Below are 59,440 nucleotides of genomic sequence, written 5' to 3' on the forward strand. Positions count from 1 at the left end.
TCAAATACTTTGCACTCGAAGCATTTTTTGATTCCATCACCTACTAGTGCTATATCTTGTATTTTTTATTAATTCTGTATAAACTTAAATGTGAGGTTTTTTCCTCTAATAGTATGTTAGGGCCTTAACAGTGATTGCATTGTTTTGTGTTTGTGTCACCTTTGTCCATCACAGTGTCAATGTTTCTTGATTACAGGAATTTTGAAAATTAGAATTTTATGGAAAAAATAACACACTTTTCAATTTTACATCAGAATTTGAAATTTAACATGTTACTATTTTAAATGTAAGTAAGCTAAAGTTTTATTATTAGGTGTCAGGTGTCTTCTATTCATTTGGATCAAGCAAAAAGATGAAGATAATTAACTCATCCAGGTTGAAACAGATGACCCCTCTTAAATGACCAAGATAGTTATTTTAAAATATCCCTAGCTTGCCCCTATTAATAAGGATACTAGGCGTTTATTCATTCTGGTAACATTAGGAACCTACTAAGTGTTCTTGTGCTGCCCCTTGTGGCTGGTAGTACTGACATCCCCATTCTCCCAAAACTTGCCCTTGACAAAAAATTATTCACGGGGTTATTAATCAAACGTTGCAAATTACTCATAGTCTACAAATTATTTGTGTAACATTGGGTCCGCAGGATAAAAGTGGTAGTACAATAAACCAAATCAACGTTCTTTTCAAATTCCCTAACATGAATTGTTTTCATTTGGTTCATTTAACCTGTTTCCTCCAAAGCTTATCTTTTGGAGTCGTGTGTGGGATTCAGTCATTGGTATGGAGCTCTCAAGGAAGGACTCCTCTGTGCTGGGCCTCACCAGCAACTGCTCAGAGACTGGGGGCCAGGGGCAGGGGCAGGGGGAGGGGGCAATGAGAAGTTAAATGACGTCCAAGGTTACACACCCAGTATATGTGTTGAAAGCAAGCCCTGACCCCCAGAGTCTCTCCTGACCACGAGGGCAGTCAGCCCTCGTCCTCCGGGCAGCGATGCCTCGCTGAAGGTCACCACCTCTTTCCATGCCTCCCTTCCAAAGACCGGGTAAATTAGGTTGCTGCCCCACCTTCAACCAGAATTCGGGGTAAATATGGAGAATGTGACAAACCCGCTACCCAACTCCGCCTGTTAATGGAAGGTGTAGACACCATCTCCGCGCTCTCCTAAGCTCAAGCGAAACAAGTATAAAACACCTCTCCATTCATCTTTCCAGCCCAGCCCCCAAACGTCTATGCGCTTGCGCGACGGGATTCAGCGGTGAGGGAGCAGGTAGGTGAACCCCGACCGCGTCTTCGTTGCCTGGATACGGCGCGAAACAATCGTGACCCCACCCCGTGACCCGTGGCCTGGTTGGTGGGGTAGTCTCGAGGATCCGCCGTTGGTCCTCATTTTCAGTGGATCAGGAGGAGCCGGTAAGAGCTGTCCCAACAGCTTCGTTCCCCCGTTCAGGAAGTCTCCCAAGCTCAGGTCCAGCCCCCTCAGCGGTAGCGGTTTCCCCGAAGCTGCTCCCTATCTACGGGATAAGTCCGAGCGCCACAGCCTTTCTGCTCTGGGGTCCGGAGCCTCCCTGTTCCCGGAGAGGAAAAGGAGGCGGCGGGGTTCAGCTTCCCCGTAGCCACGAGCAAACTGAGTTAAGAAACTCTTATCCCGAGGGCCGGCTTCCCCAACGGAGTTGTCTGGATGCTGACGGAGGCTGGGCCGGAACTGTGGTTCGGTAGTTTTCGGTCTTTATCCATCTTTTTGTGACTCCGTTTGGGATGTTCCTGGAAAAGACACTAGAGTGGTTTGCCATTTCCTTCTCCAGCTCATTTTGCAGATGAGGAAACTGAGAAGAAACGAACTGAGCGACTTTTCCAGGTTCATATAGCTAGTGTCTGGGACCGAGATTTATAAGTCAGGAAGATGAATTTTTCTGACTCCAGGTCCAATGGTGGGGAAGCTTAAAAAAAAAAAAAATATATATATATATATATATATCCTCACCCTGATGAAAAATGCGATTTTTTTTTTTTTTTTGGTGATTCCCTACTTCCTCTTAACTCTCCCCAAAATATCCAGGAAACTTTACCATCTGCAGTCAGCCTCGCCTCTCTACCTTAAGTTTCTCCCCTAAAAAATCAGGATAACTAAACCACACTGGTAAATATTATCCTCCTCTTAGGGCAAACAGAGCAATAAGCCTCTTAATTATATCCGTAGGACATTTTACTTTATTTTTCTTTTCAGGCTTGGGTTGCTAAAATACCGAAGAATCATGCCTCTTCCAGATACTATGTTCTGCGCTCAGCAGATTCATATACCCCCAGAACTTCCTGATATCTTGAAACAATTCACCAAAGCTGCTATTAGAACTCAGCCAACCGATGTATTACAGTGGTCTGCAGGGTAAGAGTCTGTCATCTTTGGAATCACCTGAAGCAGCTCCTGTGCTTTGCTTGGGTTGGATTTTTGTTTGAAATCCGTGATATTTCAACAAAGGAATTCTAAAGCCTTTTTCTTAAATGGACATTATGCTGTTGTAACTATTTTCTTGTTAAAAATTATTTTAGTGAAAGTTTTAATTGCCCCAAGTTATAGGATTTTTCTTTGGCCAGGAACTGTTCTCCTTTAGTACTACTTAAATAAATGTATGCAGACAATTTAGGGACAGCTAACACACTACCTGTGATTGGTCCGCGCGAACACCTTACTAAGAGAGACAACTCCCTGATTGGCTGCTCCATTGTTGGGTTTTTTTTTTTTTTTTAATGTTTAGAAATATGATTGGGGGAGAACTCGAAAAACTAAATATACAAACTTACAGGATTAGTGAAGACCGTCTGAGCTCAGATAACTTTGTGACATTATTGAAAGTTTTGTTTTAAAGTGAGGGTGCTTGGGATGTTTGTCTACCTCATAGTTATATTCTTATGTGTCAGGGTCGCTGCTGCTCATAGAAAATGTGAAAAACAGTTTGGAAAGAAGGGGGTTTTAGAGAGAGATTTGAGAGAAATCTGAATTTGTAGAAAAGATTTTATTTTGATATATACATTTAAGTATATAATTGGTTTCTTTTCTAAACCAATGTATTTAATTTTCTGCAGCCTGACAGGCCAAAGGGTTTAGAGAGAGGTAGTACTTTCCAACTTTTATCCCCCTCCACTTCACCACCTGAGGGTTGTGAAGGAAGACCAAGCTTTCACTTTCCATTGCTGTTGTTCTGTTAATAGTTGTTTTTTTTTTTTCCCTGATGCCTTCTATGCCCATCCTTTCTCTCAGCAGTTCCATTGTTCAGTAGGTCACAATAGGTTCAAAAGTCCATTGCCCCATTCTTTTATGATTCTTGGTGGAAATCATTTGCCTATGCTTCTGTTATTGAATTCTGTAGTAAGGATTTTTTGGGATGAAGTGAAGTCAACCTGTCATCTGTTTAGGAATATCTGGGTGTGGAAATTCAGAATATCACCACTTATTTATAATTTAAAGTTGCCCAGAAGGTCCTAGGAGATTAGATGATGTATCTAAACAGTCAAACAATTAGTGTGTCACAAGCTAACCGCAAGGCTGGCCAGTTATCCAAACACCTTGACATATTTTTAAAATTATTTTTTACTTCTCTGGTTATTTCCCTACAAGGGAAAAACAAAACAAAACTGGAAACACACTTACAAAACAGCTCCAACCTACTAGAATTTCTTAGCTACAAAGAAACAAGACTATGTAAAATGGCTTTAAAATGCTGTATAAAAATGCAGGGTTTTAAAGTTTTTTTATTCATCTTCCTGAGATTGTTTTAACTTTTTCCCATTTCAAGGAAGTGAAAACAGATAATGCTAAACCACTAAATCAAAATCCATGTTCTCTGACCAGAAAGTTCATTTTCCCTCATATCCAAGAAGTAGTAGTGATAAATGCTTCTTAAATTTATATTGATTAAACTAGGTACCTCTAAACTAGGTACCTCATTTTATTTTATTTTTCCATAAGATAGGAACTGAAGTATTTTCAATTGGTATTTATGTATGTGGTTTAAACTTCATTTTAGTTTTGGGAAATATTTTATGCTTTGATTAGTACAGACAATTAGACAATTATACAATAGTTTACAGTCTAGATTTTAGGAAAAAGGGGTATGTTAAAGAGATGAAAGATCATATAAGCTGCCATGTGTCAGAGGCTGTATTTGAACCCAAGTTTTCCTAACTTCTCTTAACCATTTATACTAGTTAGCTCCCAAACCTTCTAAAATAAGATATGTGTGTATTCCAAGGATTATTACCTAGTTAACTCCCCTAATCCAAAAACATATTAATCCAAAGACCATATTATCTTGGTTTGATTGATTGTGATCAGCAATGCTTAAGAAATCACTGAACCACCTCCTCATTTCAAGTTTAATTTAAAATATTAAATCAAGAACTTGATGGTTATTAATGCTACTTTTAAGCACAGTTTTAGTTTTGAGGTGAACTTAAAAAATTTAAAATAGTATTTCTCTGTGGTTGATTAAAGATAAGCTTTTAATGTCATGTTCTTACATAATAAGAGCATCTTAGATGATGGAGAATGAATCAATTTTAATTCTTCTCATTCAGCCAAGCTTGCCTATCCTATCTAAAAGTACTTGCCAGAAAAGCTAGTCCTACTTTGTTTTCCATCGAAATTATATAGTTCTGGTTTTTCTAGATTTGTCCTCCATTTCACTAAAAATTAATTTTTTAATGAAAAATGTATAAAATTCCTATCAATATACTGGGAAAAGTTTTTACAAGCTGCATGTATGATGCAATATCACATCATCTTGGGAGTCCCTTGTTTTAGGTAATATCATTGTGATGCATAGTTGACTAAAAGGACACATAATCTTACAACACTCTTGGAGCCTTAATTGATGAAGTAATAAAGGATGGTTGTTGATGTCTTTTCCTGATAATGTCATAAAGGATAATATTTAAGCATAAAAACATAAAATTGCAAGTATTGCAGATATCATTGATGACAGATTTCATAAATTATGTTGGGCAAAATTTGTGAAACAGAAGAAAACATAAAAACATTATGGGACAAAAATAGGTACATATCTTTAAGTTATCTTTGTAAATATAATTTTTCAGGCCTTAAAATATTAATAATTTTGACTACAAATTCTTAGTAAACCCTACTTATTTTTTAATATTAATCTTTTTTGTTTCTTCTGTTAGTCAGAAGACCTAAGATTATGGCTTAGTTCTGCCGTTTATCTGGATAACATTGGTTATACCAATTTACTCCTCTGGAATTCCATTTAATATAAAATGGGGACTAAATAATTAGTGTTGACCTACTCATAGAGTTGTTTTGATGATCATTTGAACCCATGTATATAAAGCATTTTGAAAACCTCGAGATTATTAAAATGTAAGTGTTTTAAATTCTTCCTCCTCCTCATATTAAAGAGGATTCAATAGTTACAGGAGCTAGTAGGGAAAAAAGTAGGTTTCTTAGAAGATCATGAGTCTGTTAACCTGAATTCCATGAGGTTTTTGATCTGGACCCCACCTTAGTAAGATGTTATTTCATACATGAGTACTTAAGTCTCTCGTCAAGATAAGTCTAATGAGTAGAATGCTGAAATGAATTAGGTTCAAAAAATGAGCTATATTTACTACATGTACCAAAGAGCAGCAAAGAAGTAATTCTGCATGCATACACTTAGTAGGAGCCAGTGCTATGACCACCTCTGCTCAAGTATTTATCTTTTCCCCAGAGCCTGGCAGTATGCCAATTTCCCAATTGACTGAGTGTGTTAATTCTTTTGAGTCCATTGGAAAAGGCTTCAAACTTTTGAGTAGTCCCTACTTGTTTTAGAAAGGAAAAATGAAGGGAGTTGATGGGAAATGGGTAAAGGGTTGTGATTATTGGAGAGTGTGGAAAGGGCAGGCAGATTAAGAAAGCAGAACTCAGGTGATTAGCATCTGGTTTTGATGATCATTAGTTCATTAAGAGGAAATCTGCTTGAATTGGGACTTCTAATGATATTCATAATGGGAAACTTATTGTTGATATATTAGTATTTTAGAAAAGCTTCAAAGAGGAGGGGGATAGAAGAGATTTTAAACAGTTGAGAAAGTCATAACAATGCAACTACTTAAGAACTCAAACATTTAATTAGACTTGATGCTTTAGATAGGAAATGTCAAAACAGATGGCCTGCAAATCACTTGAGATCCACAGAACTCCTGAATGTAGCCTGAAGCAGATTTAAATATAATTTTAAAATGTTTAACAAAATAAAAATGCAAGTGAAACATAAATATTTTATAAGTCAATATGTAGTCTATAAAGGCTCTTTATATACAGTTTAGTGGTCCCTGTTTGTTTGACTTTTAACCTTTGTTCTAGATGAATGCAAGAGCCTAAATGAAAAGTTTTTTAAGTTCATTTTTTGGCTAACATTTCATCTTTTGACTTTTTGGAACCACTCGCAAAATTAACTTATTCATATTATAAATAGTATTCCTATGAGCTTTTTCTCATAGGAGAAATGTTTCTTTTGCTGTTAGATATTTTTCAGCTTTGTCAAAAGGTGATCCCCTTCCTGTAAAGGAGAGAGTTGAATTGCCAGTTGCTACCCAGAAAACAGATTCAGGATTGACAAGAGGACTACTTAAAGTTTTACATAAGCAGGTACAAAAAACCTATTCTATCCAACCAACAACCAGTTGGTTTCCCTGCCACCCTTCCCCCCATTTAAAAAAACACCCATATAATGATGTAACATCTTTGAACTGTAACTCTAATATTATTTCTGTAGTTTAGTTTTTTAGTTCTTGAAGTCAAATCTATCCAAGATCAGAAATATTAAGTTTTATTTTCATATCCAACAAATTTTAAAAGTTTATTTGAAGAGGAAGCACATGTAAATAATGTGCTTCAAACTTAAATGATAAACTGTTAGGTTTCCCTAAATAGGATTACTCTTATCACCTAAATTTCACATTATCATGAATTAATTTATGTATTGGATACTATCTTCTTTTTTTTATTCAGTAGTTTTTCTGTGAATAAAATTACAATTCATCTTCTAAATTATTTATTCCCTTAATCTTTTGAACCAAGATTAGGTTGAGTCTGTGAAAAGCCTAAAGAGCTTGACAAGGCACTGTGCCACATGGGTTACACACTTTCCTGAAAGAAAAACTAAATGCAAGAACACCTTGCAAAAATAAAGATCAGAAAATTTCAACTTTATGCTAAACCATTTCTTTTTAAATATGTTATATTTTTAAAAGTCAAAAATGTAAATGTGGTTGAAAAGAAAGGGAATAAATCATTTAGAAGATGATTTGCAATTTTATTCATACAAAAACCACTGAATTAAAAAAAAAAAAGATGGTATCTGATAACATGAATTAATGACACCTCATCTCTTTTGCAAATTCCCCCTCCCCCCCATCTATCTAAAGAGGAAAAGTACCATTTCCTTTAGGACCACCACTATTTATAAGGCAACTCTGGTATATGATACTATTTTTGGAGATGTCTAGGAAGTAGTTACATCATAAGCATATCTGACAGTGAACCATGTTTCTTCACCTAAAGTCTCCATTTCAATTTAGGAAGAAACTGTAGAAATTTTATTAGTGAAGCAAAGTCTCCATAATTATTAATGGCCTTGAAACTTCAGAATATAATAAATTCCTTCTCATATCTTTTGAAGGATTTTTCTTTTAAGAAACAAGTTGAATTGTGGGAATAAGATTCTTTTGTTTAGCTTTAGGAAAACTACTTCATCTCTTATGACTTCAATTCCCTCCTCATAATGGAGGTTGAATTAAATCATCAGTATGCCTTTCCATTCGAAGTTTTTGAACATACATTATTATGAGTTTCTTTTAATTTTTTTCACACATGAAAGAGAAGACAATTTTCTTAAGAGTACTTGAAATTTAGAATGGCAATCAGTATTTTTGTTTAAAACTGCTTTTTATTCTATTCTACATGATTTTAACTTTTCATTTCTATTTCTTAAAGCTTTCTCACAAAAAAATTGTGGATTTAAGAGAACTTCAGCAGAAATGGAAGACTCTGTGCTTGCCAATAGAAACACTCGGTTTCATTCTCAGAATGGATCCTATGGAAGAAGACACAGTAGAATGGATGAAATTTTTCTCACTTGCTTGTAGCATGCTGGGTGGGGTAGGTGTCTATAGATAGCATTTTAATAACTTTCTGTATAGGACAACCAAAAGGGAAAGGAAGGGAGGGAAGAGAAGGAAATAAAGCATTTATATATAGTGCCTTTTTATGTGTCAGACACTATGCTAAATGCTTTACAATTATTATCTTGTTTGTTCCTTACAATAACTATAGGAGGTATAGGTGTTTTATTATCCCCATTCGGCAGTTGAAGAAACTGAAAAAAATAGGCTAAGTGAACCTGCCCAGCTTAAGTGTCTGAGGCTAGATTTGAACTCAATTCTTCCTAATTACAAACCTAGCACATTCTAATCTACTGAGTTCACCTGGCTGCCTCTAAACATCAAAAACATATCTCTAAATAGATTTATGACTTTGAATAACTAAAGTTGAGAAGCACTATGATCTCTTTAGTAATTTTATTCATGGCCTGTAATTTTCATTTTATAGTTTATTTCCATAATCTAAAACTGTACTCTGATGTGCCTTCTTGTGATGTTCCTCATTGTAGCATGACAGTATTTATTGTCATAACTTGTTCAAAGAACATGCCAGGTCCTTCAAATATGAGTCTGGAGCAGCAGCCTATTTAAGTTTGGAAGGATCTCATTGACAGATTGACCTCAGGGCCATACATTGTTTGATCACATCAACTCTTAGTCATAATGCAGTTGTGATCTTCTTTGGGGGAGGGGAAAGTATCTATGGAATCGCCAATCTGTTTTAAATCTTAATCCTTTTTAAATTCAGTGACATTATTTAAATGTATTTTTTGAAAAAAATCACATTACTAAACACAGAAAAAAATGTTGGCAAATTAAAAAACAAAACAAAACAAATCTGTCATCACTGTTAAATAGAAAAGTCCTTTCATTTCTTGTTTAACCTAAATCTGTTTTTCACGCTTTCCTCATTTGTAAAGAAAGCATAAAATAATTCTACTTAAGAACCATAATCAAATAAACTACAATAAGTGATTTGAGTATTTTGCAGATACTGTGTAAAATATCAGTCAATAAATATTTGTTAAGCACTTACTATAATGCTAAGCACTGGGAATACAGAAAGAAACTAAAATAATCTGTCCTCAAGCAACTCATATTCTAATGGGAGACAAAAGGCAAACCAAAGGAGCTGTAATGAGAGAGAAAGTACTGGATTTAAGGGAGGTTGAAAATGGGATTTAACTTAGACTTTCAAAGAAGCTAGGGAATCCAAGAAGCAGAAATAAGGAAGGGAGAGAATTCCTGGCATGGAGGCAGCCAACAGGATATGCCCTGAGCTGAAGGATGGGAATGTCTTGATCAAATAGTCTGTGACAGAGGAGGGTAAGGTATAAGAGACTGAAGGGAGGAAGGGAGTTAGTTATGAAAGGCTTTGAACACCAGATTATTATTTTATATTTGTTCCTGGAAGTGATTAAATGAAACTCATTGTGGGGAGGATCATTTTGGTGAGTTGAAGGGAGGATGATTAGGTTGGAGTGAGGAGAGACTTGAGGCAGCCCAATTACCAGCAGGCCACTGCAATAGTGTGGGTATGAGGGTGATGAGCATACCTGCACCAGAGTGAGGGTATGTAATAGAGATTGCAAAGGGGAAATTGTCAGGCTTTGGCAACAGATTCGATATAGGGAGTGAAGGAGAGTGAGAAATCCAAAATAACTCCTAGGATTGTGAATCTGAGGGTCTGGAAAGGATGAATGTTGCTCTTTACAGTAATCAGAAAGATTGGATAATAGGTATGGGTTTTAAAGGAAAAGAAACGATAATGAATTCAGAATTGCACATGCTGGGACCATCTAGTTTGAGATGTCTTAAAAAGCAGTTGGAGATGTAAGGCTGGAGATCAGTACAAAGATTGGGAAAGGAAAGCTTGATTTGAGAATCATCAGCATTGAGATAATTAAATCCTTAGGAGCTGATGAAATCACCAAGTGAAATTATTTAACACATTTAGAAGAAAAGACCTGTTAAACATTTAAGAGAGCATAGATGTCCTATATAACATAAATGAAATAATAGTTATAAATTATGCTCAAGAAATTTCTATATTTCTTGGATGCCCACAAAAGAAGTTGTTGGAGAGGGGAAAGAGGGCCAGAAAAAGAGAATTTCAAAGACCTTTGCAAAATGGAATTTCAAGTGGCAGAAAACAGAGGAAAAGATAATTTGAGATGATAGTGTGGTTAGTGAAGGATGATTCTTGACTAGGGAAAATATTAAAAAGAGATAATCTGTTCATATATGAAAGGAGATAGCTATGAAACTCCAAAAATGGAAATATACAACTATTATTAGTCTGGAGAAAAAAAAAGAATGGGTAATGAAAAAAAATTTTAACCTTGGACACTTACTTCTGGTTTAGGAGTTTATAATGTCAACCCTGGGCATGATCGTAACTATTGGCCCAAGAGCTTCTGGTAACTGACACGATAAATTATTGGCATATCTCTGTACAAGTTCAGTATCACTTGTATATATACAAAAGGGAGAATATCAGAATGACATTGAGGCATCTCACTATATATATATATATATATATATATATGGAATATATATATATATGGAAGAACAAGGACAAGAAAGTAAATTCAATTCTCGGAGAAACCCCCATACATATATACACACATGCAACACACTGTTTTATTAAATTTATTATCTGAAACTTTTTTCAGTTTAATTTTGTTATTTAAAAAAGTTCATATGTTAAATGCTTATCTCCCTATTTTTGAAAATCAAAAGCTAAATGAGAAACAAAATGTTTTAATCGTTTGCAAAAACATTCACCTGTTTAAAATGTTTTTACACTAGATGGCGACATTTTGTCATGAATAAAGCTACACATTTTATCAGTTGATGGCTAATAGTGAACGTTTATTGTACTGGCAAATGAATCCATTGCTCACATGTATTAAGAAGTTTAGAGTATGCCATCGAGGAAACATCTCACCAGATATCATGTAGGAGGAGAAACTTTAAAGTTTTTGCAAACCTTAAAGCAAAGGTTTTTATAACGTTATTTTTAATAGTGAGATATATATATATATATATATTTTTTCCTTTTCCCCAAATTATTTATTTTTATTCTAACTAGATGAAATATAATAGGGACAAATACAAAATTAAACATTCCGGTGTCAATTTCACAAGAAAAGGTAAGAGGAATGGAGTGGTAGCTTGCGTTAAACAGCAATTTGAAAAAAGTTAGGTTGGGAGGGAAAGTCATTCTAATGGACCCCAAGCTAAGTGAGAGCCTAGAAAGCTATCATGTTCTTGAAATTCATTAAGACAACAGCCTCACTTCAAGAAATTAAATGGCAATATTCCTTCTAGACTCTTCTCCAGTTAGACCAATCTAAAGCGTTGTGTTATGTTTTGGAGGACACCGTAATTTAGGAAATTTAACGATAAGCTGAGGACCATCCAAAGGATATCATCTGGCATGTTTACAAGAGTCAATTCTGATTTGTAGGAGGAGTAACAATTGAAATAATTGGTGGAAGCAATAAAGATGTTTTTCAGATATTTTAAAAGGTTATCATTTGGAAGAGTGATTTGTTTCCTTTAATCTCAAGAGGCAGAGCAAGAAGCAAGAGGGGTAAAAGTTAGAGAGGCAGATTCAGAGTTGATATGAAATAAAATTAGAGCTATCCAAATTAGAATGGGTTGACTTTCTTAGATAGGCCATCAGAGCACTTGTTTGGGGTATATCGTTATAAGAATAATCTTTCAATTCTGGGAGAGGCTGGATGACCACTAAAAGTCCCTTCCAACTCTGTAATTCTGTGATATGTTGCTGGAAAATAAATTTGTGATTAATCTTATTTTACAAATTTATATGGTTCCTATCCCAGTGCCCACCCATATGGATGTATATGGAGTCATGTGAATTCAAATATGACTATATATATATATATATATATAGAGAGAGAGAGAGAGAGAGAGAGAGAGATAATAAGGTTTTAAACTCTCATTTATTGAGTTTTCAGTCTTTACTTTGAACTAATAATGACATTAGTTATGCCATCTCCTGATTGAGGATGTTTGCCTATTTTTGTATGCCCTGATCATCCTAGGAACTTTCACATTTTTAAAAATACAACAAAAATTTTAGGCTTATTGGTAGTATAAAAACAGGCTGTTTCATGTACTGTATCCCTGGACTAGAGAATAAATGAGCTATCCTACATGACTATCTTGAATTATGGTGCCTAGACATGCAGTAAACTTTGAATAGCTGAGAAAGTACTACTTTCTTTATACTTTAATGAAAAATACTAATAGACATTACTACATAAATTATTACTACCTCACTGACCCAGTGACTGTCCCTTGCGGTCATTGCTTTTGCAAAGGCTGCCTGGGCCAGAACGAGGAAAGCTTCACCTGCCCCCGCTGCCAGAGAGTCATCCGCTGCTGAAGTGACTTGAGGATCACCAGGAGCCTGCAGAAACTCTCCATCACTGCCCAATTGCTCAGACCTCATCTACTGCAGACCATCTTGGACCCGACACCCTGTGAGCCATGTGAGGAAAAAGAGAAGCTGCTCTGTGAAGAAGACCCCAGAAGCCCCTCGGATTCCTGCTCATCAGCCCTGGAGCACAGAGATCCCCAAGACCTTGCTTTGGAAGGGGCTGCTGGGAAGTGCCAGGGGAAACTCCACTAGACCCTGGAGCACCTTTCAAGAAAAACAACAGGAATTTAAAATGGCTTGGACAGAAAAAACTTTACAAATTTGAGGGGCTTTTATTGCATTGGATGCTCCCTAGCAGATTCTTTCCTTTCTCTGGGAGGAGAGAGGGAAGGGAAGAGCTTGGAATTTGAAACTCAAAAATATGACAAAAAAATTAATGCTTGAAAGTTTTATTCAATGATGGAGGGGATGTGGGGAAGCTGGGCCAGTGATGCAGTACTGGTGAAGTTGTGGACCTTTCCAGACATTCTGAAAGGCAATTTGGGACTACACCCAAAAGACAAGACAATCAGACACAATCTTATTATTATAAGAGCTTGCTCCCCTACCCTACTTTTCCTTGGAGGCTTTTCATGAAAAGCAAGCAGAGGGAAGATGGAGACTAATCTTGGAAATAAATACAGCTCCTAATAAGTAGACTGGGGAATGAGAATCGGTCTCACATATACTAAACCTTTATGTAGAAAAAAGCACTAATTGTTATTATGCAAGCCCACTCCCAAAGGTGTGGAGCAAAAGGTACAACTGGAATCCATTATTTCAAGTACTTATATTGAGTACTTGGCAGGAAATTAACAATTTCAAGCTATACTTTTGTTTTTGTGAAAACGAAGTAGAACAATGAACAAGAAAGTTTTGTTTTGGGGGGCAGCTAGGTGGTACAGTGGTTAGAGCACCAATCCTGAAGTCAGGAGGACCTGAGTTCAAATCTCACCTGACACTTTTTAACACTTCCTAGCTGTGTGACCCTGGACAAGTCATTTCATCCCAATTGCCTCAGCCAAAAAAAAATTTTTTTTCTCTAATGTGGTGTCTTTAAAATTTTTCCCATAAGAAATAAGTTGCTCTTCAGCTGCAGTTTCAGACAACATACTATATACCACTACCCATACCACTATCCTCTTGTCATTCTTCCTCTCCCCCAAATCTTATGGTTGTCCCTCTAGTAGAAACATATTGCTCTTGTAAGAGTCTTGTCTTTTAAGATCGTTTCCTTTGTTCATTTTAATTGAGTTTAGTTCTCTCAAAGCCCTCACAGGTAATTGAGGAAACTTCCTATGCTCAGATTTTTAGTTTCATGAATTCTTGGAGTATAATGGGTATAGACAAGTATTTCTTTATATCTGACACTATATTTTAAATTAAAGATACATTGGAGATACATTTCAAAGCTGAATTACTTCAGATTTTATAGTGAGTTCCATAATTTTCCTTTTGTTTTCATTGTGCTGTTTTAAAAAGATGACATGACATATTGGTACATATACTGTTATCTATGTGGTATTTAGTTATAAATTAGATGTTAAGATGTATGCCTTCCTTAGATTTCAAGGCTTATAGCAAATTGGTTTCTATGAATATCATTCAGGTTTTTCAGATACTTTGGAATTGATTTGTCACATCAACAACTGATCTTGACTTGAATATATGGAATTTTCAACCTTGTAGATTTTCTGTGAAAAAAAGTCATTTTTAATAGCTTCACTTAAAATACCTCTTTGTTGATATAAGTTGTTGGAAACTTTTTGACATATATGCTATAGAACTAGATCTTCAGAGATCTCTTGAGTAATGGGTGGATTAATCCTTAAGGATATAATACGTGTTATCTGCCCCATTCTTTTTCCCCCTTTATCTCCCATATCTATCCTTACCCGTCAGTTTTTCAGGATCTACTGCAACCCATGCCAACTGAGTTCTTGGCCATAAATTAAGATCAGAAATATTCTTTGTAATGTAATATAGACAATTTGCCCAATATTTTGCTAGTTTATCTTGACACTAGATGGCAGTAGAATAGGCTATGGAAAGTCAGGCCTTTGTAAAAACCTTATGTTGGAAGATTGACAAATCTAAATTCCATAAAGTGGGATTGTTGGCCTTCTGTTTTATTATCTACCCTGGGTCTTTCCTACCAACAGAGAAAATGTTAAAGGAAACAATGAACACTTTTGGATACGACATCATACTTTGAACATTATTTTATCCTGTGTACCTTATTTTCAAAGTTTAGGTATTCTTTGGATAATCAGGCATTAAACAACCTTTAATAATCATTCAAGAAGTAGATGACAGGAAAAGATGATAAATGTTGGGAGGAATATGGGAACATTAATGCATTGTTATTAGAGTTGTGAACTGATCTTCTGTAGAGCAATTTCTATAAAACTGCATGCCCTTTGATTCAGCAGTATCTCTACGGGGCCTGTATCCAAAAGAGATCTTAAAGGAGGGTAAGGGACCCCATGTGCAAAAATGTTTATGGCAGCCCTTTTTGTAGTGGCAAGAAACTGCCCATCAGTTGGAGAATAGTTGAATAAGTTATGGTATATGAATGTTATGGAATATTATTATTCTATATAAGAAATGATCAGCGGGATGATTTCAGAGGGCTGGAAAGACTTAGATGAACTAATGTGGAGTGAAGTGAGTACAACCAGGAGATCATTGTACACAGTAAAAAGAAAATTGTGATGATCAATTCTGATGAAGTGGACATATATATAAAATGTTGCAAAGGTGAAATCGGTAGGCTTTGGCAATGGTTTGAATATTGTGGAATAGGTATGTGTGAGAAGGTATGAGAAATAGTAAGGATTCCTACGTTGCAAGCCTGAAGAACTGGGATGATGACATTGCTCTCTATAGTATCAGGAAGGTAGTAGGAAGGGAGAGGATTTTGAGGAGAAAGATAAGGTCATGTTAAGAAGTCTATTGAATATCTAATTTGAGATGTCTAAAAAGCAGCTGGAGAAGTGAGACTGGACATCAGCAGGGAGATTGGGGTAGGAAAGGTAAATTTTTTGAACCATCATCACAGAGATGGTAATGAAATCCACTGGAGTTGATGGGATCAAGGGAAGTGTGTAGTATGGAGGGAAAAAAGATTATGACCCAGGACAAAACCTTGTGTGACACTTAATAATTGGAAGGTGTGATTTGAAGGAGAATCAAGCAAAGGAGATAGAAGGAGCAGTCAGAAAGGAGAGAAGATCAGAAGAGAACCATATTAGAGAAGAGAGCGTTGAAGAATGAATGGTCCATAGTGTCAATGGCTAATGTTAGCCTATCCATGAAGAATTCTGACGCTGAAAAGTATTTTTCAATTGAAACAGAAGTCTTAATGGAAAAGATAGGATCTAAAGGTGAGATCAAAGAGACCTGAGGATTGAGAAAAGGCCATTGGATTTAGAAAGATGATTAAGTAACTATTTGGAGAGAACTGTTTCAGTGAAATAAAGTCAGAGGCTAAGGAATTAAGGAGAAAAAAGGGACAGCTAGGTGGGGCAGTGGATAGAGCACCAGCCCTGAAGTCAGGAGGACCTGAGTTCAAATGTGACGTCAGACACTTAATACTGCCTAGCTGTTGTATGACCCTTGGGTAAGTCACTTGACCCCAATTGCCTCAGGGGGAAAAAAGAGAGAAAGCAAAGATATTAAGACAGTCTTTTTGAGTTTAGTTATAAAGAGGATGATAGTGAGAATTGAAGGACCAAGTAAGGATTTGGGTTATTTTTTTAGGTTATACATGTACTTTTCATTTTTTTATACATTTCCATGAGTCCTATTGGGAGAGACAAATCAGGAAAAAAAGGAGGAAAAGAGAAAAAAACAGGAGAAAAAAGGTGAAAATAGTTCTGGTTTGCTTTGATCTGCATTTAGTTTCTATAGTACTCTTTCTTGATGTGGATAGCATTTTCCATCCCAAGTCTATATTGGAATTGTCTTAGAATTCTGAGAGAGAGCGAAGTCTATCATGATTGATCATCATATAATTTTGCTGTTACTGTATACGGTGTTTGCTTGCTTCCCTCAGCCTCAATTTCATGTAAGTCTTTTCAGGCTTTTCTGAAATCAGCCTATTAAGCATTTCATTCTGTTACATTCATATACTAAAATTTATTCAGTCATTCCCCAATCAATGAGCATGCACTCAGTTTCCAATTCTTTGCCACCACAGAACTGCTACAATTTCGTACATGTGGGTCCTTTTCTCTCTTTTATGATCTCTTTGAGATACAAACCCAATATTGGCACTGCTAGATCAAATATTATACACAATTTTTATAGCCCTTTGGGCATAGTTCCAAAATGCTCTCCAAAATGACTGGATCAGTTCACAGCTCTACCAATAATGTGTTAGTGTCCCCGTTTTCTCACAGCCCCTAATATTTTATTTTTCCTGTCAGCCAATTTGATAGGTGAGAGTGAAGTGGTGAGTTGTTCTAAATTGCATTTCTTTAAAAAATAGTGCTTTAGAGCATTTTTTTATATGACTATGGATATGACTTTTAATTTCTTCATCTGAACAATGTCTGTTCATATCCTTTTGTCATTTGGGGAGTGACTTGTGTTCTTACAAATTTGAACCAGAAATGAGACCTTTATCAGAAACATTAGTTGTAAAAATTGTTTCCCAACTTAATGCTTCCTGTCTAATCTTGGCTGCATATTGGTTTTGTTTGTGCAAAACCACATTAATTTAATCATAATTATCCATTTTGCATTTAATAATGTTTCTCTGTCTTGTTTGGTCCTAAATTCCTCCCTTATCCAAAGATGGTCATAAATTCCTCCCTTCTCTAAAGATCTTGACAGATAAACTATCATTTGTCCTCCTAATTGGCTTATAATATCATCCTTTATGTCTAAATTATGAATCAATTTTAACCTTATCTTAATGGAAAAGAGTGTGTGTGTGGTCAGTACTTAGTTTCTACAATACTATTTTCCATTTTTCCAAGCAGTTTTTTATCAAATGATGAATTCTTATTCCAAAATCTTTGGGGTCTTTGGATTTATCAAACAATAGACAACAGTCATTGACCTATTGTCTTGTGTACCTAACCTATTTCATTGAGCCAATCTTATTTCTTACCCAGTACTAAATAGTTTTGATGACTGCAGTTTTGTAATGTAGTTTTAGGGCCCTACTTTCCTTTGCAATTTTCCCCCACTAATTCCCTTGATATTCTTGACCTTTTGTTCTTCATATGAATTTTGTTAAAATTTCCTCTAGCTCTATAACATATTTTTTGGCAGTTTGATTGGTATGGCACTGAATAAGTAGATAAATTTAGGCAGAATTGTCATTTTTATTATATTAGCCTATCCATAAAGAATTCTGACTTTATATGAAAAGTGTTTTTCAATTGAAATGGAAGTCTAAATGGAAAGGATAGGATCTAATTAGACCTTGAAAAAGGAGTTCCCTGGACAAAATATAAAAACCAACCAAAAAACCACCTACCCTATTTTCATGAAATATGAACAATCAATAATTAACAAAAACCAGTTGTTGGGAGTCCAAAGATGAAAATGAAACACTCCTGCCTTATTGAGGGAATATAATGCACATATATAAATACAGACTATATGACTATCTACACAATAAACACACAATGATTGGAGGAGTGTGGACATTAACAACTGAGAGGAATCAGGAAAGGCTTCATAAAAGAGGTGATTAAACAAGATGGGAAAGATTCTTAAAAGGAGATTTGAAGACCTTGAATTAGGAAAGGAATTTCAGAAAAAATAGAAAAGAGTACTCCAAGCATCAGAGACAACTTGTACTGAGGAATGATGGCAACAGAACATCATCATGCGCAGAGAACAGAAAGCAGGCCAATTTGATTAAAATATAAAAGTATGAGAAAGGTATTGGGTAATTTGTAAAAAGGTGAGAGTCAGATTGTAAAATTGTTTAAATACCAGATTGGAGCAGTTTATATTTTTAACCTTAAAGAAAATGGGAAGCCACTGAAACTGAGTAAAAGAGTGACACAGTCAAGCTCATGCTTTGGCGATGTTAATTTGGCAGTAGTGTGGAAAACAGAGTAGAGAGGAAAGAGACTGTATGGACAGATTAGGAAGATGTTGTAATGGTGTCGGGTGAGATATGCTGGGGACCTTAGCCATAGGATGCCTGTGGTGTTAGTGGAGAAGTGGGACGGAAGGGAATGACACTGGGAAAGCAGACAAGGCTTGGCAGCTAACTAGATATGGATGACTGAGAGAAGAGTTGTGGCCCTTGAGGAATGGTGGCTGGTGGGGCACCCTCAATAGAATAGGAGAGGAGAACAGTGACTTTAGGAGGGAGAGGTAAGGGGAATAATTTCTGTAATTCTGTTTTGGACATGAGCTGAGTTTGAGATGTATATAGGACGCGTACAAGTGGAGAATGTTCAGCAGAAAATCAGAGATGCATATGTGGAGCTCAAGAGTTGAGGGATTTTGAGAGTTGTCTGCATGGAGATGACAGCTAAATCCAAGGGAGCTTGATGAAATCCCTGAGAAAATAAAGATATGATGACTCAAAATAAAGCCTGTTTTGGCACTCATTGGCAGCCAGGATATGGATGATAAACCCTGAAAAAGCAGATCAAGAATCAGCAACATATTAGAAAAGAACCATAACCAACCAATGTCACAAAAACTTTGAGAGAGAAAACACTATTAGTGTTCTAACATGTAGAGGGGTCAGAAAGACTGGAAAATGGCCATTGGATTTTGCAAGAAATTGATTACATTTTGCAGAGAAGACTTTTCATTAAAAAGTATGAGTAAAGACATTGAGATTTGGGAGAAGCCAGGATAAGAAAAATTAACATCCTAGTATAGCAAGAACTACATGAAGGGAAAAGATTTAAAAATAAACTAGACACTGGTATGTTTGAACCAATTGTAGAGGACTTTAATTACTAGATGAAGAAGTTATATATGATACTTGGCAGCCGCAGAGGCCTTAAGCTAGGGTAGTAATGTAAATCAGATTAGTATATCAGAAAAATTAAGTGTACATTAGAGATTAAAGTTAGAGTTGTGACTGAGAACAAATCCTGCTAGAGAAAAGGGAAAATTAGTCATTTTACCCTAAACTTTAGAATCAACCCTTTAAGCTTCAATTTTACTTGCCCCTCATAAAATTTATTAAAGAAATAACAACATATAATAAAAAAATTAAATGATTTTAACTCCTGAGAGTTAATGTCATGTGAATATTATCAGATATATTACAAATATTTGTAAAGTTCCTGACACATAGTATTTACTATTTACTTGTTCTTCCTTATCCTCTAACCATTTTTAATCACTGAGCCTAGAAAAAGGAATAATTGGGTTTAATTCAGACAAGTGACTAAGCTATTTGATTTTAAGCCAAATTATTTAATCTGTTTCTCTTAGTTTTTTTAAACTGTAAAAGAGAGATAATAATGACACCTAACTTCAAGAATTGTTGTGAAGAAAAAATGAGATACAGATAGCTCTCTTTTTACATTAATTGGCAGTGTGCAAATTCTACTTAACCTAAAGAATTAAGAAAAGTTTGGAAAGAGGTAATGAACTTGTATAGAGAATTTGGGGAAAAATATGCCTCACTTGTTCATTCCTGATTTTTGTGGATTTGTCAAAGATGAAGAAGTAACAGGATAGTAAAATTAGCACAAGAATTGGACCTAGAAATGGATGAGAAATAATGTAGAGGAGTTGATTGACTCTTACTGAAAAGAGCTTGTTGAATTAGGATTCTTCAACTGTTGGTAGTTGGCTGTCTTGATAGATCTGCTTTGTTCTACAATTAAGCAAACATTGTAGAAGAAAGGAAAACTTCAAAACCCAAGATCAAACCCAAAAAAGGTTCACAGCAAAACAGTGGGCAGAAATATTTAATCATTGGAGTGATTTTTTTTTTTTGCATAGTAAAGATATGGATCCAAAGACTAGTTGAGGATAATATTGCTTGCCTATCATCAGATATACAAGGGGGAGAAAAAAGAGTATCTCTACCCAACCATATCTCAAAAGGTTGCACAGTCAATCACTACTAAATAAAAGCACACAGGTTCTGTGGATGGGGAAGGGGCAGCATATATACCACATACCCCTGTTATTTTGTACAGTTAATGTGCATATTTTATCATTAAGTTTATCTTTAATTTCATAATTCTGTTATGATACAGCATAATATGCTGTATTTTAGTATGTTTTTTAACATGAAAGTATTTTATGTATGTCTTTGTTATACAGGCTATAAATGAAGTGAGTGTGCATAGGGATAAATTAATGTTAACATAAAAATTGCTTTACATAGACGGTCTGCCGCACTATCAAGAATGTATTTGTAAAGTGTGTAGCACAATGCCTGGCATGCAATCATAGATAGCATTTATATAGTGTCTATTACTGGTTTTGCTATGATCATTGTTACTGTTATGTAAATACAAAGGAAGTGAGATGATTTCTTAATTTGCCATAGTCAAGTAAGGCTTAAAAAAAAATTGAAACCAGTGCTTAAAAAGATTTGTAGAAGTGCAATAGGCAGAGAGGGGAGGGAACGATAGGTATATATAAGGCATAAGAAAGAGTATGAAAAGTAGCAGAGGTAGAAAAAACAAAAGTTTGAGGAACTGCTTTAATCTTTTAGATGTCCCAGAAGGTCAGATAAAAACTCCTTTGTATTTTCAAGGTCAGTTTTACTACCAATATCAACTTTTATTTGCTTATTTTCATTTAATTGAAATTTTTTGCTATTCATTTGTAAGAAAAACATATCCCATTCCTTTTTTGTACTCATATCAATCATGCATAGTTTGGAACTGAGAAACAGTCTCTTCCATCAGAAGTTGTATCTGATCCATCGAAAGTTCTTCCAGAAAACCTCATGTTTTTGTGGGGAAGAAGGGGATGGAGATTTATGTTAAAAGATTTTTGTAATTTGTATACATATTTTCACAGATTAGTCCAACATTTATGAAACAACACATAAAAGGCACTGTTATTTTTTTCTGGGTGGGAAATTATAGTATGACATAATTATTGGCCGATGATTATTTTATGTCACTTTGTTGTATTGTGTTGAAATTTCTGAACTATTTGTTTCTATTATACTGCATTCATAAGGATAGTAAAAAGTAGAAAAATATTCTTTATTGCTAATATAGCCCCAATGCAAAAAATATATATACAGAAATAAGTAAATATGAGGAACATGCAGAATCAGTTCCTGTCTTTTAATGACATTGGGAGGACACTTCAAAAAAGGTAGTAAATGCTCCAAAGCTGGAATCTGTAATATTCATAAATAAGCACTTACATTAGGCTGATAAAAATCATAAAATATCAGGAAAACAAAAATAAATTATGAACATAGAAAATACTTTTTAATTCTCCCTAAAGATCTGAAGTTTATTTCGGACACAGGAAAGAAATCTCAAAAGTTTGTTGAATATATTTATAATATTAAAACCCATTTTAAAGAGGTTAAAGCTTCAGACCAATAGCATCTTAATAAATTTTCTCTTCATTTTCATGATCTTTAATTCCTCATAATTTTCAATAGTACACAAAAAGATGTTTTTAGATCAATTATATTCTACTCCCCCCCTTTTTTTCTAGTTAACTTGAGAGAGAATTTTTATTTTTCCCCTTTGTTGTAATTATTGATTATTATATGAAACTAAATAATAAATTTAACATTTTTCTCTTTGGTGGTATTGTTTCCAGACCTTACATAGTGCAATGAAGCATGCTTGTGAAATTCTTACAGAAGATCCCGAAGGTGGACCTGCTCGTATCCCGTTTGAGACTTTCTCTTTCATCTTCACTTATCTCTCAGGATTAGATGAGGATAGACCTGAGACTGAAACTAACCTTTTTCTCAATAATCTTGAAGACTCAGTGTAAGTGTTAAACTTGAATTTGATAATCTTTTATGATAATGAATGTGGAAATCTACTATGGTAAATTCCTATTTCCATTACCTTTCAAGTAAGTAATCTTATAATTTACTTTGTTACACACTAAAAGTGAGACTCATAAAAGTTAAACAATTTTGTGATTGACCCTATGTGCTTAGAACATAAAACAAAATATTTTTAAAGATAACATCTCCTTAATGAATATAAACTGCTTGCATTTTTGTTTTTCTTCCCGGATTATTTATACCTTCTGAATCCAATTCTCCCTGTGCAACAAGAAAACTGTTCTGTTCTAAACATATATATTATATCTAGGATAATACTGTAACCTATTCAACATGTAAAGGACTGCTTGCCATCTGGGGAAGGGGGGTGGAGGGGGAGAGAGGGGAAAAATCGGAACAGAAGTGAGTACAAGGAATAATGCTGTAAAAAATTACCCTGGCATGGGTTCTATCAATAAAAAGTTATTTAAAAAAATAAAATAAAATAAAAAAGATAACATCTCCTTGATTTTACATTGTTGGCTGATTTTCTGTTCTATTTTTGTCATTTGAGGAAGAAATTTCATCTCATTAAATAAACTTTTCAGTAAGTTTAAATTGGTTTTTACATGCAGTCCTTCAAATAATTTTGACTATAATGTGATGTTAAAAAAAATTAGAAATATATTTTCTAAAATATTTAGAAAAATAACTAAAATTTTTTGATAATGAAACAGAAAACTGTACACATCAAAAGAGATTTATATTTCTGGGATGATAAATTAGAGCATGTTACTACTGTAGATAGCCAGAAAAGTACAGTATTGTTCCACATTCTAAATGCCTGGGGAAAATGCTTCCTAAATTTCAATTCTTGCTTCAGTGAGTTGATTTTGCTTCATTTACAATGATATATTATGTGATGTAATTATATACTTTTTTGAGTGTGAGGTACTTTGACTAACTAGCATGTCTCAAAAACTAACCCTTTAAGAATGGAATTCATTAGACAGAAAAAGGAAAGCTATTATAGACACAGAAAACTGAAAAAAAAAATGGAATGTGTGTAAAAGAAAGCAAAAGTAGTTTAGTTTAATGTTTGAAAATCATAGAAGTTAAATTATTTCTCCAAATTAAATAGTTCCACAGAGCAGATGCCAAGATACCATGTTTTTTGATTCAATTGTCTGGTTAGCTACCCAAATAACTTCTCAGTTTCAAAGGAGATACTTATCTATTACTTATCTATTATAAGCACCCGAAGCATGAGAAAAAATAGGCACATCAAGTAATGCAAACATTTTATTATTTTGAAATAATTTTCATCTTATATTTATATTTGCATTGTAATTGTAAAAAAAAAAATACACCATATTGATACTAGTTCTTTGAGTTCTTAAATTCCTTCTTCAATAGCTGCCTAACAAGCATATCACAATTTTAAGTTGTCTAAGATAAATTGTAGTAGTTGTTATCATTTGTGTTAAGACATAAATTATATCGTTGATATAATTTTTTATTTTATTTAACATTTTCTTTCTAAAGGAGGATAAAGGAACAAGATACTAGGTCACCACCAGATCAAGATGAGGAAAGGAGAGTACACAGCCAGTATAAAAGTTATGGTCTGTGTTTAGCTGCAGAATTGGGGAAGGATAAGAATGGAAGGGAAGCTAAACCAAGAGTAATATAATTGTGGAATTGGAGGGTGTCAGAAAAGGGTGCCAGGAGTATGATAGTCAAATAGCTAGTGAGTATCTAGAGAGAGACAGTTCGAATCCGGTCTTCTTGACTCTTAAGTACCCTTTTCTATCCACTGCAGGCCATTGTACCAATTTGACAATTTCTATATTTAAAAGATCATTGAACCTTTGGGAAGTTATGGGTGGCAATTGTATGTAAAGAGGCAAATTTAGATTTAATATAAGGGTTTCTCTAATAAGAATTATCATCAGGTTGGGCTGCACCCAGTAGCTTGTACTAGTCATCCTTTCACTGGAGGTCTTTAACTAAATACCCAGATGATCACTTGTCAGGAATGAAATAAAAGGTAGTTATTTGGGAACAGATTAGCCAAGGTATATCTCTGAAGGGCTCTTCTAACTTGAATGGTTATATAATCTTAAGCACATTTGCACTTTTGGGCTTCCTTTTAATTAGCATTTAATCATGATTTTTCATTTTTTAAGGTCTTGTATTAGATAAACAGAAGTTAGTTCACTAAATTTCAACTGGCAAAATAGAGAAACTATAGTAAATCCTAGTTTTTAAAAAAAAAAATGGATCAAAAGAACAATGTTAAGTTGGAAAAGTTTTAACTTTAATTTAACCCTTAATGGTGTGTGAAGTACCTTAATAGAAATAACAGGTATAACTTTAGCATTCACATTATTTCATGCTCACTGAATTTTTAAAATTTTCATGCTTGTTAACAAAATATTAATAATGTGTCTTTTTCTTATTTTTCTTAAGAGCTTCTAGTAAAGATGGAATGATAGGAGTTTCAGATTTCTTCATAGAGGACAAGAAGAAACACCCTTCAGTTTAAGAAGCAAATTGGGGAAATTTTCTCAGAAAACATATGGCACTACTTCAGAGAAGAGAGCGCTTTAAAAAATCAAATAGTGCTTTATGAAAACTTAGCAACAAATACAGCTTTGCATAACCAACATACTTTGTTTGCTGTGATTTCTTTTCTTAAGGAAATATTGGCTGTAGTAATAACTTTGACAAATCACTTAATTTTTCCATGCTTTAAGCAATGAGGAATCTTAAAATGGTAGAGTATTATGTTCCTCTTCTAGGAGATGTAATTAATGGGTCCAGTTTTTAAAAAATGATTAAAGAATATGACTTATAAGAAAAATCTTGTAGAATATGACTTATAAGAAAAATCTTGTATCACCTTCAGAATCCTAATTTTCCAAATAAGAATTAGTTCCAAGAAGATACAAGAGTAATAATTTTGGTCTCCATGTTAATATACTTTCAAAGTGGACTTGTTTTTGAAATCTCAACTTTTATCTCATTTATCTTTGAAAAATAACAATTCTTACTTGGAAAGTGAGGATTCTGAAGGTGATAACAAGATTTTTCTCCTGTGCTACTGTTCCCATGTTCCATTAAGATAGTATAGAAATTTGGGGCAGCTAAATGATGCAATGGAATAGACCACCAACCCTGAAGTCAGGACCTGAGTTCAAATCTGACCTCAGACATTTAACACTTTCTAGCTGTGTGATCATCCTGAGCAAGTCACTTAACCCCAATTGCCTCAGCCAAAAAAAAAGAAAAAGAAAAAAAGATAGCATGGAAATTTTAATATTTTGGAATTACAGGAATTACCATGTAAATGTCACAAAAAATGAGCCACAAAATTGACCAGCTATGAAAATGAAAAAGTATTAAGTTTTTAATGCTTGCTTTGTAAAGCCTAGGCATTGTGCTAAGTGCTGGGGACTGCCTTTTGAGGAGCTCACAATCATTTTCATCTCTGCTTGCTGATTTTTAAAAAAAGTAATTTAGAAAAAAAGGCAGATTTGAAAATTACAGCTTGGCTAGTAAAATTTGAGCCTTTGAAGTTGCCCCTTAAAATAAAGGAACAAAGTGCTTCTAGCTAGAAAAGGGGAGGAATAAAGATAACTAGTCAAATGTATTTACCTGACTAGGTTTAGTGGCAAAATAATAACTTTAAAAAAAAAAAAAGCAACTATGGAGAAAGGGTGTAATGGTGTGACATAGCAAAAAGAAAACTACTTGGAAATGACAACCTGTATTTAAGATCTTCTTTGACAATATATATTCTATGTGTGAACTTGGATAAATTCTTTAACTTTTCAATACTTAAGTTTAGGCAGCTCTCCAGATTGTAGGGGAAGGTACATTTACAACAGTGAAATCACAAGACCTATGTTTGATAGGTTTGATCATTTCATTCCCTTCTCAAAAACCTTGGGTTATCAAATAGGAGACCTTCCTAGCATTTTAGAACTTAAGAAAGCTGATTTTCACATCCATTTCCAGGCATTTTTGTATTCCTTCCTGCCATGAATTCTCTCTTCCAATGAAATTGGAATACTAGCTTTTCCCCAAGTTTGAATATTTCATGTTGTTCCTCCATGAATTCAATCAACATAATCTCTCATCCAAGTCTAGCCTGAATTCCCTTCTCATCTCAGAATTCTAATCTTTTTTTAATTTTTAATACACATTGTTTTATGACATATTGGGAGAGAAAAATCAGAGCAAACAGGAAAAACCATGGGAGAGATTTAAAAAAAGGTGAACATAGCATGTATTGATTTACATTGTTCTCCAAATAGCATTTTCTGTCCAAAGGATTACATTGGATCACTGAACCGAGAAGAACCCAGCCTTCCGTAGTTGATTATGGCATATTTTTTCTGTTATTGTGTACAATGTATTCCTGGTTCTGCTTGTTTCACTCAAAATCCGTTCATGTAAATTTTTTTTTTAATTAAAACTTTTTATTTTTCAAAACATGCATGGATAATTCGACATTAACCTTTGTAAAACCTTGTATTCCAATTTCCCTCCTTCCCCCACTCCCACCCCTAGATGGCAGATAATCCAACATATAAACATGGTTAGAAATATGTTCAATCCAATATATGGATACATATTTATACAATTATCTTGCTGTACAAAAAAAAACCTAATCAAACCAGAAAAGAAAATAAAATGCAAACAAAAAGTAAAAATGATACTATATTGTAAACTAGGCTCAGTTCCCACAATCCTCTCTCTGGGTGTAGATCGCTCTAGCCTCAATCATTTCATTGTTGGAAAAAGAGGCATGTACATCAGAATTGATCATTGTATAGTCTTGTTGCTGTGTATAATCTCCTGGTTCTGCTCATTTCACTTAGCTTCAATTCTTGTAAGTCTCTTCAGGCCTCTCTGAAATCAGAATTCTAGTCTAGGTTCATTTCAGATGAGATATTCTTAATGAATTCATTCCCTGATTTTCCTGTTAGTGCTTTTTACCTTTTTAGTTTAACTTTTTGAGTTGAGAAAGCCCTCAACCCTAAAAAGGTTTTTAGAATTTTGTTTGGCAGGGGGAGGGGGTAGAGCCTTAAGTTTTACATTATATGGAATTCAAGTACACCAAGACAATCACCCTGACTAATCTACACACAGGCAATTTCCAGATAAGACATATAAGTAACTGCTTGAGATAATATATCTGCAGGTAAGTCTGAACATGAAATAAAATTAAAATTTGGCTAAAGCAGAAGTTTGGAATGAAGTTTCGACACAAGACTTAAGTGGGGTTCAAGCATTCCTTGCAACAATCTGGCTTTCTTGGAGGATCTCTGATAACACTTTACTGCTATCTTGGTTGCAACAATATCACCACACAAAGCTAGGTTCAAATCTTACTTGTGAACATTTTATTCCATAAAACATTTGTAAGTTTCTTGAAAACACGATTTCATTTGTATTAGTGACTTACATATATGGTAGGCATTTAGTAAGGATTGTTGAATAGAATTTTAATACTAAATACATATGGAATGAATTTCCCAATAAAATGCAAAAGAATCAGAATGAAATTTCAATTCAATTTAATCCATAAAGACCTAAAAAATTCAAATTTATCCTATTCAATTATTTTTTTGATCTAAAAACATCAACCCATCCATGCTTGTCTTATTCATATGAAGTTCTTATCAATATCCCCCCATAAGTTTGAGAATCAAATCCTTGTGGCAATAGCCTCCTTCAACATATTATTTTAATACCACAGGAGTACTGGTGAAACTGTCTTATCGTTTAAGCTCATTGTATTTGATTAGTCCATTAAATTATACCTCTGTGTCAGGCACTATATGTTTGGGGATACAGAAAGATGCAAAAGATAGCCCTTGCTCTGAAAGAGTCTTAAAGAGATAGATGTACTTACAAGCTATAAAAATAGGATAAGTAAAAAGTGAGAAGGTATTAGAATTAGGAAAGTCTTTGTGGAAGATGTAATTTTAGTTGGGGCTTGAGGCCAGGGAAGGTTGTAAGTAACATTCTTGGTCTAGAAGACAGCCAGAGAAAATGCCTAGAGCTGAGAGATGGATCCAGAATCATTAAAATGTTTTGGGGAGTTAGGTAGAAGATTGAAAAGGTAGGTTCTAAGTTTCGAAGGGTATTGAATGCCAGGCAAATGATTTTGATCCTGGAAGGGATGGGGAGCTACTAGAGTTAGCTGAGTTAGGGGCGTGACATAGATCTGTACTTCAAGAAAATATTAGTGACTGAAGGGAGGCTGGAGGAGAGACTAAAAGCCGATGGATCCACTAGCAGGCTATTGCAACAATGTCCGTGTGAGGGGAGGGAGCACACGTGAGAGACCTGAAGAACTTTGGCAACAACAGATATAGTGGGGAGGAGGGAGGAGTAAGAGGAGTTGAGAATGACTCCAAAGTTTTGGAATCCTGAGGATGCTGGGAGGATGCTGTTGCTCTCTACGACAACAGGGAAGGAATGGGAGAGGTAGGATTTAGGGGGCAAATAATGAGTTCTATATTGTATATGTTGAGTTTATGTCTCCTGAACATCTAGTTCAAGATATCTGAAAGGCACTTGGTTAGCAGAGTAGGAGAATGACCTGGAAGTCTATAGACAAGTTAGCAGGATTGCATGGTAGAGGGTGAATGACATGAGTCTCGAAGGAAGAGATGTGGCTTGTTAATAAGGTTAGGAGGGGAACCTGGAAGTACGCAAAGGGGGCAAGTATTCCAATTCCCTTGTCTTGACCAGTGAGGGAAAGTGATTAATTGAAGGTGCAGCCAGTGCTGGAAATGAGGTCTGGAAAGGATGGGGTCTCAGGAAGAAAAAGATAAAGGAAATCCCAGAGGGTACAGTAGGAGGGCTCAGTGATGTTTGGTAGAGCGGTATGAGAATAATGAATTAGGAGATAGTGGTAAGTAGGAAACAGTTTCTATGATGACTTAAGGGGGCCCAGAACCACTAGAATATTTGGGATATGACCAAGTGTGAGAATGTTCATCACTGAGCAGAGGATACCATTCCTCTTCCCAAAGGAGGCTGTGGAGACAAGTGCAGCATGAGATAGGAGACCCACTTTCAAAGGGTGGAAATTAAAAAGAAAAGTGTGCTTTCCACTTTCTTTTTCCTCAAAGGACAAGTGCATCAGGAATTGGGAGCCCAAGGTCAATGGAGAAGACTGCTCCTCTTACACTGGACATTCTCCAAATCCTGGCTGAGACACTGGATTGGCACAGGAGGGTGGGAGAACTTTGGGTAGATGGAAGATTCGGGTCCTGGAATTTTGTCTCCTCCTTTCAGGACCACATGGTCAGAAGGTTTTTATACAAACAGGCTGTCTGTGAACCATGTAAAACTTGTATAGCCGGGAGAGTCAGTATGTAGGGCTGTATTTACTGATGTTCTTTTGATTACATTTTTTCCATACATTTTCCATTAATGTCCAATATTTTTTCCATTCTTTAGATGCATCATAGAGTGATCCTTCCAACACCTTCACAATTGCGTGATCTCCAATACAGATCTTGATATAGTCTGGCTGCTTTTGTGTTCTTTTCAGTACCATTTCAAGCTCCTCTATAAGCCCATTTGTAAGTATAGTGTTAATTCAAATGGGTGGTTCCATGTCCTTGATGGAGAAAAAGATTTGTCACACAATCAGAACATATCTTTTCTCATTGGTTTCCCCCCCTCTCTTTTTTTTTAAAGGAACATTGCATTGTCCCTTAGCTTGGAATGTAGAAAGGTACTCTTTAGACTCTTTCATCTTCTGTTAAGGCTTTTTCACTTAAGATAGTTGATATTTCAGGAGTTTTTTTTGTATCCTTCCATTACTCAGTTTTTGGTCCTATTCCCCTTTGTTGGAAGGTGCATCCCTAAAGATTAGTTGCAAGGCTGCCTCAGTCTCCTAAATAGTTGTTTGGCCCAGGGATCCTGTTTGGGAGGCAGGGACAGAGTGGGCGCTAGCTGAGTTTCAATCCTGTTTTCTTCAAGTCTAACATGCAGCTATTTGTATTGTCATCCTGCCCTAATTTCTCCCCCTGATATCTTCCCCAACTCAGTGCAGTATGTTACCCATGATTTTATTGAAGTTAATTCCTTGTCTTTCACATCACGTGTGAGTGATTATAAGTTAACACCTTGACAGCTGCATTAGCACTTTTTAACAATTTGACAGCTGTGACTCTTATCTTCCTTTCTCTTCTCTCTGTAATTTCTTACCTTAAATTACTAAAACAGCAGCTACAGTTTCCTTTGTCTTGAATTTTATTATTGCATTTCCTCTTTTGCCTACTTCATTTTATCCTTGCATTCTCCTTGAGTTCTCTACCTTCTGCTTTTCGTTCTTTTCCTCCTAAGATCCTTTACTCCAATCCTCTCCAAAACCAACAAATAAAAGATGAAAAAGATCTGCAAAGGTTTTTTTAACATCAGAAAAAATGGACCTATCAGTTTTGGCCTTTAATATCACAGTCCCAGGTATGCTTTTGGAGAATATAAAAATGGCATGTGAGAAAACAGATGTGACAAAAAGCATGTGGGCTAGAGCAAAATATATAGGAGGAGATCTGTGCTCCTAGAGACACGATTATTTGTGAAGTTATTAAGGGATTGATTCTAAAGGTTTTTGAAGGAGGAGAAGATACTGAAGATGGAAGAAATCTCAGACAAAACAGCGATTATGACTATTTTCCATTTCTGTGATTTATACTTGTATGAGGGCATCCTTGATGACAATGTTAGAAGAGAACAGGCAGACTTTCACCAGTGATATTCCATAGTGACCACATCTTTACTGTCACACAAGTGGCCTACAGATGCAGAGAAACAGGAACCCATTTGGCTTTTTCTTTATTGACTAAAAAGCAAATAACTTTGTAAATAAAAAAAGCCTTCTTGCAGTATCTTCAACAAAATATTTCTAATGAATATGCTCAAACCATAGAAGATTCCTCCAGAGATTTACACAGAGATACCCTCCACAGATAGCTTCTCTTAATAAGGAGCAAGGGATAAAAGAGAGAGGTATATAATCCCAAAGATATTTATCCTGGTATTTATATCCTGTGCTGAAGGAGATCCAGCACAGGTTATAAAAGCCAAAAATATATTTTGCAGATGGTAAAGCCCTCCAGGTATTCTTCTTTGCAGATGACATTGGCTGATTACATTAAGACTTAGAATATTGTAGTGCTTTCTAAATAAGATGCATTAAAAACTCAAAAGAATTTAGTTTCTCTATCCATAAAGCAAAAACTTAGTGGAAGAACAAGGCTTATGATCCAATTAGAATAATGCAATTAAGTAGACGAAATGTAGAATTCATATATCTAGATATACACAGATCTATGTATATCATTTGTGTTTACATATAGTTACCTACTCTACACATAAGGCAACCAGATGGCACAGTAGTTAGAGCACCTTGTCTGAAGTCAGGAAGATCCATCTTCCTTTGAAAACTGTTCTCAGAAATTTACTGTGTGACCCTGGGCAAGTCACTTAATCCTATTTGCCTCAGTTTTTTCATCTGTAAATGGGCTGGAGAGGGAAATGGCATATCACTCCAGTAGATTTGCCAAGAAAACCCAAAATGGTGTCACAAAGGGTTAGACACGTCTGAAATGACTGAACAATAATAACACGTATACACATAGACAGATATTGCAATCGGACAATTGCCTGGGTTTGACATTGAATAGGAAGAATAGAATTGCTGAATTGCTTTTGGGAAATTACAAAGTTTTCATAAACATCCCTAGATTTTTATCTTTTAATGAAGGCTCAATTTTAAAAATATCAATATTTTTCTCATAATGTATATCTCCAAGTCATGGAACAATACTAGAGTATAAGAAGACATGAAATTGAAGATTCCACAGGAATGAAAAAGATATAGGTTAAGCAATCTGTAGCATATAAAATAAAGAAACCTACAAGAGGTGTGATGAATGCCATAAAAAAATGTATGATGTGAAAAGATAAGTTAGTTGTTCAATGACCCCTGTGCTTTCCTTGTATCCTTGAGATGTTAAGAAATTACAAAGAAGATCCATGATATGTTCATGGAACATGCCCCATGCCCTATATCTATGATAAACATATAGTAGGATATAAATATTGATGAGAAATACACAGAATGAATTGCAGTCTGCACTGGTAGATGGAATACTAAAATTGATGAGATCCCAGAATCTTTCAGTAGTGAGATATTTGTTGCTCCTAAAAGTTGATTACTTCAAATATTAATTTCAAGGAAAATAACTAAGCTCTGAGCTCTTCAATGATAAAATCACTTCCATAACACCTATTTCATCAACTTCTGCATAAAGGGTATAGATACTGTCATTTTATTTTTAAAAATCAAATGGGATGCTGGGGGAGAAACACTTCAAGGGTGGTGGTTTGGATTGACAGAAAAATCTTTCTTTGAGGTGTTTCTCCCTATGGAGTTAGAGAGGATGTATGTGAATCTAATGCTTGAACTAGGAAGAGCTATGAGAAGTTTTTGGAAAAGATAAACTGAGGAAAAACTTAATTCTTGCTTGAAATGCTTTTTATAATGTAAAGAAATAGAAATAAAATCTAATCAAAAGACTATTTTCTTGTCTATGATTTAGAAAGAAGCTGGAGAAGACTGAGATGTGGATGTGGACAGCACTTTCTATCATGAAGTTTTTAGAACTATCTTAGAGAATTGTATTGCTGAGGAGAGCTAAGTCTATCAAAGTTGATCATTACACAATGTTGCTGCTACTGTGTTCTGGTTCTGCTCAATTCACTCAGGATCAGTTTATTTAAGTCTTTCCAAGTTTTTCTGAAATTTGCCTGCTCATCATTTTTTAAAGAACAATACTATTTTATTACATTATATTCCACAACTTACTCAGCCATTCCCCAATTGATGGGTATCCCCTCAATTGCTAATTCTTTGGCACCACAAAAAGAGCTGCTATAAATATTTTTGTATTTGTGGATCCTTTTCCTTTTTTTTAATAATTTCTTTGGGATACAGACCTAGTAGTACAATTGTTAGAGCAAAGAGCATACACAGTTTGATTATCCTTTGGGCATAGATCCAAATTGTTCTACAGAATGATTGGATCAGTTCACAACTCCACCAATACCTTAATGTACCAATTTTCTCACATCCTCTCCAACATTTATCATTTTCCTTTTCTGGTGCACAAGCCAATCTGATAGGTGTGAGGTAGTACCTCAGAATTGTTTTTATTTGCATTTCTCTAATCAATAGTGATTTAGAGCATTTTTTGAGATATCTAAAGCGGCTTTAGATAGCCATAGACAGACTATAGAGAGCTTTAATTTTTTCATCTGAAAACTGCTCATATCTTTTGACTATTATCAACTGGAAAATAATTTATATTCTTATGGATTTCATTCACTTCTCTATATATTTTAGAAATCAGACCTTTATCAGAAACACTGTAAAAATTATTTCCTAGCTTTCTGCTTCTCTTCTTTATCCTGGCTGAATTGGCTTTGTGTGTGTAAAATCTTTTTAATTTAATGTAATCAAAATTATCTATTTTGTACCTCATAATATTCTCTATTCTCTTGTTTGTTGATAAATTCTTCCCTTCTCCATAAATGTGACAGGCAAACTATTTCTTGCTTTCCAGATTTGCTTATAATGTCATCGTTTAGGTCTAAATCATGTTAACCTTACTTCAATATTTGGGGTAAAATGTTGGCCAATGTTTAGTTTCTGCAATATTGTTTTCCAGTTTTCCCAGCAGTTTTTGTCAAGTAGTTCTTTTCCTAGAAGCGAGAGTCTTTGAATTTTTTCAAATAGTAGTCATTGACTATTGTGTCTTGTCTAACTAACATATTCCACCAATCCACCACTCTACTTCTTAGCCAGTATGAAATAGTATTGATGATTGATGCTTTATAATATAGTTTTAGGTCTGGTATGGCTAGGCCACTTTCCTTTGCATTTTTTTCATTAATTCCCTTGATTTTCTTGGCCTTTTATTCTTTCAGATAAATTTTGTTGTGATTTCTTCTAAGCTCTATAAAATAATTATTTTGGTAGTATGGCACTGAATAAGCAATCAATTTAAGTAGAATTATCATTTTTATTATATTAGCTCGGGCTACCCAGGAGCAAATGGTATTTTCCCAGCTACTTAGATCTGTTTTAATTTGTGTGAAAAGAGTTTTGTAACTGTCCATATAGCCCCTGCATTTATCTTGGCAGGTAGACTCCTAAATATTTTATATTGTCTACAATTATTTTAAATGGAATTTCTCTTCCTATCTCTTATAGCTGAACCTTGTTAGTAATATAGAAATGTTGATGACTTCTATGGATTTACTTTGCATCCTGGAACTGCCAAAATTGTTAATTATTTTGAGGAGTTTTCAAGTTAATTCCTTAAGTATACTATTATATCATCTGCAAAGAGTGATAGCTTTATTTCCTCACTGCCTATTTTAATTCCTTCAATTTTTTTCTTCTCTTTTTGCTAAAGCTAACATTTCTAGTACAGTACTGAATAATAGTGGTGATAATAGGCATCCTTATTTCACCCCTAGTCTTACTGAGAAAGTTTCTAGCTTATCCCATCATATATATATAATGCTTGTTGATGGTTTTGGATGGAAATAACTTGTCATTTTAAGGAAAACTCCACTTATTTCGGTGTTCTTTAGTGTTTTAATAGGGATGGGTGCTATATTTTATCAAAAGCTTTTTCTGCAACTCTTGAGAAAACCATATGATTTCTGTTATTGATATGGTCAGTTATGCTGACCTGCATTTCTGATATAAATCCTACCAATCACAGGTATAATCCTTGTAAAAAATTGCTTGTAATCTCTTTGCTAATATTTTGTTTAATTTTTTTGTATAAATATTCAGTAAGGAGACTGATCTGTGATTTTTTTTTTTCCTATTTTGGCTCTTTCTGTTCTAGGTATCAGCACATATTTGTGTTATAAAAAGAATTTGATAGGACTCTTTCACTTGTTTTTTTTTTTTTTTTCAAATACTTTATATATTATTGAAGTTAACTATTCTTTAATGTTTGGTAGAATTCACTTGTAAGTTCATCTGACTTTAGAGATTTTTTTCAAAGGAATTCATGGAAAACTAGTTCAATTTCTTTTTTTCTAAAATATGTTTATTTAAATGTTTTAGCTCCTCTTATGTAAACCTGGGCAATTTACATGTTTGTAAATATTCATCCATTTCACTTAGATTGTCAGATTTATTGGCATATAATTAGACAAAATAACTCCTAATTATTGTTTTAATTTCCTCTTCATTGATAGTGAATTCACTTTTTAAATTTTTGATATTGGTAATTTGCTTTTCTTCTTTTTTAAAAATCAAATTAAGCAAAGATCTATATTTTTTATAAAACCAGCTCTTAATTTTGTTTATTAATTCAATAGTTTTCAACTTTCAATTTTATTTCTCACCATTGATTTTCAGAATCTAATTTGGTATCTAATTGAGAATTTTAAATTTGTTCTTTTTCTAGCTTTTTTAGTTGCATGTCCAATTCACTGATTTCCTTTTTCTCTATTTTATTCACATAAGCATTTAGAGATACAAAATTTCTGCTTTGGCTGCTTTCCATAAGTTTTGGTATGTTGTCTCATTATTGTCATTCTCTTAAATGAAATTATTAATGTGGGGGAAGGGGGAAGATGGCGGCATAAAGCCAGGAAGCTGTCTGAGCCTTCCCATTTTCCCTCAAAAAGCACATAAAACCAAAATGCAACAGATTCTGACAAAATAAAACCATTTTCCAGCTTAAAATAGTGGAAGGACTTCAAGAAAGGTCAGTCTCACTGGGATGAAAGGGATATTTAGCCCAGCTCAGAAGATGTTGAGAAAGTTAGTAAAAGGATCTTAATCACAGCAGATCAGCAATTGAAAGCCTCAGTCCTGGTTCAGTAGTAAGCAGAGCAGTGGGGCAGCCTCCAGTCCCGGCATAAAAAGCAAATAGCCAGCCAGGGAAGCCAGGCTGTTACCTGGAGTGAGCAGGTAGTGCTATCTCTTACAGTAAGCAAGATACCAAACACAAGGGGCCCCTGTGCTCAAATTTAAGGCTCAGAGAGGCACAAGAAGTTTGGGGCGGCACCCTCCTGTACCTCAGGAGCAGACGTAAAAGTCACAAAATTGGGGGGGAGGGGAGAAAGAAAGAAAGAAAATGAGCAAGAAACAGAAAAGAGTTTTAACTATAGAAAGCTACTATGGGAACAGAGAAAACCAAAACACCAACTCAGAAGAGAACAAAATGCCCACATAGGAAATCTCAAAGGATGATGTGAATTGATGTCAAGCTCAAAGAGGCTTCTTGGAAGCATTCATAAAGGATTTTAAAAGGAAAATAAGATACATAGAAAAAATGGGGAAAGAAATAAGAGGTATGCAAGAGAAAGTCAACAACTTGGAAAAGGAAGGACAAAAATTGACTGAGGAAAATAATTCTTTAAAAAATGCCATTGGCCAAATGCAAAAAACCCATTGAGGAAAATAGCACCAAGAAAAGTAGAATTAACCGAATGGAAAAAGAGATACAAAAGCTAAGTGAAGAAAATCATACATTAAAACCTAGAACCAGGCAAATGGAAGCTAATGACTCTATGGGACATTAAGAATCAGTCAAATAAACTAAAAAGAATGAAAAAAATGGTAGAAAATATAAAATATCTCATTGGGAAAATAGCTGACCTGGACAGTATATCTAGGAGAAACGATTTAAAAATTATTAGTCTACCTAAAGGCCAAGGCCAAAAAAAAAAAAGCCTGAATAGTATTCAAGAGATCATCAAGGAAAACTGTCCTGATATTCTAGAAACAGAAGGGAAAATAGTCATTGAAAAAATCCATTAATTACCTCCAGAAAGAGATCCCATAAGTAAAACCCTAAGAAACTTTGTAAAACTCCAGAACTACAATTTCAAAGTAAAAATACCACAAGCTTCCAGAAAACAAACATACAGAAAAAAAAAAAAAATTTCAAATATTGAGGAGCCACAGTCAGGATTATCCAGGATCTGGCAACTTCTACAACAAAGGATCAGGGACCTGCAATATCATTTTCTAGAAGGCAAAAGACCTGGGGTTAAAACCAAAAATCAACTATCCAGTGAGACTGAACATCATCTTTCAGGGGAGGAGATGGATCTTCAAGGAAATAAGAGATTTTCAATCATTTCTACTGAAAAAAACAAAACTAAACAGATAATTTAATCTTCAAACATGGGATTCAAGAGAAGCCCAGAAAGATAAACAGGAGGGAAATATATATTATTTAAAGGTTAAGCTGTTTACATCACTAGATGGGGAAATGATACTTTTAACCCTTAAGAACTGTATCTTTTATTAGGACAGTTTGAGGGAATATACATTGACAGAGGGTATGGGTATAAATTGATTCTGATGTAATGATATCAAAGAAAAAGCCATTAATAGGTAGAATAATCTTTTTTTTCTAGGAGGGAGAAGAGGAAAGGGAAGGTGTAATGGAACAAGAGGTACAAAAGATCTATTACAATAGAGGGAAAGAAGAGAGAAGGATGCACATTGAAGTTTAATCTCATCAGTTTTGGCTCAAAGAGAGAATAACATTCACTTAGTTGGTATAGAAATTTATCTTACCCTATAAGAAAGTAGGAAGAAAAAGAGGAAAGAAAAAGGAGGAAGTGGATAGAAGGGAGGGCAAAAACATTAGGGGATGGGGATAAGAGAAGAGAGAAGGGGTAATAGAAAAGAGGTCAGTATGAGGACAAATTGGGTCAGAAACAAAATACTACTAAAGAGGGATAGAGGGAAAAGAGAACAAAAATATATACAGAAAGAATATAGGTAGAAGGGAAATACAGATCTGGTAATTATAACTGTGAATGTAAATGAGATGAACTCTCCCATAAAATGGAAGTGAATAGTTGAGTGGATTAAAATCAAGAATCCTACAATATGTTTACAAGAAACACAAAAACAGAGATATAAGCAGAGGAAGGGTAAAAGGTAAAATGAACAGAATTTATTATGCTTCAACCAAAGCTAAAAAAAAAAAATCAGGAGTAGCAATTCTGATCTCAGATAAATAAAAAGCAAAAATAGATCTAATTAATAGAGAAAAGGAAGGTACCATAGACAATTAAGTAGTATTGATACTTAATGTATGTACATGGAGTGGTACAGCATCCAAATACTTAAATTTATTACAGGAAGAAATAGACAGCAAAATCACACTAGTAGGGGATATCAACTTCAGTATTAGATAAATCTAACCACAAAATAAGAAAGGAACTAGTGGGGCAGCTAAGTGGCACAGTGGATAGAGCACCAGCTGTGTGATTCTGGGCAAGTCACTTAACCCCAGTTGCCTCAGCAAAACAAATAAATAAAATAAAATAAAATAAAAATAAGAATGAAATTAGAGATGTTAATAGAATCTTAGAAAACTTAGATATGATAGACCCCTGGAGAAAACTGAATAAGAATAGAAAGGAATAAACCTTTTTCTAAGCAGTACATGGCACCTACACAAAAACTGACCATGTATTAGGGCATAAAAACTTCACAATCAAATGTAGAAAGGCAGAAATAGTAAATACTTCCTTTTCAGATCACGATGCAATAAAAATTACATTCAATAAAGGACCAAGGAAAAAGACTAAGAACCAATTGGAAATTAAATAATCTCATTCTAAAAAATGAGTGGATAAATCAGAAACAAAGCACTACTAAGGAGGGACAGGATAGAAAGAGAGAACAAAAGAAACATAGACACAATAATTTCATGTAAAGGGCTGAAACTCTGAGTTGATGCACTGCGGTCGAACAACCGAGCACTTAAGGCTAATTACCAATTGGACAATACTCTATTAGTATATGCTTGGAAAATGGCCCTTCCCACTATTTTGTGCTGGTTTGATATTTTGGTGTGTTATACAGAGAATTATTGGAAGCATTAGAGGGTAAAGTAAGACAAGCCAGAGTCACTTTGATGGTAGATGAGGAGAAGGAAGGTCATGGAGATCCTGTGTCCATTCCCTTCACTTCTACCCCTAAAGACCAAGAATAAAGACCAAGGGCTTTTGCTTATCCTGACTCTGGTTGATTCTAAGGCATCCAGGGTGCTAACTTGGTCTTCACAATTTCATCCAAGAAAATGACAATAATGAGACAACATACTAAAACCTATGGGATGCACCCAAAGCAGTTCTTAGGGGGAAATTTTATATCTCTAAATAGTTACATGAATAAAAGAGAGAAAAGAGGGGATCAATAAATGGGAAATGCAACTAAAAAAAATCAGAAAAAAATTTAAAATCCTCAATTAAATACCAAATTAGAAATTCTGATAATTAAAGGAGAAATTAATAAAATTGAAAGTAAGAAAACTATTGAACTAATTAATAAAACTAACAGTTTTATGAAAAAACCAACAAAGTAGTTAAACTTTTGGTTTAAAAAATGAAATTGTTGATTTTTTTTTCTGATTTGTTGTTTGACCCCCTCATTCTTTATACTAGATCATTTAGTTTCCAATTAGTTTTTTATCTATCTTTTCATGGCTCTTTATTACACGTAATTTTTTAATTGCATCATGATGTGAAAAGGATGCACTTAATATGTCTGCCTTTTGGGATTTGATTGTGAGGGTTTTAGGCCCAAGTGCATGGTCATTTTTTGTGTAGGTGCCATTTACTACTGGAAAAAAAAGGTATATTTCTTTCTATTCCCATTTAATTTTCTCCAGAGGTCTATCATATTTAACTTTTCTAAAATTCTATTCAACCCCCTAGATTCTTTCATGTTTATTTTGTGTTTAGCTTTATATAGTTTTGAGAGATGGAGGTTGAGGAGCCCTGCTAGTCTATTTCTTCCTTAACTTAATTTATCCTCTAAAAATTTGCTGCCTGTATATTTAGTATTGATACTATTTCATTGTCTATGGTACCTTTCAGCAAAATGTTTCCTTCCTTGTCCTTTTTAATTAGAGCTATTTTTGCTTTTGGTTTGTTTGAGATTAGGATTGCTACCTCAGTTTTTTTTTTTTTTTTAATTTCATCTTAAACTTAATATATTGCACTCCAGCCGTTTGCCTTTACATGTGTAACTCTCTGCTTTAAATGTGTTTCTTATAAACAACATATTGTAGGTTTCTAGTTTTTAATCCACTTTGCTATCTTCTTCCATTTTATGGAAGAATTTATCCCACTGTGTATTTCTATCCATCCTATTTTCTCTCCCTTATATACTTTTGTTCTCTGTTTTCACCCTTTTCCTCCTCACCAGTGTTCTGCTTTTTACTACCACTTCCTTCAATCTGCCCTCCTTTCCATCGTTCTTCCTCTCTTTTCTTTCCCCTTTCTTCTTTTGTTTCCCTATAGAATAAGATAAGTTTCTATATCCAACTGATTATGTATTAACATACATTCCTCATTGCACCAAAACCAATGAGATTAAGGTTCAAATAATGCTCATTCCCTTTCTTTTTTTCCCTCTACTGTAATAGGTCTTTTGCACCTCTTCATGTGATGTAACTTATCCCATTTTGTCTCCCCTTTCATTTCCTGGTACAATCTTTCCTTTTCTGTTTGCCTTTTTATGCTTCTCTTGAGTCTTATATTTGAAGATTGAATTTTCTGTTTAGTTTTGGTCTTTTCATCAGAAATTATTGAACGTATTTCATGGAATATTCATATTTCCCCCCTATTTTGCTGGTTAATTGATTCTTGGTTGTTGGTTCAAGCTCCTTTGCCTTCTGGAATATCTTATTCTAGGCTTTCTGATCCTTTAATGTAGAAGCTGCTAAGTCCTATATAATTCTGACTATAGCTCCTTGATTTTTGAATTGTTTCTTTCTGGCTGCTTGAAGTATTTTCTTGTTGACCTGATAATTCTGGATTTTGCTAAAATCCAGATTTTCATAAAATGAAAATTTCATTCATAAAATGAAAATTAGTTTTCATTTTGGGGTCTTTCAGGAGGTGATTAATAGATTCTTTCAATGACTATTTACTCTCTAGTTTCTGGATACCAGGGCAATTTTTCTAGATAATTTCTTGAAAGATATTTTATTGTGCAGGCTCTTTTTCTGACTACAGCTTTCAGATAGTCCAGTAATTCTTAAGTTTTCTCTCCTGGATTTATTTTACAGGTCAGTTGTTTTCCCAGTGAGATATTTTACATTTTCTTCTTTTTTTCTTCTTTTGATTTTGTTTGATTAATTCTTGAGGTTTCATAGAAATATTAGCTTCCATTTGCCCACTGCTTTTTCTTCGGGTTTATTTTTGTACCTCCTTTTCCTTTGGCTAATTCTACTTTTTAAATTTTCTTCAGTGGATTTTTTCCCCCATTTTTGCTAATTGTAATTTTAAAGTATTATTTTGTTCAGTCAATTTTTGTCCTTTCTTTTCCAAACTGTTGACTCTTATATACCTCTCATTTCTTTTCCCAATTTTTCTTCTACTCTCATTTGACTTTTAAAATCCTTTTAGAGCTTTTTGGGCTTGAGACCAAGTCATCTCCTGCTTTGAGTTTTCACATGTAAGATTTTTGTCCTCTTCTGAATTGGTGTTTTGATCTTCCCTATTACTATAGTAGCTTTCTATGTATGATCATTTCTTTTTTGTTTGTTTGTTTGTTTTTTGCTCTATTTATTTAGCCTTTTTTTTTTTTTTTTTTTTTTGGCTTTTTAAGTTGAGTTCTTCTCTTGGTAGTAGAGGAAACATTGTCCCAAACGTCCTGTGCTGGGAGACATAGAAGGGTTACTGGCTTTGAGTGCTGGGACCTCAGGTTCTGACAGCTTGCTCACTGTGCTGGGATAACCTTGCCTAATAGCACTTGTTGCCTGGTTTCCAGGGCTGGCAATTTGCCTTATGCTCTGGTGCTGGAGTCTCTACCAAAGGTCTGCCATACCACTGTTGAGCCTGTATCAAGGGATCAAGGGACTTGTTGATCTATGCTGTGGCTAAGAGCCTTCCTCTGGCATACCTGCACTGTGCCGGTACTGCCCTGCACTACCCTTTTACCAAAATCAGACAGACCTTTTCCAAAGTCCTTCTAAATTATCTTAAGCTGGAAAATTATTTCACTCCATCTTTTTTGTAGGTTCTGTTGCTCCAAAGACTTAATTTAACATTGATCCTGCTTCCTGGACTTTCTCCACTATCTTAGTACCACCTCCTCTAGTTTATTAACTAAATGATATTTAATAAATTGTGGTGGTAATAACCATTAAGAAGAAAAATATTTCAATTTAATTACTTGATTGAAAAATATCCCATTGTACCATTTTGATTATTCTAGAGTTTGAGATAATAAAATCAAATGGAGAAGGAAATGACAAACCACTCCAGAGTTTTGCCAAGAAAACTCCAAATGGGGTCAGGAAGAGTCAGACATCAATCACAAGAAAAATAACACTTTTTAAAAGTGTTTTTAAAAACTGATTCTGTCAAAATGGACCCTGTGTTGAAAAGACACAATGATTACATATCACACTCCACATAGCACAATCACAATTTTAGATCCTTAAAATGTGCCTCTGAGTATGAGTTCTTTATAAGCCAATTTCAATATTATTTGAATTTAAGTTTTTAGCAACATTAACAAAAAACTTCAATCCTTCAAAAAGTGTTTTAAATTCAGATGCTCATAATATTTTATAACTGGATTTGGGTAAAACATTGTGTCATATTTTAGATAGACTATTCTTTCCATAGGGATTCAAAATGTTGTTTCTTAGCTTATTAGAATATTTTCATAAAAATATTGGCATTAGTATGTATGATCTTGAACTTAACATTCTGCCAAGTGAAGACCGATGATCATTTAAATGATTAGATTTTCTCTAGTCTAGGCCACAGACTTGATGATTACACTATTGACACACCAGCTGATAACATTAAGTTCAGAGGAAGAAAGATATATAGTCACTAAAAATCTTGTTCAGCAAGATCCAAAAACTACAACAAAGCACCTCACATTCAACATGTCTAAAACGGAAGTGCATCAGCTTCCCCCTACTCTCTATCCTCCTTCTAACTTTTCCTATTTTTGCTAATGTATCACCATCCTCATAGTTCCAGAAGCTCCAAAGCTCAGACTCATTTTTGGCACTTTCTCCTTCACCCTCTTCCTTTCCCATTCCTTCTCCTACTTCTACTCTCCATGTCCAGATCGTTATGAAATTCTATTTACCCTAACTGCAAATTATTTCATATGTGACTTTATTCTCCACCCAAACTGCAACCACCCTAAATTCAACCATCATTATATTACATTATACACGTTACATCATTACATCATCCCTCTATAACATACCTATTCCCATAACTACCAAAGTGATCATTCTAATGCACAAATCTGGACATTCTCTTGTACACACACACACACACACACACACACACACACACACACACAAACCACTTCAATGATCTTCATTACTTCCTAAATCAAATAACTTTTTACCTTGACATTAATGGAACTCTGCCTTCTGGTTCAAATATGTTTCTAACAGTAAGTCCCAGTTCTCCCTCTCATTTGATTCATACTCTAGCCAAACTTTGCTGTTTTATGCTTTAGTTTCATCCTGCTTTCTCCCACATGTATAATTTTTCCCAACCTTATCCCTTATCTATAAGACACTTGCATCCAATAATCCTAGTGCTGACCCTTCTTCCCGCCTCAGATAGCATACAAGAATCTCCTGCTTTGGAAGAAGTTCACTTAGGTCAATTTTGCTGATGATTCTTGTGTCCATACTCTAATACCTGTGACTTAATCTTTCAGGGGCTCAGTTCTGACCCTTTTGTTTCGTTTATTTATCTGGGCCTGATCTGCTACATGGTCACTCCATGCTTATTCCAGCTCGATTTCCAGTGTACCCTCTCCACTGTCCAAGTAGAGCTCTACTTGCCTGGATCATGGTGTATATATAAGCCCATCCCTCCTTTGCGTCAGGTCTATACTTCTACCAGTGCCCTCATGCTCAATCTGGACTTATGTCACCCAGGTGAAGCTCACTTCTCAAAATGCAGAGTCCAAACAGAAAAGCTTTATTAGGAGAGCCATCACACACTGTTGCCTAATACAAAGAAGGCTCCAGCTCAAGAGAGGCAGGAGAGATTTAGGCTTGAAAATCACAAAGGGGTGATTTAGGGAAATGTTGGGAAACGGAATACACAAGATTTTCCAAGAACAGGTAAAATACAGAAGCAGGATAATTTGCAAGAACAGATCATTGCAAGCCTGCTTTGAGTCACTTTGGGAAACACAGCCCAGCAAAGTCAGCCAACAAATACCAGCAAAGGTATCTGGAAGTAAGCCTGCCAGATTCTGATTGGTTCCTTTTGGCAAACAGCTTACCTTGAGTTCACTGCTCCTGCCAGTTAAGGGAACTCTTTGGCTCTACTTGGCTCTACTCCCACTTCTCAGGCTGCTCATCTTTCCCGTTTCTTCCCTATCAAGTTAAATCAACAAGATTAGGTACTTTTTATGCTAAGCCCTGAAAATTATAAAGAAAGTCCAAAAGCAGACATTTCTCTGAAGGAGCTCACAGTCTTCTGGGAAGACAACATACAAACAGCTATGCACATGTAAGATATGCCACAGAAACTGGAGATCATCAGGGAGTCATTAAGATCAAGGAAGACTGGGAAAGACTTCTTGCAGAAAATAAGACTAGCTGACATTTAAAGAAAAACAGGAAGTGGTGAAAGGCAAAAGAGCATAGTTTACGAGTCAGAATTTGGAGCAACTTGTGGGAAGAACAGTACGGAAGCCAGCATCAGTGGAATGCAGACTGTGTAAAAGGGGAGTAAAGTAGAAGACCAGAAAGGTAGAGGCCAGATTACAAAGGACTTTAAAAGCCAACAGAGGGTTATATTTGATTTGATTGATAAGATTTGCTATTTGACCCTGAAGGTAATAGGGAGACACTTGTAGACACCTGGACTTTTACCTTAGCTTCACTTTTCTTTCGACTAATCCTTGGAGTATTTAGCTATTTTTGATATACAAAAATCTAAATCAGTTCTTTCCCTGATTTGGCCTATCACTATCCAACCCCCTTGCTATTACACTAGGACCATAATCAGTTATCTCCAAACTCCAAATTTAGTTTTAGGTTAATCATTGCTAAAGAAATCTTGAGCTATATTATGATTTTGATTCAATGAATTGAAAGAGTAAGCTTGAAATTAGATAAAACCATCTGAAAATAGAAAGAAAAACTGAGGAAAATAACGGATAAATGATCAGACACGAATGAATAGGTACCTTGCTTTCAGACTTCAAATTATATTGTTGAACAGCAGACATCAAAACCATCTGGTTTTGGTCACAAAATAAAGGTAGATCAATGAAATAGACTAGAGAAGCAAGAATCACAATGAAACTCAATAACTCCCCCACCCCCCAAATAAAGAAACTCAATAACCCAATGTTCAAGGATATGGAAAACATAAATTGCTTAGCAAAGAAGTCCTTATTTGATGAAAACTGGAAAACAGAATGTCAAATATTAGGCTTAGACCAAGAACATTCAAGTAGTTGCATATATTCTAATTCATACTACTTGAAATTATAATTAAATAGCATATGGTAATTGGTCTCGACACAATGAAAATATACAGTGCAACAGAATTTATCATGAGTTTCTTTGGAACAGAATTCTCTCTGTGAATTTCAAATAAATTTCATGTTATAAAAATCCCAAGTGAACATATTCCTTCAGGAATCTAATCACATGAGCTACATATATATATTTGAACTTAGGGATGAAGTAGATATGGGTACCTTGTCAGCCTTATGATTTGACACACTAGACAGCTAGCTCCCTCCAGGGTGTAATCTGGAATGCACAACTGGCCTCTGTGTATCTTTGCTGTTAGCCTGAAATTTTGTCATCAGAGATTCATTCCTCTGAGTTTAAAAGACTTTTCAGACTTTAAGGATTTCTCACTGAAATGCAAATTCCCTTTCAGAAGGGGAACTTTCAACTAAACTTTTGTAGGCTTTAGTTGACTGCTGGCTGAGAGGAATATGAAAGAAGCAGGACAGACAAAAGTCTGGAGGTACTGAAAGGATTAAAGAGTTTAAAAAGGAAGCCAGATGACTCCCCAAAAACAAACTTTGCCAGTTTCACCACACAAGACTTACCTTCAGCTCCAATCTAGTGGGTCTCTGCTGTAAAAGGAATAGTAACCAGAAGTTTATGGAGGCTATTTTTCATTTTGAAGGTGAAAGGAATCCCCTTTCTAGCCTGAGAAGTTAAATGGGAATAAAAAAAGCTGAAGATCTATCTTTTTTTCAATAAAATATATTTTGTTGCTGGCAAAAGCTCTGAAAGGTTTCCTGTCTTTCTTTGTCAAACTGATTCAAGAGCACCATAAAAAAATATCCTGTTATTCAACTCACAAGGTTATTTTCTGTCTTTGCAATAAAGACGCCTATTTCTATCTGAAAAAGAAGCATATTCATAGCATCCCACTGAATTGGGATGGGTGAAACTGCATGGCACATGCTGTTCTCCAAAGGTCAGCACCCTACCTACCTATACAAGGTCTACTCTTTGTACTGTACTTTATATAGTTCAGTGCCAAGTAAGGCCCCCTACATTGTGTTATCTCAGCTGGAAAGGTAGGACATTTGTGGCTAATGACACGATTGAATCCCACCCTTTCAGCTTATTGTTATATCTTGAGCAAATTACTTAGCCTCTATGTCTTACTTCCTTTTTAATATGAAGAAGTTAGACTAGCTGAAGTTTTCTAGAGTGAAACCTAGAAGTCTAATTCTAAATAAATGATCCTGTCATAGTAAGAATTGTGGGATCAAGAATCCCCTGTTCCCCCAATCCACCCATACCCAAAATCCCCTGAGAAAGCATAACTTTCCAACATTTTTAGCTTTGTCTCATAAACCAGTCTCCCTTTTTGAGTTAAAAGGCTAGGAATGGACTAAAGTCAGTTTATACTGGGAGAACTGAATGGTAAATTTTCAGGGGAATATTTAACCTTGGAAATTGGCAAATGCTATAAATTAGATATTGATTTGTTGATTTCCAAAGTGATGGAAAAATATTAATGCAAATTGAACTTAAAACTGTATGCTGTATATGTGGGTATATCTCCATATATATGTATGAATTTATGCATACATATACATATATGTCTCATGCCTCAGAGAGCAAGTTTTTAAATATTCACTAGTACACCTTTAGGGCTAGGCAATAGAATTGTGATTTCGTTGGTAAAGGGAACTCTAGTTGAGAAAGTTTCCTCTCCCCAAGCAGATTATCTTCTCTGAAATTCCCATTGTTCGAGAAATCCTTAGGGCACTAAGAAGTCAGTCCAGAGTACCACAGAAATAGGTGTCAGAGATGAGATTTGGAGCAAGATCTTCCCAACTCTAAGACTAATCCTCTATCCATTATGGCACACAGCCTCGTTTTAGTATCATTCTTGTGCTTTTTGCAAGAATATACCAGGAAAATGAATTATTCTCATCCGCTGCCCGTCTAGTCCTGTATTAACCACAAATCTCACTGTCCAGCAGAGTATTATGAAGTGAGGCAGTATTTCTCTGAGAAACTTTGGACACTAACTTAAAAGATGAAGAAGATACAGCTTGGCAGGAGCAGGACAGTTACATCTCTAGAAGACATCACTGGTCCTGCAGTTTCTAATTCATGAGTTGCCCTTTTATGAGTGAACCCTAGTCATAACTGCTCCTTTTGTAATCCACCTTCAAATGTATTCCCTAGAACATCTACCCTTCCAACTGATTTTGTGTGTGTGTGTGTGTGTGTGTGTGTGTGTGTGTATATTTTATAATATATATGTGCATATATGATACATGTATATGTATATATATGGGAGGGTATATTTCTGTGATAACTAAAATAATGTAAAGAAAAAGAACAATGAAAGATTTCAGACTTCATACATTTTCAGACAAAGCCAATGTTTAATTTGTTCTGTTTAACTGTATTTGTTATAGGGGTAGTGTATGTGTGTGAACTCATTGGAAGGTGACAAGGACAAAAAAAAGTATCAGTAAAAAACTTAAATATACAAAACTAAAAACAAAAACCAATATCCTTCCACATTAAACAGCATCCCTGAGAGCACTTGATTTCATATCTATGATGTAAAAATATTATAAATGGGTGATCAGATAAACTTCACAGCAGGATTTGTTTATAAAATATTAACAATGCTGTTGAGAAAAGCATCAGTTGAATAATTTAAGTATTATTGTCCTATTTATCTTGTCCCCTCCTCTAAAGTGGGCTGAATTTTAGTGGGAAGGAGAGTTGTGACCATCTCCCCCACAGAAGAATTTGGCTTCTTGGGTTATATGAGGAGACAGTTATGAGTATGTCAGCAGTACCAGAATGTGTAGAAACTTCTTAGTTATGAAGCCTGAGATTAAAAAAAAAAAAAACCACCAAAAATCAAGTAATGTTACTGGGGGGAAGATGGGGAGGGTGGGAAAAGGGGAGAGAAAGAGAGAGAGAGAGAAAGAAAGAGAGAGAGAAAGAGAGAGAGATAGAAAGAGAGAGAGAAGCATTTGTATTATTTTTAATTAATATTCAGAAGAATTTTGTTACAAAGATGAATTATTAGATTCTAGATCATTCATTTATCTGATCAATATTCTTTCTCAATGGAGAAAAGTAGGTCATGGTACCAATCAACCTTTAGGTAAAAAGAGGGAACTGCTCTTAGAGGAGTCAATGATCTAGTGACTGTCTGGAGTAGGAAAGCAATGATGTAAAAATAAAACAAGAATTATGTTAGTTTTAAAAAAAAATGTTCGATTGCATTTCCCCAAGAAAAGCTTTTTTGATCAATCGTTCACCTTTCCAGGTCTACTTAGGCCAGGAAACTTCTTTCTCAAGTCAGTAGATGATTTTTGATTCAGCTTTTAAGCCAAATTGAGGTCCAGCTGCAGTCATAGATCAACAACAGGATGAGCTATAGAACAGCATGAAAGGGCAAGGATTATTGAGGTTAGTAGTCCCTGATACAGTATTCTCTCAGGTTTAGGCTGAATAAATGGCCATTTGAATTATCTATCTCAGTTTGATGAGTGGTACTTCCTGGTTCAGGAAACATTGAGAATCTGAGTTAAATTCTAAAACCACATTTTGGGGGAGAAGAATGTGGATCAGGTGAGGGGATCCCATAATCTTTGACTATCAGGATCTTTTTGCCTCTGACACAAGAATCCCCAAGAGAAGAGGATTGGGCTCAAGTGGCATTGAGCATATTGTTGCACTGAATTTGTGATTCAGATTCATCTTGGAGAAAACTTTCAATGTTCCTTTGCTTAAGTGCTGAGGATACAGCTGAACAAAAGCACCAACACCAATAACTATACCAAGTTTATGATCGATTTCTTGACTTCTTCCTATCCAGGGAACCTGTTGTATATTCTAATTACAATATCACTCTTCTTTTGATTGATCTTGAGGACTAAGGAAGAAGTCTCTGCACCACTCAGGCCTCTCTGCTGCAGTCTAGTTTGACAATTCAAGGGAGTGAAAGCACATGAACTGGTTCACAGCTTAATTTTTATATACCATGATGAAGAGCAGTCTTTCTGCAGAGAACCTAGCTCCTGAGCTTCAGGCATGTCTGTCAATGAAGCACCTGTAGGGAGTTTAATCAATATCTCTTTACACGTGCATTTGTGTACAGATGTCTGTGTCCATGTTTTTTTTTTTTTTTTAATTTAATTTTTTTTTTTTACTGATTAATTTCTTGGATTTCATTTCCTATAAATTTCTAAACCTTTCTAATGTTATTTTTCCAAATCTCTGAATACTGCCTACTATCTGGTTGATGGATATGTACAGATGATCTTTTTCTTCCCCTTCCCTTCTCAGTTTAAAACTCTTTTGATTAGATTTGCAAGATTCCACGTAAATATATTGTCAGAACTGTTATTGGCTGAACTTTACCCTGTACAGGATCCCAAATGCTTTAACTTTCTCCACCAATATAAGTTACAACCTTTCTTTTTCCTCTTTCCTTGTGATCCTTGACCATATTTACCCACAAATCTTTTGCAGATCCCTCTGGAATCCATAAAAAAGTTTAAGATACAAAATAATAATAGGTTTTTCTTTTCACTCCTGGCATGAAGACAGGAAAAAGAACAGAGGGAAATTGTCAGTACTTTGAGTTATATGATGATAATGCTTTTAAACTAATCTTCATAATTAGCTTAAAATATGATAGTAAAAAAAAAGTAGTGTTTCTGAAGGTATAAGAAAGATGAATACTATGCTTTCTTTAAGACTTTTTTAATAGAATCATAAATCTAGAACTAGGAACTAGGAATCTGGCGGGTCATCTAGACCAACCCTCTCATTTTACAGATGAGGAAACAAGAGTCATATGGGTAGTAAGTGGCAGAGCCAGGATCCAAATCCCAGTTCTGTGACTCAGTCATCTCTCTTTCCATTTCTCTTTGCACACTTCCTCTCCATCTTTCCTTAAGAAAGCTACAAAAGTATGTGCCAAAATGTTTGTGGCAGCCCTGTTTGTAGTGGCTAGAAGCTGGAAAATGAAAGGATGCCCATCAATTGGAGAATGGTTGAGTAAATTGTGGTATATGAATGTTATGGAATATTATTGTTCTGTAAGGAATGACCAGCAGGACGAATATAGAGAGGACTGGAGAGACTTACATGAACTGATGCTGAGTGAAACGAGCAGAACCAGGAGATCATTATATACCTCAACAATGATACTATTTGAGGATGTGTTCTGATGGAAGGGGACCTCTTCGATAAAGAGAGTTAATTCAGATCAAAGATGGACAGAAGCAGCTACACCCAAAGAAAGAACACTGGGAAATGAATATAAACTGCTTGCATTTTTGTTTTTCTTCCCGGGTTATTTATACCTTCTGAATTCAATTCTCCCTGTGCAACAAGAAAACTGTTCAGTTCTGCACACATATATTGTATCTAGGATATACTGTAATCTATTCAACATGTAAAGGACTGCTTGCCATCTGGGGGAGGGGGTGGAGGGAGGGAGGGGAAAAATTGGAACAGAAGTGAATGCAAGGGATAATGCTGTAAAAAATTACCCTGGCATGCGTTCTATCAATAAAAAGTTATTAAAAAAAAAAGAAAGCTACAAAAGCTCTCTTTATTACCATCTTTTCTGTTGCTATTATCCCTAATCTTATTGAAGTAAATATTACTTAATAGTGTTTACAGATGGAGTAGGACTGTTCCTGGTTGCAAACAAAGCTATAAATTAGTCATTGCATATATATCTACATTTAGTGCTATTAAACCTCAAGTCTAATTTAAGGGTCTATTACTATTATTCCCATGACACATACAAAGAAACAAATCCACACAGACCTAGGACTTAGAGTGAAACGGTAAAAGGAAAACCTTGAAAATATTCCATATAAATTTTGCATTTTTTTCTTTTAAGAAGCAGAGTAGGAGTTAACTCAGGTTCCCTGAATTTTCAGAGTAGCTTCTAATTACCACTTGGTCAAGTCAGCTTGGCAGAACTAAAAATGCCCAGAGTCTCTTCAAGAATCAACTCCCACACTGTTCTTTTTAAAAATCTGAAATAGAACATTATTGAAGTAGGTGGACTTCTTCTCTGTGCCTCCATAGTAACTCAGAGAGAAGTGAGAGCAAAATTAACAAAGGCCTGAAGAGCCTGAGTCTTTTGTCAAGAAGTATCTGTCTGGGAAAGACCTGCTGACTATTCAGGGATGCAGGCGTCTGCCTTTCTTTTTCTTGTGAATATTTCATGGCAACAGCAGTGAGGAGAGGACTGCTCCCTGTGGTCTTCTCTTGTTAAATACACTGTGTGATTCTGCAGCAAAATAACCTGGGAAATGTCACCAATTTTTAAGGGGACTAGAGAAATAAGCCCATGTTCAAACACGAGAGCAACTAAACATAGGGATGTATATTGCTTGAGTCTTTGAATGAGGAGATAAATGAATAAAGAAGCAGAGAAGCATTTGTGTCTTTGTGTTGTGTTTTTTCCTTTTCTTTTCCTTTTTTATTTTTTTAACTTCCCCTCTTGGGTGTACAATAATAGCTAATATTCATTCAGTCAATCAGCCGACCATTGTTTAGGACTTACTATTTAAAAGGCATTCAAATATCATGCATATTGGTATAGTCTGGATTAAGATTGATAATGAAAGACACAATGAGGGTTAATGAGTAGTTTAACCCTCTGGCTTTAGATTCCAAACCTAGGTTCCTTTGAAAGATCTCCAGGAGTCCAGGTCGGTTCTAAGATCCTCTTAGTAGCTGTCTTCTTCTATGGGTCCCAATTTGGTCCCTAAATCTTTTTTTTTTTTAATATATAAAACTTTTTATTTTCAAAACACCTGCATAGATAGTTTTCAACATCCATCCTTGCAAAACCTCGTGTTCCAAATTATTTTTCTCCCTCCCTTCCCCCCTCCTTTAGATGGCAGGTAATTCAATATATGTTAAACATGTGTGATTCTTCTACACATATTTCCACAATTATCATGCTGCACAAGAAAAATCAGATGAAAAAGGAAAAAACGAGAAAGAAAACAAAAATGCAAACAAACAACAACAAAAAGAGTTAAAATGCTATGTTGTGATTCACATTCAATCCCCCCAGTCCTCTCTCTGGAGATGCAGATGGCTCTCTTCATCACAAGCCTATTGAAATGACCTGGATCATCTCATTGTTGAAAAGAGTCACATCCATCAGAATTGATCCTCGTATAGTTTTGTTGCTGTGTATAATTGACAGGGACGAACCCTGAAACTACATTTGGGACCTCAGACTCCGAAAAGTCTGGGGGAAAAGCATACTTTCCCAGACAAGGCCTTCCCAAGTTAAGCAGCATCATTCAATTGGAGATCTTGGTCAAAGCATCCATTGATCTTTTGCAGAGGCCCAATCCTCTTCAGGAAATTCCAGGCTCTGGGAAAAAGCCTTTAAAATTATTTTATTCAGTTGGAGATCTGGGCCTGTTATTCCTATTGAGTGGCTTCACTTCATTGACAACATAGAAGGATTCTCATTCATAGAAGCCCAAGCCCCAGACCACCCATAAAAGACAATTTCAAACTCCAAATCTCTGCAGAAGTCCGAAGTAGGATTATGCTTTGCCAACGAAGCAAAGCTGCCTGCCAGAACTCCTGCCAGCTGTGAAGATATCCTATTCTCAGTGTTAACCTTTATTTCCCTAACAGGACCTCTTGCCACTAAGAAGTCTATCTTCCTAGCAAAGCTGGCTTCTCAGTGCCAATAAACTTCCCTTTTCTGCCATTCAGATTCTGGGTTGGTGAATTCTTTCACATTGGATCTGCATCTCTGACCTGAGAGAGGATTCCTCACCCCAATCTCTCGCATCATAATTATCTCCTGGTTCTGCTCATTTCACTCAGCATCAGTTCATGTAAGTCTCTCCAAGCCTCTCTGTATTCCTCCTGTTTCTTACAGAACAATAATATTCCATAACGTTCATATACCACAATTTATTCAGCCATTTTCCAGTTGATGGGCATCCATTCAATTTCCAGTTTCTGGCCACTACAAAAAGGGCTGCCACAAACTTTTGCACCTGGGTACCTTTCCCTTTTTAACGACCTCTTTGGGATACAGACCCAGTAGAGATGCTGCTTTATCAAAGGGTATGCACATTGGTCCCTAAATCTAACAAGGCTCTAGAAGGGAAAAAAATGGTTTAATGAGTGGCACTTCCAAGCTGGGGGATGACCTTCTGAATTCCTGCTGGTGGCAGTATTCTCTACTTATTTTGTTTCTGGCCCAAATTAATCACACAAATTGATGAGTCTCTCATGAAATACCGTGCCATCTGATCTATTAATTCTGAGGAATTTTGCCTCTTCTCCATTTTACTGCTTTCAGAAAGCCTCTCAGATTTTGACCACAAAGAGTCTGACTAGACACATTGATAGAAATGTAGGAAAGATTTTGACAATATAGACACATTGATAGAAATGTAGGAAAGATTTTGACAATAAAGATGCTTATTGAAGAAGTTGGATGGAATGGGGGTAGAGGGAATCTGTTATTAGAACTGGACTTTCAGAACATGTCCTTAGGATAAGTTGGATAGAGTCTTGGAATAAGCAACCTATCAGAAGTTAGAGCCAGGACTTTATTTGAAAGGCCATCACAAAATCAACCCTTACCAATTCTCCCTACGCAACAAGAGAACTGTTCAGTTCTGCAAACATATATTGTATCTAGGATATACTGCAACATATCCAACATATAAAGGACTGCTTGCCATCTAGGGGAGGGGGTGGAGGGAGGGAGGGGAAAAAAATCGGAACAGAAATGAGTGTCAATATAATGTAATTATTAAATAAAAAAACTTAATAAAAAAAAAAATCAACCCTTACTAGAGCATTGAGTTTTGTTTTTCCAGAATTATCAGGCTGGGGACCTGTAAACTTTCTATATTTCCAAAGAGGTCTGATTCAGGTCAAAGCCAGAATTCTGCAAGTTCCTGACTTGAGTTTAGCTCTAAGGAATATACCCATGGGCTTGTTCTGGTTCAAATTCCAGGAGACTATAATGGCATTCAGCCTCTGTCAGTGAGGTGGAAAGTTCTTCAGGCAGGTCCAGAATGACAATAGTGCTGGGTTTCTTCTGGTTATTTCTCTGCAGAAATCAGAATGGGCTGGGGTCATCCCTCCCTAGAACACTGATCTCTTTATTGCCTGAGATGTCTCCAAGTTCTGTCATAAGAGACTAGATACCCAAAGAAGGGACACACAAATAAAATAATAACTACCTTTTGTAAAGTGCTTTAAGATTTGCAAAGCACTTTAGGTATATCATTCCATTTGATGTTCATCACAAACCAGTGTTCTGCAGTGCCCAGAATCTAGCTTAGTACTCGGCATGTAATAGGCACTTAATAAATGCATACTGAATTGAAGTATTATAAGGCAATTGACTTCTGAAAAGTGTAACAGAAATCTACATATTGAAAAAGTAATTCTCTAGGAACTGAAGCAATTCTGTTATCCTGCCAAAGCTGGATCTTTGGCACTTAACCAAGGAGTGAGTCCAGCCCTGAGGGCCTTCCTTGCCCCTGACCCCTTGTTTTAGGATCTATATTCTAGGGTCACTTACAGAAATGAAAATGTAATGAACAGAAAATGGTACACCCCCTTCCCAATAAAATCAATACTAATGATGAATGTCTCTAGCCTCTCTGCTGGATAAAAATTGCTGGTGTCCTAAGATAAATCCATTATAGTCAGTGTGAATAACAATGAATTATGCTGACTATTCATTTTTAGAATTTATTAACTGAGTCTGACTGGTAAGAAGTAAGTAAGAAGACTAACAAGAAGAGGAGTATTTTAACATGTTAAGAGAAATAACCAGAACTCCTTAAAGCCTGTGATCCTTCCTGCAGACACATTTAAAATAAACAGCTCAGAAGGGTGTCTTGCACCCTTACTGCCAATAGGAAGATTAACTCAGTGGATTATGTCTTGCTGCAAAGCAGCATGTACTGCAGTAGTCACATTGCTTCAAACATGCTCCCTGAACGGGTGGTGGTCTCGCACAGACCCAATGCCCACCTCCAGGTACCCTTCTCTAGGGAAAGGAATATTCTCAGCTGGTCCAATTTGAATACAGCCTCAGGTTCAAATCCTGACTGGAATCTCATGCTCTCTTGGGGGCAGGACAGCTCAGGAAGGACAATGTTAATTTGGAAAGTGTCCAGAGGAAACAGACCGGACAGTGTGAAAGGCCTGGAGAGCTTGCCATACAACAATGATAATAAGCTTTCAAAATATAGAGACCAAGTGAAGAAATTAAAGCCATTTGGGAATGGAGTGAGGAGTATGTGTCAGCCCTGCCCAAGTTATCCCTAAAGTGCTTTTAGTAAAGTTCAGCAGATGAGTGTACTTGCCAGTAGTTCTATTTAATTACAAAAAGCAGTTTTCCTATCCACCGAAGCAGTAGTCTGCAGAACATGAAATCTGAAAGAATAATAGCAAGACAGCCCCCTGTCCCTTGATCATTTCTATCTGAACTCTATTGAAAAATGTGGGAAACACAATATTAATAATAACAATGATTATAACAACAACAATAACAAATCCCAATATTTTTATTCGGTTACAAAAGGCTGTTAGTTTATCTCCTGTGTATCAGTCTATAAAATAATTTGCACTGGAATATTATATAAAAAAAGAAAGAGAGAAAAAGGTAAATAGCTTTTGGAATAACAAAATGAATTGACAATAGATTTGGAAAGTGTCACATAGTATAGTATAGACTTGGAATTAGGAACAGCTGGGCCCGAAGTCTACTTCATAAACCAGTTATTTCACTTTTTTGTGCTTCAATTTCCTTGTCTGTAAAATAAGGAGAATTGGACTCAATACTCTCCAAGAGCCCTTCCAGTTCTATGATCCCAACAAAAATTAATATTAACAAAATATAAGCTCCTTCACCCCAAAATAGTTCTATGAATAAATTAAGAGCTGGAAGGGACCACAGAGAATATTTGGTTCAATCTATTCATTTTACAGATAAGGAATTGGAAGTCCAGGAACGCTGTGACAAAAGTACAGAGTATCAGACATGAGGTTTGAATGCAGGTCCTGTGATTCAATATTCCATATTCTTTATAGCACTTCTTTTGTCAAAAAAGAGGAAGAAGATTCATAGATATTCTTAGAGAGTAGATAAATTACAAACTCACAGAAATACTTTTGGGACAAACATACATCATGTTACCAAACAATATCAAAACTTGATTATAGTTATGTGCCACTGGACTTATCATATTATATAAAACTATAAGTGGTTTACTTGTAGATGGAGCCTTTGAAATAGCTAATGCTGAAGAATGGAATCAGAAGAATTCCATAATGCTACTTCCATAAGTAGCATCCTTAGGAATATAACCAACAATAAGTCAACAAAGAATTATCAAACAAGAAGCTCAGCCCTACAGTTTTGTTTAGGGATATAAAGGTTTGTGACTTAAAGGTCAAGTTACTGGCTCCAGAAATTACTGAAAGGTGACCCTTGAGGAGCCCAGATGTAATGATTAATGCACATTATACAAGGAAATGATAGAAACTGTACTACAATACATCAGAACAGGCTGCCCTGCTTTATATCTGGACCCCTTAAGCTTTTTCCACTCAGGAGTTCTTATCGCCTTATATGTGACCCCCTGTATATAAGTATATAAAACAGATATACAACTCAAACATTTATTGATAATAAATCATAATTTCATGACTCCCCACATTCACACAGTTTAAGAAACTTTGCTCTTCACTACCTAGAAAGACATATCTAGCGCCCACAGTTATAAACCAGAAACTTATTGTTCTTTATAGGTATCAGATGAAAAATCCTTGAACTAAAAATACAAACCAAAATACCCTTGAGATTTAAACAAACGGAACATCATCACAGATAAAAACTGTTGTCTGTAATTGGTCTAATATCATTAATAAAATTTTAAGAACAATATTTTAAAGCTTTTTATTTTCAAAACATTCATAGATAATTTTCAACATTTACCCTTGAAAAATCTTGTGTTGCAATTTTTTCCCTCCCTTCTCCACACACCCTCCTCTAGACAGCAAGTAATCCAAAATTTTAAAATATCAAAAATGTAGAATTCTTCTATACATATTTCCAATAATTATCATGCTTCATAAGAAAAATCAGATCAAAAAGGAAAAAAATGAGAAAGAAAACAAAATGTAAGCAATCAACCACAAAAAGGTAAAAATACTATGTTCTGATCCATACTTAATCCCCACAGTGTTCTCTCTGGATGCAGATGGCTTTCCCCATTACAACACCAGTGGAATTGGCCTGAATCACCTCAATGTTGAAAAGAGCCATGTCCATTAGAATTGATCATTGTATAGTCTTGTTGTTGCCATGTATAATGATTTTCTAGTTCTGCTCATTTCACTTAGCATCAGTTCATGTAAGTCTCTCCAGGACTCTGAAATCATCCTGCTGGTCATTTCTTACAGAATATAATATTCCATAACATTCAGATACCACAATTTATTCAGCCATTCTCCATCTGATAGACATTCATTCAGTTTCCAGTTTCTTGCCACTACAAAAAGGGCTGCCACAAACATTTTTGCACATGTGGGACCTTTTTCTTTTTTTATGATCTTTTGGAATAGAAATGCAGTAGAAACACTACTGGATCACAATTTGATAGGCCTTTGGTCATAAAACAATATTTTTAATAGATGTTGTCAAATACCTAGAATCCCCAAATCGCATAGAATGAAAAACTTTTGAGATAGACCAAGAAAGAAGAAAAACTACATAGAAACAGGATGAAATATATGTATGTATACATATAATATATATACTCAAACACATAATCTCAGCTGTCCTGCTGCTTATTGGGCTTGTACCAAAAAGGCTTTCAGTGAGCCACAAGTGATGAGTTTTTTTAATTCAACTATAAAAACTACTTATTCGATACTCTCTTGAATAATCAGAATGCACTAATTTGTAAGAAGAGTGATTTACATGTGGATTCTGTATCTATTGGCAGTTAGGTGAAACAGCAGATGAAAACTGGAGCCGGAGTCAGGAACCCCTTAGTTCCCCGATTCCCTTTGTATCCACTGCCCTGCCTGGTTTCCTAAACTCAACACCATGCTGCTAACGCAGGCCTAACTAATACCATCTCCTTCCTGCTCCTCTTCCTGGAGGGCTGGAGGTTGGGATAGCAAACTTCTCCCAGGGACTTCCTTTACAGAGAGCAGTAATTGCCCTCCCCTGCATCTGCTGCCTTGCCTTGGTTATAACTCCAGGGAACGAGATGCTCTCTGTGA

At 35.3% G+C, this 59,440-nt stretch overlaps 1 protein-coding gene across 2 annotated transcripts; it reads left to right on the plus strand.

The window, feature by feature from the left end:
• The first annotated feature begins 901 nt into the window (after positions 1-901).
• Positions 902-25,207, plus strand: ROPN1L (rhophilin associated tail protein 1 like). Of its 2 annotated transcripts, none has more exons than XM_051969850.1 (6): positions 902-1,270; positions 2,228-2,386; positions 6,523-6,646; positions 7,994-8,158; positions 22,361-22,536; positions 25,011-25,207. In XM_051969850.1, exons 2-6 carry the CDS (start codon positions 2,256-2,258, stop codon positions 25,084-25,086), a joined length of 672 nt encoding a protein of 223 aa, XP_051825810.1. In that variant the 5' UTR covers positions 902-1,270; positions 2,228-2,255; the 3' UTR covers positions 25,087-25,207. The 2 variants fall into 2 exon arrangements, with proteins under 2 accessions (XP_051825810.1, XP_051825811.1); XM_051969851.1 differs by lacking the exon at positions 902-1,270 and adding an exon at positions 1,305-1,413.
• Positions 25,208-59,440: the final 34,233 nt, after the last annotated feature.

Source organism: Antechinus flavipes, chromosome 1 (genome assembly GCF_016432865.1).
Source record: "Antechinus flavipes isolate AdamAnt ecotype Samford, QLD, Australia chromosome 1, AdamAnt_v2, whole genome shotgun sequence".
Lineage (NCBI taxonomy): Eukaryota > Metazoa > Chordata > Mammalia > Dasyuromorphia > Dasyuridae > Antechinus > Antechinus flavipes.

What these genes read in the sequence shown, in the direction of transcription:
- ROPN1L (XM_051969850.1), top strand. Translation starts at nt 2,256, where the DNA reads ATGCCTCTTCCAGATACTATGTTCTGCGCTCAGCAGATTCATATACCC. An exon ending in TTAAAGTTTTACATAAGCAG is followed by an intron (nt 6,647 to 7,993) that starts GTACAAAAAACC and finishes TATTTCTTAAAG; the next exon opens with CTTTCTCACAAAAAAATTGT. An exon ending in AATAATCTTGAAGACTCAGT is followed by an intron (nt 22,537 to 25,010) that starts GTAAGTGTTAAA and finishes ATTTTTCTTAAG; the next exon opens with AGCTTCTAGTAAAGATGGAA.